This window comes from Mauremys reevesii, linkage group 15, assembly GCF_016161935.1.
Source record: "Mauremys reevesii isolate NIE-2019 linkage group 15, ASM1616193v1, whole genome shotgun sequence".
In the NCBI taxonomy this organism is placed as follows: domain Eukaryota; kingdom Metazoa; phylum Chordata; order Testudines; family Geoemydidae; genus Mauremys; species Mauremys reevesii.
This window is the reverse complement of record NC_052637.1, coordinates 42,127,348-42,187,214: the sequence shown is the minus strand read 5'-3', so window position 1 is coordinate 42,187,214 and position 59,867 is coordinate 42,127,348. Positions and strand designations below refer to the sequence as shown.

The 59,867-nt window shown below is 60.3% G+C and overlaps 3 protein-coding genes across 7 annotated transcripts; 1 reads left to right on the top strand and 2 right to left on the bottom strand.

The window, feature by feature from the left end:
• Window positions 1–13,095: 13,095 nt before the first annotated feature.
• Window positions 13,096–16,531, bottom strand: ACTG1 (actin gamma 1). Of its 2 annotated transcripts, none has more exons than XM_039500877.1 (6): window positions 16,399–16,531; window positions 15,608–15,741; window positions 15,255–15,494; window positions 14,528–14,966; window positions 14,159–14,340; window positions 13,096–14,058 (listed from the first exon to the last, which is right to left on the bottom strand). In XM_039500877.1, the coding sequence occupies exons 2-6, from the start codon at window positions 15,728–15,730 to the stop codon at window positions 13,915–13,917; spliced, it is 1,128 nt and encodes a 375-aa protein (XP_039356811.1). In that variant the 5' UTR covers window positions 15,731–15,741; window positions 16,399–16,531; the 3' UTR covers window positions 13,096–13,914. The 2 variants fall into 2 exon arrangements, with proteins under 2 accessions (XP_039356811.1, XP_039356810.1); XM_039500876.1 differs by having other exon boundaries at window positions 15,608–15,738.
• A 13,465-nt stretch (window positions 16,532–29,996) lies between these two features.
• On the top strand, window positions 29,997–36,614 carry FSCN2 (fascin actin-bundling protein 2, retinal). The gene is made up of 5 exons (XM_039500480.1): window positions 29,997–31,079; window positions 34,942–35,098; window positions 35,477–35,598; window positions 35,907–36,074; window positions 36,155–36,614. Exons 1-5 carry the CDS (start codon window positions 30,257–30,259, stop codon window positions 36,358–36,360), a joined length of 1,476 nt encoding a protein of 491 aa, XP_039356414.1. The 5' UTR covers window positions 29,997–30,256; the 3' UTR covers window positions 36,361–36,614.
• A 4,250-nt stretch (window positions 36,615–40,864) lies between these two features.
• Window positions 40,865–55,953, bottom strand: FAAP100 (FA core complex associated protein 100). 4 transcript variants are annotated; one of them, XM_039501979.1, is made up of 10 exons: window positions 55,884–55,953; window positions 55,226–55,420; window positions 53,183–53,301; window positions 50,966–51,930; window positions 49,244–49,397; window positions 47,515–48,308; window positions 45,638–45,774; window positions 43,669–43,785; window positions 42,162–42,251; window positions 40,865–41,700 (listed from the first exon to the last, which is right to left on the bottom strand). In XM_039501979.1, the coding sequence occupies exons 2-10, from the start codon at window positions 55,388–55,390 to the stop codon at window positions 41,575–41,577; spliced, it is 2,667 nt and encodes an 888-aa protein (XP_039357913.1). In that variant the 5' UTR covers window positions 55,391–55,420; window positions 55,884–55,953; the 3' UTR covers window positions 40,865–41,574. The 4 variants fall into 4 exon arrangements, 3 of the variants coding, with proteins under 3 accessions (XP_039357913.1, XP_039357914.1, XP_039357915.1); XM_039501980.1 differs by having other exon boundaries at window positions 42,162–42,248; XR_005588519.1 differs by lacking the exon at window positions 40,865–41,700 and having other exon boundaries at window positions 42,232–42,248; window positions 45,627–45,774.
• Window positions 55,954–59,867: the final 3,914 nt, after the last annotated feature.

Sequence of the window (59,867 nt, the reverse complement as noted above, 5' to 3'; positions counted from 1 at the left end):
AAGCCCTTCCCGTTGTCCTCATTCACAGCGGGCAGGCCTGGCTCTCAGGCAGAATCCCTGCTCTGGGTGCACACAGACAGGGGCCACGGGAGGCTGGTGACCAGCCCCCAGGCCAGGGGAATTAAACCCCCTGCTAGAGCAGAGCCTGCTCCTCTACACTCAGGACAGCACCGCACACTGGGGCAGGTGAGCCCAACATTCCTTAGGCCCCGCTGGGACGCTGGCAGGATGTCACTGGGGCTCTCCCCGCTGCCCCGACAGCAGAGCTCTGGCTGCCCCACGTAGCAGCGCCATCTGCCTGGCTCTGTGCCGGCCAGGGAAGCGAGGCAGGATGGTGAGGGGGATGGATCTGGGCATTGGCACAGCCGGCAGCTTCATCTTTGGGGGCTACCAGGCGCTGCACTGGGCATGCATGGGGCCACTTGGTTTCTGCGCAGGAAGCCTGAGCCTAGATGGCACCTGCCCAGCATCATAGGTGCACAACCCCAGTCCATAAGTCTGCGAGGCTGCACAGGAAGCCCCTCGTCCACCCGCCAGGGCCTCTCTCCTGAACCCCCAGGCTGAGCCACATGAGTCTATCCCATGTTCTGCCACTAGGTGGCACCCCAGCAGGCCATCGCCAAGGGCAGCTGGGTGTGGGGTGGCTGAGACAGAGTCCTGGAGCCCACAGGGACGGGCAGGCTGTGCCGTGCCAGAGCAGGGCAGGCCGGCTGGGCCCAGGCAAAGGGCTGGGTGCACGTGCCCCACAGCACATTACATCTCGGGGGGAAGGAATAAGAACCCCCCCACACACACACACACACAGCAGCCGCTCCTTGGGCTGGGAAGCGATGCTCCGTCCCCAAGGCAGGGAGCAGCCGGGCCCTGAGCACTGCATTTGCTGCAGCCCCAGCCCCTGGGTTTGGCTGCAGGCCACCGAAGGGTTAAGCCTGCCACCCATCACTCAGCAGCCGCGGGGACCCCCGCCCCCGCATGGCACAGGGAGGCAGGCCGGGAATTCCTTCCAACACCACGGTATAAAAAGTCTCCGACTAAGCAAGTTAACAAGTGAACAATCAACCGCAGCCAAGTTGGCTACGGCAAAGCCGTGACGAATGCCAATTGAGAGAGAAGCAGAGGCTGCGGCGGATTGCTACTGCCCCGCCAGCCGGGCGCGAGGCACAGCGTGCAGAGTGGGCCAGAGCAGGAACGGAGGCCTTGACAGACCCGGCAGCCGCCATCCCTCCCCAGCTTCCCCCCCTCCCCCACCCCAACGCGTACCTCTTGTACTGCGCCAGGGCCACCCTTTTCTGCGTGGCCCTTCCGGATGGGCTGCATGGCACAGCGCCCCAGCCGGAAAGGCCATTACCGCGTGCGCCATGACACGATAAACGCCCCCTGCCAGCAGCCCAGCTCTCAGACAGGGGGTGCAGCCAGCAGGGGGCATCACAGAAAAGGACACTGTCCCTCCCTCCAGGGACCACCACATCCTCAGCCCTGTTCCCCGATCAGATGCACCTCCTTGGAGCTGGTGATGGTCCCGGGTCCCTGATCCTCTCCATCCAGCCAGGCTCCCTACAGAGTGCATGGACACACCTGTTAGGAGCCAGATACCAGGTTCCAGACACCAAGCCCCCACCCTGAAATTAGCCCCTTACCTGCCCTGGGATCAACACAGCTGCTCCCTACCCCAGGAGCTAAAGGACTGGTATAGCTCCACCTTCCCCCTGCTCCTTATATAGGGAGTGGTGTTGCGGGGAAAGCTGTCCCTGTGGATCACCCGGTCCCACTCAGCTAGTTCCATGCACCCTGCTGACCCACCCGCCTCACGCCCGAGGTAGCTACAAATGCCACCATCTGCCAAGAGCAAGAGAGAATCTCGAAGAACTGGGGGGGCACCACCTAGTCTGGTTCTCAATGCCACACAGCCACAACCCCTCTCCTGAGACTGCCCCCGCTGGATCTAGGGGGCTCTCCCAGCCTGTCCTGCTCCTCGGAGCTTGTCTCCCCGCAGCCTGTCTCTCTCAGGGTGCAAGGGAGAGCCCCAGTTATAGGTGGGGTGGGGGCAAGCCGTCGCCACGGTGACAGAGTAGCAGGCGCCCCACTCCCCTCGTGGAGACTGCCATTGGCATGCACTGTCCCCTGCTCTCCGTGCAGCAGGCCTGAGGGGCACGAGCCAGGGGTCTCTCCCTGAGCCAGTGTCAGGCCCAGGGCCTGAGCCCTGCAGGCCAGGCTGCCCCGGGGAGCTGGAGGGGGCCCAGAGTGCAGGCAAAGAGCAGCTGCTGCTCACCCCCTCACCAAGCCCTGAGCTTGGCATCTACCCTGCAGGAGTGGAGGCATCCCTTGTGCCCTGGCCTGCGTGGAGGGCACCCCGCCCTCATGGTGCCAGCAATGGTAGTGATTGCTGCAGAACCACCAGGGCCCGGAGCCGACACCTCTTGGACTCTGCCTGGATCACAGCTTCTGTGGTTTGTCCTGGGCTCCTCAAGCGGCTCCCGAGGAGCAAAAGGAGAGGTGGCAGATGGGCAGGTGGCTGCCCTGTGCCCACTCGCGCCGGGGGAGTGCTGGGCCTTGGCACTCAGATCCTTGCAGGCGGCCTCGAGAGACTGACCCCTGCTCAGCAGCAGTCAGCGAGAAAGCAGGTCCCCTCAGATCTGGGCAAACATCCCTCCATGGCCAGCCCGTGACCAGCCCCCAGCCTCCCTGAGTCTGTGGACCCTGATGGGGAGCACGGAGCCCCATGAGCAGGGCTATCACCCCCAGACACACCAGCATCAGCATCTCCCCGTAACTGACGCAGGATGGTGGCAGCGCGGAGAAACGCCGGCTCTGAAACGGGGGGGAGGACAGGATGATCCCCACCACAGCGCCAGCTGGGATGAGCTGGGGGGGGCTCCATTCCCCCCTTCACAGCTGGCAGCCCCTTGGGCAGTTTGCTGAGCTCACCATAACTTCTGCTGATTCCAGTGCCATGAATAAATGGTGCAAAACTTGCACAGAGGCTTCCTGCATTGAAATGTCTGTCTCTCCAGCCAGCCGTCCTGTGCCCATCACCGAGGTCTCTGGCCCCTTCTGCGGCAGTAAGGTTTGGTGGGGCCTCTCTGCCACAGACTCACATTTACACGCATGCCCAACAGGGGGAAATCAGAGCCTTGCTGTGCACTGGAGTAAGCGCTGATCCAAGTGGGGCGCATGGGGCGCCAATGTGAGGCCCTCTCCCTCTGGTTTGAAACCTGTTTGAGATGAGCACGAGGCAGGAGCAATTTGGACACAAACGCAGTGCAGCCAGCACTTGTAGTTTGATGATGGTCTTCATAAAGCCCCAGCTCCTGGAGTCCCGTGAGTCACGGAGAGCCTTGGCTTTCATTGAAAAAAATCGAAAAGTTTCTAGCCCTTGTGACTGGAGAAAAACCTGAAATCGTGATTTGGGTGCGACCAACAGGCTCCAGAAGCAGAAGGAAACAAACCAGGACCCAAACTTAATTCCAAAAATAAATAAAATGCTTTTCAAGCCAGTCATGGGCGGCTGTTTTTTTACCATGTAGAGTTGTTGTTCATAATGCAAATGCATTTTGCTGCTTCTTTCATGGGAGAACAGGCTGGGTGGCGGGGGTGAGCTCAACCGGACTGGGGCGCTGTATTGTTGACACGGGTGATTTCTTTGGCAAATGAAATTTGCTCCTGGACATTGGCTATTTCCTTGTGAGTGTCTGTGCCAGTGCTTGGCTTGCCTGCCTAGCTGCAGTAGCCTGGCCTGCCTGCGGGATAGCGAGTGCCCAGCCCATTATCAACAACGCTCGTGCTGCGGTATCAGACAACGGGCAATATTAATAATGCAAACCACATTGGGGTTGGTGCAGCTCAGGCCTTTGCCAAGAAGCAGCTATAAATTCTACCTGGCTAGCGCTGTACAAAGTGAAACAGGCCCGAGGCCCCGGGGCCAGGCTGCAGCTTCCATGAAAAGGCAGGTGAGTGCACAGATGCAGCTAGTCACCCGCTAGGGCCGAGGCAGCTGGGGCTGAGCCTGGCCACCGGGCAGCGTGTGAAGGGAGCCGGGGCTGGTGCTGGCGCTGGCGCTGGCGGGACGGAAGGGCTGCGGAGTGCTGGGGAGCTGGCACTCACTGGGCAGAGCCATTCTCAGAGCTCGGAGGTGTGGGGCCTCCAGCGCCCCTCGTAGGCCTAAGGCAGCAAAGGCTCTCTAGGCCAACGGCCCATGGCAAAGCTGGTGCTGGCCTGACGCCACGCCGAGCGCTGCCTCTGGAGCTGAGAACCCGAGGGAGAGGGGTCTCTGGGGGGACCGGGAGGAAGCAGGACGTGACGGCGTCTATCCTAGGAACAGCGAGGGTCTGGCCGACTCCCCCACTTCCCTGAAGCTCCTTGCAGGGCCGCCCAGAGGACTCAGGGAGCCTGGGCAAAGCGGGGGAGCTGCGGCACTTGTACTCACCCGGCGGCGGTCTGGGGCTTCGGCGGCATTTCAGCAGCGGGGGGCCGTTCAGTCGCTCCACGTCTTCGACAGCACTGAAGGGCCCCCCGCCGCCGAAATGCTGCTGAAGCCCCGGACTGCCGCCGGGCCAGGGCTTGCGGGGCCCCTGCGGGGCCTGGGGCAAATTGCCCCACTTGCCGCCCCCCCGGGCAGCCCTGCCTCCTTGCTGGGATCCCCACGCCCCGACGGGCTGAGAGTCCAAACCCTGCATGGATGGTGATGCAGCTGGGCTCACGGCCAAGGGGGATTGCAGGAGGTGGGGGAGAGGTCATCTCTGCACCCCACTCCCTGCCCTTACCCACGTAACTCCCCCCCCCGTGTCACAGCAATGGGCAGAGAGCGCTGCTGTGCCCTGTGCCTGCTGCAATTGCCAGGACGCGGTGCCCCAGTGGAGCCCTGGGACAGCCCTGAGCACACGCTGTGCCACCCCAGGCACCCACTCTGCAGGGGGGCAGGGAGTTCTGGTCACCGGCTGAGTCCCGCTGGGGGCTCAGGGGACACCCCATGGAGACACATCTGAGCTACAGATTTTTCCTTCTTCCATGAAAAGGCTCCAAGCAATGTCCTAGCATCCCAACGAGTCCCCATAACTGTGACTGGAGTGCGGGGCTGATTACTGAGGGAGGCGGGTGGTATTCAGTGCTCTTTGGCAGCAGGTGGGGGCTCAGCACCCCCCTGAAAACCAGCCCACAGCCTGGGCACCCAAACTCACTGGCCATGTGGGCCTAGATTGCAGTGTGACTCAGTTTCCCCCAAGGAGACTGATCTAAAACACAGAGGGCTGTGGCGCCCAATGGGTTAATGCTGGCCCAGCGCTAGGAGCCGGAGATGCTGGCTGACTGTCCCTGCTCAGTTATGTTCAAGGCCTCCTGCCCCCAACCCCCACGCCAGCCTGCCCTGGAGGGACCAGCCCTCGGGCGGAGAGGGGATTTTCACCCCCCCGCTGAGGCTGCCAGACAATGTCAATCAGGGCCAGGAGAGAAGGGGCCGTTTCTGCCATGCTGGCAGAGCAGAGACCCTGGCTTGGGCCAGCGACTGCCGGGCACCAGGCTCCGCATGGCTCAGCAGGGAGGCAGCCACCGTCTTTGCCAAGTGCATGAGCGCAGCAGCTGGCAGCAAGCGCTTCCAGCCAGGGCCCATCTCCCACTCTGGGCAGCACCCGGCCTGCTGGGGCCCGCAGGCGCTACCGTAACAATAACGACCGGCCCGGCGAGGCCTTGCCAGCTGGGAGACGTTGAAACCCTAGCACATGCCTGTGCACCCCCCACCCCCATCGCTCCACTGGCTAAAGTCCGAGCAGAACCAGAGCTCCATCTCCCGCCTGGCCCCCCCAAACGCCTGGCCAGCTGGAGCAGTGCCGCACTGCCCTCTTGTGCGCACCCTGGGGATGACAGAGTGGATGTGGAGCGGAAACTCCTCAGCGTTGGGTTCAAATTGCTAGTGGCATGGGAAGGGGATGGGAATGAAAACACTCCCGGGCCCTCTCTGGCAGGAAACGCTGCCTCGCCGCCACCTGCCTCCGGCCCATGTCCTACACTTGGCTGCAAACAGCGCAGGGAGCCAACCACGCAAACCCGCCAAGCTGTTTGCAGGCCTGGTGGAGCTGTGTTGGCCCCAGGATATTAGCGAGGTGTGTGTGTGTGTGTGTGTGTGTGTGTGTGTGTGTGCGTGAGAGGTAATAGCTTTTATTGGCCCAGCCTCCGAGGATATGGACAGGAGCACACCCAGCCACTACGGTTACACCCGCCTGGGGAAAACTGGCCCACCCAGCTGTAGAAGTGAGGCTAGACACATCAGCCAGGGACAGAGCCTGCTTCTGTCTCAGCAGCCGCCACAGACAGGCGGGCAGATGGGTATGGGATGGGGCGGACAGCTGGATAGAGCAGGGACATTTGGGGAGAAATCTAACAGCTCCTTTACTCCCATTGCAATACACGTGACTGGAGATGCTCTGGGGCAAGAGGGCAGGAAAGCTCCCCATAGTTTGTTAAAAAACACTAGGGGCTTCCTCACTAGGGCTGTGTTCTGCTCCGAGTTACTTCAACAAAACAGGGAGCTATTTTTCTCTAGTGTTAGACCCCAATTTCGAATTGATTGTACTAGAAGTGGGGCTTAAAATAAACAACCCCTCCCCCCAGCCAGAATGGAAACGGTTTCATGGATGATTTTGTTAATTTCCGTTTAAACCAATTAAAAAAAAAAAAGTTTATACTTTCTCCCAAAAGGCTGGGGGGCTGTGGGTCGGGATTGAGGGGCAGCGGCCAAGTGGGGTGAGCCCCGGCTGGGATCTAGGGGGACTATGGGTCGGGATTGAGGGGCAGCAGCTGAGTGGGGTGAGCCCTGGCTGGGATCTAGAGGGGCTGCGGATCAGGATTGCAGGTTCTAAGTTACCCCTTCAAAATCTTTGAAAAGAGGAAAAAAAACAAACAGACTAAAACTGCTCCCTGGAGCCATGTGTGGGTGCATCCCCCAAAAGCCGCAGCGACTCTCCCCGGTGGACACACTGGGATCCCTACAGACAGAGGCCAAGGCCGGCCCATTCGCCAGGCTGCCGAGCTGCAAACCCGCACAGCAGCCCCAGCCCCCTGGCCGTGGGAACGGCGCACAGGACGGGGGCGGGAAGCTGCAGGCGATTGGCCTTTGGTCCGCAGGGCTCTGTGCCTCTTACCCGGCGCAGGGCAGGGCAGGGCCTGGGAAGGGTAGGAGGCCAGGCTGTGGCAGGAGAATCGCTCCCAAGGGCAGTGGAGGAAGCAGGTGGCAGCGGAGCTGATTCTTATACACGGGGGGGGGCACCGCACACCTCTCCTGGCACATCTGAGCTGTCCCTGTGACCGGAGCCAGCGTCCTGGCTGGAGCCCACCACATGCCCGGCTGGTGCAATGAGACGCCACCTGGCTCCCATGGACCAGCTCCCTTTACCAAGGCTGCAAATTCTGAGCACGTTAACTAGACATTGGCCCCTAATGTCCATCCGTGGCCAACCGGCCTCTTGGCGCAGCACCCCCCTCCCCCACCCACAAGGACCTGGCACCGCAGGCATTTGCTGGGCTGAAGCAGCCTCATTAGCAGAAGAGAATCGATATTTCCCTATAAAAGGGGAGAGCAGAATTTATTAGACAGACCCCCTCTGGGGCTCCACATGGGACAGCTGGCTGCTGAATTCTCCGAAAGGACGGGCCCTTTATCCCGAGACAAAAGAGAGGCCAGGCAGGGAATGGCGGCACCGTGGGGACCCTGGCAGGCCCGGAGAGTTGGGAACAGAAGAGCCCGGAATGGTCCACAATGTCGGGGTCTCTGCAGCCGCTCTAATCGGCTTATCGCACACGGCTCAGCCAGGCAGCCGTCGCCCAGACCCTGCTCGCCCGCCCGCTCGCACTCGCGCCCCGGCTCGGCCAGCGCACGCTGCTGCCAGGCCGCGGTGAGGAGAACTTTCATGAAGCCAACTCTGCTCCGGGGATTCGCTACCAGAATGAGCCCAGCTCTGAGCCGAGCCCCATCTGGTGAAATGACAGCGCAGGCTCTCAACGCCCCACGGAGAAAGCCATGGGGACTCTTCGGCAGAGGGGGGTTATTGATTTTTTTCCTTCCTTTTCTTTACATCTTCCTGTCAGGCAAATGGTTACTATTAAGCGAGGAGGAGGAGGAGAATTCCACAGCTCTGCAGTGTCACCGCTGGCACCTGAACGTCCCCTGGCACCGGGGCTCGGAGGGAGACGGAGAACAGCCATGGCACAGCCAGTGTCCACTGCCGTGACAAGGGCACCGCTTGGCCCAAAGCCCCTGGGACCCCCGCAGGAGGGAGAGCCCTGCAGTACAGGGGCAGCAGCATCAAGGACTTAGGAGGATCAGATCCAAGGTGCTGATGCAATTTTGGCCCAGTCTTTGCTCAAGCAGAACTCCCAGCGACTCTGGGGAGGGAGGGGCTGAGCAGCCGAGTGCTTATGGCCTGTGCTGCGTCTCAGGAGAGCCAAGCTCAACCCCCAGCTTCGCCACAGACTCACTTGGTGACCCCAGCCAAGTCACTTTGCCCAGATGGCTGGCACCTTGCGACCCCCTGATGGGTCCTGAACTAGGGCACAGTGCCTGGGCCTGGCCCTTAGACAGGGGAAAGCCACCTAATGCAGAGAGAAGCAAACAGCCCAACACCCCTTTAGCTGCAGGAGCCAGAGGGTGGTCACACACTTGCATTAATTCAGGATTGGGGTCACTAAGAAATCCCAGCGTAGGGCCAGATCCTCAGCTGGCGTAAATCGGTGCAGCTCTATGAAGCCATGTGTCAGCCGATGGAGCAGCTGTCCCACAGGAGCTGAGAATCTGCAACCCCCGTCGTCGTTCCAAGGGCTGGCTCAGTGTATCCCGCCCCCTTGCCACGCAAACACAAGGTGCCTTGGGAGGCCCCGAGTGCCTCACCCCTGTGCCATTGCCATATATGTCCAGCCAGAGACCGACGTGAGAAAGCCGCCCTTGGCCGGAACGCCTGCAGCTATAATTCGAAGGTGCAGGATGAGCTCACAGCTCACTGCTCTGGGATGCAGAGTACCGGCTGCTCTGACTAAGCAGCCACATCCTTCCGCTCCCACTGCAGATTCCCCTGCAGACTTTCTTTCGTTGGTTTTTTTCCTGGAGTGATTAATGTGCAAACATTCTACCTAGGAGGTTAAGATCACTACATCATATCCTGTAATATGCGAACACTTGAAAGGGGATTTAGAGCTAAGGCCTTTGTGAATACATAGAAGCAAGCGGCTGCCAACTAAAATTTCTCCAACAGACAGATTCCACTTATTTAGCTTGACATCTGTTAGGCATCCCGAACGGCATCTCTGAAGCCTGAATTGTTTTTCCACAGCAGAGGAAATCTTCCTGCCCTGCAGAATCCAGACCCAGCCTTCCACTCTGGGTGAGCCTTAACCATCCCTCTTGTTCATTTTTAAGGATGAACAAAACACCTTGACTCTTCCCCTGCCCCCATCTCCCTGGCAAATCACACAGCAAAAAGCCAACGTGAGACAGGTTATGACTCTATTATGGCACCGCACAGCTTGGCAAAAATTGCCACCTGGTGTTTTTCAAATCCATCCCCACAGTGAAAATCTAGTCTGCTGTGCCGGTGTAAATGCCTAATGCACCAGACAAGGCACTTGCCCCAACCCTCCAGTGGGACTCAGCATATAGCACAGTGCATGTTGGAAAACACCTTCTTAGTTACTTTTACCCACCAGAAACAACTGGTTTCTCTTAACATATATGCAAGATCTCACTGCCACAAGTTAGAACAGTGACCAGGTGTGTAAAGTGCAGGACTGCTTCTGTATAGACACTCCCTTCGTCAACAGGAGGGGTTCTCCCATGGGCATAGGTACTCCACCTCCCCGAGAGGCAGTAGCTAGGCTGACAGAATTCTTCGGTGGACCTAGCATGGTCTGCACTGGGGATTAATCAGCTTAACTACATCCCACAGGGGTGTGGATTTTTCACACCCGAGTGACACAACTTTTTAGTGTAGACCCGGCCGAAGAGCTCTGGCAGGTATGTAAACCCTCATTCTCCAGGGCCCAGCTGAGCTCTAGCTAGTGGGAGTCAGGAAGAAATGTTCCCTGGGGGCAGGTTGCCTCATGCAGGATTTCTTCCCCTGAAGCATCTGGTGCCAGCCACTGTCAGAGACAAAACACTGGGCTAGAGGGACCCCAAGTCTGAGCCCATCTGGCCATTTCTAAAATAGCGATTGATGAAGACCTGCTTGTTTAAGGTAGGATTTTGCATGGAAATACTTTCCCTTGCAAAGAAGCTGCCCCTCCCGTAGCGTTTTGTTCAGCTCAGAGATCTGAAAGCTTGGTCGGGTGGAAGCTCTCAGCCCCCTCCCCTCCCCCTTCAGGGAGATGGGCCTGGAAGTGAAGTTTTTAATTAACATTGGTATTTGTACCCAGCTGCCATCAGGAGTCAAGACCAACAGACTCAGGCGGGGTCCTCAGCCCCAAGACTGAGCCCGTTGCCTCGTGGAAGCGCTGAACTCCGGGGCACGTCATTACAGCTGGGGCTTCACAAAGCATGAACCCCTCTCACTGTTGCTAAGGGCACATAAGAATCTCTGTAATGGTGGGAAAGGCAAATGCAGAAACGACCTAGGCAGGAGGCCTTGGCAATGGAGAATAAAAAAGGCAAGGAAAGTAAGGGCCCCTGGAGAATCTCCTAAAGAACGCCCAGGTTCTGGCTAGCAGAGAGGGACAAGGGCCCAGGTGACCAATGGAAAGAAGGAGCCTAAATACCTCTGTGGATCTGGACCAAGCAACCTTGTTTAGTTCTGCTTTTCAAATCATGTGATTTTGCTTTTCTCCTTAGCCTAGGACTCCAAAAACGCCTGTAAGGTAATAGGCCAGTCCTGTACCCCTGCAACCTCCCCAATATCCTGCGCTTATTGCCCTCCCTCCCTGCCCCAACCCCACCATACTCGTTACCCCACATCATACATGCCCCAGGAGTGGCCGGTTACCACCTTATTTCTATTTGCAAAGAGACTAAGTGGCTGAGAAGGAGTCAGTTCATCCGAGCGCTATTGTACAAAACCCAACTGCAACGCGGATTTGCCACAGCAGCTTGTGTGTGAGGAGGGAAATGATGTTCGACTGTAAGCCCAGTTGCCATGGTGCTTTAACACAGCAGCACCACTGTTTAACATTTAACCGCAAGGTTTTGAACAGTGGTACAGCAGTAATTAGAGAAGCAAATGCAAGAACCTAATTGCAGCTCTGCCACTGACTCACTGCATGACCTTCAGTATTTCAATTAATTAGCATCTCGTCTTCTCCCCCGTTGAAGAGGAGAACAATACTTACCATGCAGGGATTTTGTATGAGTTAGTTTGTGCAGCACATTGAAATTTACAGCCCTCTGTTGAATGCTCCATGTTATGGAAACCATCCAGTTTTCCACATGGCGCCTCTGCATATGGCTGAAAACTCATCTCTGCCTGCCATCAGGAAACTCACTAACGCTAAGCCCTAAAAGTGAGCTGAATATTTCAAACCCTATAGGGTTCCAGCCCTTGGCACTTTCATCCTTATTTATGCTGGGCAAAACTAGGCACAAACTCTCTGAATTCATCAACTTCCAATGACCCTGCCAAAGAGCAATTGAAGTTTGAGCTACATACAAACTGAAATGGGTTGTTTGCAGGATCCCACCTGAACACAGGCCAGAAGCATTACTAGGGTCAAGACCTGTGCATGGGGCATCAAGGCCCCTAACTCTTGCAACCATTACACATGCAGTAAAAGGAAGGTTCAGGAAAGGAAAAGGAAATTGCAGGTAGCGAAGCACATTAACATGCTTATACTACTTAATCAGACACCAAACTGCACATTTAAGACAAAGTGAAAGCTGAGGGATGCTCCCCAAGACCAGCAGCTGATGAGTTTCTGATGGGGGAAGGGGAATAATCAGGCATCTACTTATTGCTCTGGGCACCAATATGGCAGCAGCTTGAGCAATTAAAAGGGAAGAGTTGAGTCAGCACTGCTAGGGAGGTGGATTAGCCCTCCAGCCAAGCTCCAAGGACTGTGGGTCTGTTATGGTGCCTTTCACAGCAGGAGCCCCATGAATAATGGTGTGAACTCATTAGCAGGGAGGAAGAGCTGTTTCTTGCCCCTCCATTAGCTTGGGGGGTGGAAAGGTGAACTCCAGCAGGCTTGCTAGCCCTAGCAAGTCCACTCCTACCTTCAAGAGCCACCAACTGATGTTAGTTACACAGCTGAAGGTCTTGTGTATCCTAGAGGCCTATTCACCCTGCTTTGCTCTTTATACAAAATTCTAGATGGCTTAACAAGTCAGAAACCATAATGGACCTTCAGTATCCCTTTCCCCCCTGCATAAACCAGTAGGGCCTGATCAGTGTTGCCTAATGACACCAACAGCATAACTGATCAACATAAGCTAAGGGATGTTTCTCCTACCTGCACTAGGGAAAAGTGAGAGACTAACTTGAAATTATTCTGATGCCTGTCCATCTAGACCTGTGGTCCCCAAACTTTTCCAGGTGGTGGGTGCTGGATTATGAGCCACTGAGGACTGTGGCAAGCAGACAAGCATCTGCTGGAATGCCACAGAGAAGCGGCAACATCAAGAGGCGTTGCTGCCAAAAATCAGTGGCAACACATCTGTGACGCTGCTTTTCAGCAGCATTTTTGCAGTGAGGCTGCTTGCTGACACAGCGTTTTGGCAGATGCTTGTCTGCTGGCCAGTAGGTGGCTGCACATGATGCCCTGGTGCCTGTAGGCACCATGTTGGGGACCCTGATCTAGACCAAGGCAGGCTGGAGACATTATCTAATTAGCTTTTTCTTGGAAAGGAAATTCTACTGTTAGACCTCTAGTAGGCTTCTGCAAGCAAGATTCGAGAGGATCGAGTCATTGTCGGCACAAAAGCTAGCAACTAAGGTAGGAAAGGAGGTTTAGCTTTAGAGCCAGTGTAGGCCAAGGAAGCCTGTTTTAGCTTGACAAATTGAGCATTCAGGCAAGACTGTACAAGAAGCCTGAGAATGTCACTGCATGTTTAACAAACCTTGCACACTATTTAAATCAAACCCAGTACTTGGACTCCAAGATCCTTCCCCCCTTCTGAAGAGAGACACCCATGGAGTAGTTTACTGCAGCGCTTTTATTTTTCCTTACACAATGATGTGTTGGGCATTACAATTTCTCAACTTCAGGATGACTTACAAATTTTGGTTTTCTACTGTCATGTGAGAACATTAAGGCAACATACAAAAATCTTACATAAATTAAACTTGGTGTAAAATTTACAGGTGTAAATGCAAAGTTTCAGCAACTCAAGTTGAGTAACTTTAGCCCCAAGGATGTTCTGCTGGAATACAGGAGGGGAAGAAAATGAAAACTGGTTCATAAGGCTTGAATGCAATGTTTCCAGCCTTGCTAGAACGGCAGCAACAGAAGTAAGTTCTCTGATGAACTCCTACCAGCCTCTATACCAAAATCTGGAATACTCAGCGCTTTGTGTAGTGGAAGTCTGACCTCTGATACCCTGTACAAATCAGTCTCAAGCCCTGCAGAGTTTAAACAAGGTGTCACTAGTCAATACTAGCCAGCTACCAGAACTACAGTGTCACAGGCCATTCTCTTCCACAAAGACAAGTTAACCTAGCATTTAGGTCACAAGAGCTATGGCACCTGTACCAAGGTTTAGGTCAGATATGTACAGGGTATATGCTAAAATGTACACCAAGGGAACAGTTAACTTGAATACAGGGTCAAATCAGTGACAGCTCAATCCACCACTGATCTTTGTCTCAGATCAAGACTTTCCAAGGGCAAGTTTCTTTTGAAAGAAGGCTTAATTCCAGTTTTATGAGGCTAGCATGAAGTGTATAGATTTGCCCAGGCAAATGTATACTATTGAAAATTCATGCAGCAAATGCTGTGCATCTGCTAGCAGTCCATTTAGAAGCATTTACGGTGGACAATGGATGGGCCAGACTCATCATATTCCTGCTTGCTGATCCACATCTGCTGGAAGGTAGAGAGAGAAGCCAAGATGGAGCCACCAATCCAAACCGAGTATTTACGTTCCGGTGGAGCAATAATCTAAAAGTAAACAAGGAGGAGAAGTTAGTCAGTCATCAACACTGCCTGTCTAGATAGAGCCAATGAGTTCTGGATGGTGGCTATTCTTTCAGTTGTTTACCTTAATTTTCATTGTACTGGGTGCCAGAGCAGTGATTTCCTTTTGCATTCTGTCAGCAATTCCAGGGTACATTGTGGTACCCCCAGACAATACTGTGTTGGCATACAGGTCCTTTCGAATATCTACATCACACTTCATGATAGAGTTGAAAGTGGTCTCATGAATGCCACAGGATTCCATACCTAGAGACAGGATGGTCAGACTTAGTACACAGGTAGTTACTACACTACAAGAGCACCATCCCAACCCCAGCTTTAGGTTGCAACCACAGGCTCACTGGAAAGCCAACACTTGCAGTTCAGTGATTCTCATAATCAGTGGTCCAGACAAGGTAGGATTGGTCCTCAATATGGTTTAGCAGATACTTACCAAGGAAGGATGGCTGGAAGAGGGCCTCTGGACACCTAAACCTCTCATTGCCAATGGTGATCACCTGACCATCAGGAAGTTCATAGCTTTTCTCCAGGGAGGAAGATGAAGCAGCAGTAGCCATCTCCTGTTCGAAATCCAGTGCAACGTAGCACAGCTTTTCCTTTATGTCACGGACAATTTCCCTTTCAGCTGTTGTGGTGAAGCTGTAGCCTCTTTCTGTCAGAATCTTCATGAGGTAGTCTGTCAGGTCTCGGCCGGCTAAGTCCAGACGCAGGATGGCGTGGGGCAGAGCGTAACCTTCATAGATGGGCACAGTATGGGTAACACCGTCACCAGAGTCCATAACAATACCAGTGGTACGACCAGAGGCGTACAGGGACAACACTGCCTGGATAGCAACATACATGGCTGGTGTGTTGAAGGTCTCGAACATGATCTAGAAAGAGAAAAGTTCTATTTCACTACAAGAAATGAAAATCCCTCAAACCAATGTTAGAAAACATGCTGGCATGCAAAAATTGATGTGTTGAGAAAGGAAAAGCAAAGAATGCAGGCAGAAATAGACAAATAAAAGAAACCTGGGAGTTCAGGAAGGAAATGCCAGGAGGAGTACAGAACCCTGAAAATATTGAAAGAACACTGTGTTTTTAAAAGATGTCAACTCAAGAGATGGTTTGTGAAACACAGATGAAGGCAGATCACTGTTGTACTGCAGCAAGTGTACCTGTGTCATCTTCTCTCTGTTGGCCTTGGGATTCAGGGGAGCTTCGGTCAGCAGAACAGGGTGTTCCTCAGGTGCCACACGGAGCTCGTTGTAGAAAGTGTGATGCCAGATTTTCTCCATGTCATCCCAGTTGGTGACAATGCCGTGTTCAATGGGGTACTTCAGAGTCAGGATACCTCTCTTGCTCTGGGCCTCATCACCTACGTAGCTGTCCTTCTGCCCCATGCCAACCATGACCCCCTTTAACACACAACAAGACCAGCTGTAAGTTCCAGAGACCCATCTCTGCAATACCAGGCAGCATACTGGAGGGCTCTCATTGAGCCAGAGCAGGCCCCTGCTTGGCTACTCACCTGGTGTCTGGGGCGTCCGACAATGGAGGGGAACACAGCCCGAGGCGCGTCGTCGCCCGCGAAGCCGGCTTTGCACATACCAGAGCCATTGTCGATGACAAGCGCTGCAATTTCCTCTTCCATCGTGGAGTCTGCTGGGAGAGGAGAGCAGAGCCTTGGCGCCAGGGCTCTTCCAGGCCCCCTGGCCAGCAGGGCTGGGCTGCCCTGGAGTGACACTCCCCAGCCAGGCCGCCCACCCGGCCCCGCGAGGCTGCGCTGCACGCAGGGCTCCACCCAGCCCACGTGGGAGCTCGAGCAGCAGGGGCTACCCGGGAGCCGCCCCCTCCCCCGCACCGCGCCCCGCCCACAGCCCCGGGGGCCTGTTGCCAGAGCAACGAGGAGGCTGCAGGCGGCAGAGCCCAGCTGCCGCTGCGCCCCCTCCCCCACCCGCCAGCCCCGCCCCGGCGCTTTCCCCGGCGGCCGCAGCCCCCCATTCAAATCTCCCGCTCCGTTGCGTCACCACCCTCAGGACCAATCACAGGCCCTGCCAGGCCAGGGCCCGCCCACGGACTCGCGCCATTCAAACGGCTGGCCAGGCGATACCACCGCGAACCGGACCGGGGGGGGGGTAGTAGAAGCGCAAGCGCTGCCCACGGGCCCGCCGGGAGAGGAGCCCGGGCCCGCCCCCTCCGGCGAGGCGGCCGCAATGGGCGGCTCCGGGGCTCCGGCCGGACGGGGTCTGGCGGCAGAGGCCGGGCGCCCCGCGGACGGGCCGGCCCAAGGCCCAAGGGGCCCAGGGGAGCGGGCCCTACCTGTGCGGCGGAGGCTCCTCTCGGGGCTGGGAGACACGAGGCTGCTAAGTCCGCTGCCGCTGGCTGAGTGAGACCGTGCAGCGCTCAGCCCCGCCCTTTTATACCCGGGGGCGCCGGCCCCGCCTCGCCGGCCGAGAACATAGCCATATATGGAGATCTTTCAGAAACACGCGCTCCCATTGGCTGGCGCGGCCCAGGCCACGTGGGGTGGCTGGCAGGCCTGGCCCCGCCTCCCTTGCTCAGCCTGCCCTGGAACCTGCATCGAAAAGGAGCCGGGGGAGGGGAGGGGAGGGGAGGGGGGCGCGGGGGTGCAGCGGGGCCCGGGGGTCCCGTTCCCCCGGCAGCCGCGGCGGGGTGCGCCCTGCCCAGCCCCAGCGCAGCCCAGCCACAGCCGGAGCCAGGCGTCTCAGTCACAGCTCAGCCCGCTGCCAGCACCCCGGGCCCTGCACCGTGCGCCCCAATGGCACCCCCAGACCGTGCGCCGTGCGCCCCTATAGCACCCCCAGATCCTGCACGGTGCGCCCCAATGGCACCCCCAGGCTGTGTGCCCCAATGGCACCCCCAGACCATGCGCCCCAATAGCACCCCGAGACCCAGCGCTGTGCGCCCCTATAGCACCCCCAGATCCTGCATGATGCGCCCCAATGGCACCCCCAGGCTGTGTGCCCCAATGGCACCCCCCAGACCATGTGCCCCAATAGCACCCCGAGACCCAGTGCCGTGTGCCCCATAGCACCCCCAGATCCTGCATGATGCGCCCCAATGGCACCCCCAGACTGTGTGCCCCAATGGCACCCCCAGACCCAGCACCGTGCGCCCCTATAGCACCCCCAGGCTGTGTGCCCCAATGGCACCCCCAGACCATGCTCCCCAATAGCACCCTGAGACCCAGCGCCGTGCGCCCCTATAGCACCCCCAGATCCTGCATGATGCGCCCCAATGGCACCCCCAGACCCTGCACCGTGTGCCCCAATGGCACCCCAAGATCCTGCACTGTGTGCCCCTATACCACCCCAGATCCTGCACGATGCGCCCCAATGGCACCGCCAGACTGTGTTCCCCAATGGCACCCCCAGACCCAGCACTGTGCACCCCAGTAGCACCCCCAGACCCTGCACTGTGTGCCCCAATAGCACCCCCAGACCGTGCACCCCAATGGCACCCCCAGACCAAGCATCATGTGCCCCAATAGCACCCCTGGTCCGTGTGCCCCAATGGCACCCCAAGATCCTGCACTGTGCACCCCAATAGCACCCCCAGAGCCATGTGCCCCAATAGCACCCCCAGATCCTGCACCGTGTACCCTGATGGCACCCCCAGACCGTACACCGTGTGCCCCAGTGACACCCCTGGGCCTTGTACCGTGCACCCCAATGTCATCCCCAGACCCTGCATTGTGCGCCCCATGGCACCCCGGCCTTGCGCCCCAATGGCAGCCCCAGACCCCACATTGTGTGCCCGAATGACACCCCCAGGCCCTGTGCCACGTGCCCCATTGGGACCCCCAGACCCTGCACCTTGCGCCCGAATGACACCCCAGGCCTGCAAAGTGTGCTGCAATGACACCACCACCCATAGCAGGCACTGGGTGCCCAAAGGTATCACTGCCCCATGCCAGGCACTGGGTGCCCTGGTGGTGACACTGTCCCAATGGCACTGCCAGCACATCCTAGTGACACACCCACCCCTTTCCAGCCCTGGCATGTCCCACCCACAACACATTGCAGTCCTGCCAATCGCAGTACGACCCCACCACACATCTTCATCCTAATGGTGCTGCCCTCATGTCCCAGCAATGACGCCATCCTCTAATCCCCCAGACCCTCATCTCACTCTGACAGTGCCCCTGCCCCTGTGCCCAGAGCCACCCCGGCACTGCCACTTCAGCTGTGCTGCCGCTTGGGAGCGGCATGGCTGCATTCTCACCACACCCCTGCAATCAGGCCCTGCAACTCCATGGCTTAATTCAGGGCAATTAGAGTCCTGTAGTGCCTTTCCTTCTGATGGATTCCAAAGCACTTTACAGTAGGGACTGGTGTCTCTAGATGGGGGTAGCGCTTGGTTAATATGGATTGCCATCTTCAAAGGGATTTACAAACATTAACTAATTCATGTTTGTATGTGGTTGTTTTCATGGGCTCTTTGAGTGCCTCAGGGAGACATTGCCGGGACGAAATACCATGCAGTCGGCTCCTCTTGTGCATCACAGTTGCAAGATAAAGCAAATACCAAGTTACTCAGGTTTATTCAGGCTTCAGTGCCCAGCCCTACTTTCGAGTGCAGCAGGCCCTCAGCTAGGGGATTAAGGGAACACCGAATAAATATGGATAATGGAGGACATGGTCAATGTAATTAAAAACCAGGGGAGGTGGAACAGGGAGTTTTGCGTAAATGTGATTTGATAAGCAAGGTTGAATTGAATATGCAAAAAGCAGCAGTGAAATGCAGCCATCTCTGGAGTGAAGGGTGACACAGCAGGCCCAAGAAAGAGCATCGTTGTGCCCAAGCACATCAGGGTACAAAGTGTCTCGGATGTGTCCGTGCAGCCGGAGCTCAGTTTCTGACGCCTCTTCCCAGAGTAAGCCGCGGTACTCAGCATATCTACCCGGATGGGAAGAGTTTAGCCTGACCTGCTAGGATCTGCTTCTTTGGTTCCGAGGAATCTAGGTCAGTCAGGCTGGGGAGATGATTACTAATTGTCGATTGAAATCTCTCCATAGGATACGTGCATACAGGGGCTGGAGATGGAATGAAACGTGGGATGTGACTCTTTGCAGGGCTGTTCTGCCTGTTAGCCTATTGGCTGGGTGAGTCGGTATCATTATCCCCACTTTACGGTGGGGTAAATGGAGGCTGAGAAAGGTGAAGCGTTTTGTCCAAGGTCAAAGGTCAGCAGCAGAGCTGGAGCCCTGATGGCTAGTTACTGCTGTCACCGCTCTGCCTTAAGGGATGTTGAATGAAAACGCTGAATTGATTCCGGGCATGGCAGTGTGCGGCCTGCAACCCTGGTTACCGGGGCTCCTCCGGTCAGAGTGACTGAAACGGCTGCTCTGGAGGGTCAGTCCCCTGCATTTGTAATATCACCTTTATTAGTGCAGAGACTCAACCCCCGTGTGGAGAAAGGACCATGTCTCCTTGTCTCCAGAGCCCTGAGCACAACAGGTTGGTGCTACATCAACAAATACCTGTCATTAGCTTTAAGCAGGAAATGTAAGATTCATTATGGCAAGCCAGCGTGTACAAATGAAATAATACACAGCTGGATTAGGTGGAGTAAAGACCGACACAGGAGCCGACACAGTATCATCGCAGAGGAGGAGGAGCTCGGAGAAGTTCCTGGCATGAGGTATGTAGGGATCTGGGGTGGGGCTGGAAGTTACTATTTGGATGAGATCTTTGAAATGGGGAGGGGGTTCTTTAATATTCGATATTGGGTGATGAATAACCAGCTCGTGTTTGGCTGGCTGGCCTGTTGGGTTCCCTCTAACAATAGAAGAGGCTGTTTTCCTTTCCTGTTACAGCCCAGGACACCTCCAGTGCATCTAGGAAAAACACATAATCTTCCATCACTCAGACCCCTGGGCCTTGGGGGGGAAATGGGTTAATCACCTAGTTAGAGGAAACAGCCATTATTCATCGCCACAGCACTAACAGGCTTTTACAGCCATACTCCAGAGGTGCTGATGGAAACCAGCTATGCCTGTTGGGATAGAGCAAGGGAGAGGGGCAGCTGCTGCTGTTAATTGTTCTCCTGTCCTGGCTGAATGGCCTGCAAAACCCTGTTTGCAGACAAGGGCCTGGATAGCCTGTTGCGCACAAGCAACACTAGCACCAGCCAGGTAAACTGCTGGGCCCTTCCCATCCCCTTTCTCCACACGCAGCCAGCCAACCAGCCCTGTGCAGGTTCCCGTGACTCGTCCCCTCCCACGGACAAGTAACCTGTTTCTCTTCCTCTTGCCCAAACTAGAACGCAGACTGCCAGCCCCGCCAATCCCCACGGAGTCAGTGTTAGTGCGTCTGAGTAACTCCAGATCAGATCCTGGGCGGGGCAGGACTAGCCCCCAGGTGAGCAGAATGACCCGCTGCTGGGCAGAAAACGAATCTGCCTCTTTTAGACATACAGAGAAATGCTCAGATAACCAGTCTGACCTGCTGCCCCTTTACCCAGATCAACTTGGATACCTCCTTCCCATCCTAAATCCAGTCCTCCTCGGGTATGGCTGCCTTCCTCTCTTCCCACCCTCCCCACTTCGGCGGGCTGTGGTACCCATCCTTCCGCTGGAGCAGTCAGGGGCAAATGGGCATCAGAGCTGGCACAGGGGTATCACAACAGCCCGCTGTCTGGCTCAAGGCTGTGTGTGCTGGGCGTCAAACCCAGCGATCCCAAGCTGTGTTAAAAGGACCTTGTTAAGGTTTCTCCTACTGCACTGTTGTTTTCTCCCTTCAGGGACTGATCCTTTCCCTCCCATAGTTATTTAAAAAAGAAACAAGTGGCCAGGAATTTAGCAACAATACACACAAAATGTGTGACTTCATCTAGGTGGCCCCAACCCCCCAGTGTAAGGTATGAGGGGCAGGGCCTGACTCCCACCCCTGTGTGGGGTATGAGGGGCAGGGCCTGACTCCCCCGCTCCCCCCTGTGTGGGGTATGAGGGGCAGGGCCTGACTCCCCCGCTCCCCCCTGTGTGGGGCATGAGGGGCAGGGCCTGACTCCCCCGCTCCCCCCTGTATGGGGTATGAGGGGCAGGGCCTGACTCCCCCTCTCCCCCCTGTATGGGGTATGAGGGGCAGGGCCTGACTCTCCCGCTCCCCCCTGTGTGGGGTATGAGGGGCAGCTCCCCCCACTGTGGGGTATGAGGGGCAGGGCCTGACTCTCCCGCTCCCCCCTGTGTGGGGTATGAGGGGCAGCCCCCTCCCCCGCTGTGGGGTATGAGGGGCAGGCCTCCCCGGTGCAGGGTATGGGAACAGCCCCGCCGGTAAAAGGGAACTGCACTGTTTCGCTCTGCCCTGCCGTGCCCAGCTGGTGAGGTCCCCGCCCCAGCCAGGCTCTCCCCAGAATGTGTCACTCGCCGGCAGCGTGACGTGCAGAGGGAGCCGCCTGCATCGAAACCTGGTGGGTGTGGGTAGCTGGTGGAGCTTGCCCAGGTGGCACCAGGAGGCAGGACAGAGCCTGTGGCATGTCTATATTTGGTGATTTCAAGCTGCTGGCTGGGAGCCAGGCCTGTGTGAGCTGGGAACCACCCACACCTTGCAAACACACCCGGCTGGCTCCGGGGCTGGACTTCGGCTCCCTGCCTGGTGATGGGGAGAGATCGGGGGCAGATAGGTGCATTCTTAAAGCAGGCGTCATTCCAGCAGTGCCATAGGGAACAGCCCCGGTGCCGACTCCCCAGGGACAGCAATAGGGCACCCAGCTGCCCCCAACATCTCTGCCCTCCACAGCCACAGGGGCCCCGTGGGTCACCATGACACACTCACCGGCCATGTCCTCTGCCCTACCAGGAGCTGGGGGAGACGGGGGGTGGGGGGATTGGCAGGAGTCAGGGGAAATCTAGGGGTGAAGGAGATGTGGGGAGTGAGAGGGAGGCAGGACAGGGCCGGGGTGATTTGGTAGGTGGCAAGGTTTGAGGGTGCGGGGGGAGATCTGAGGGTGAAGGTAGTCAGAGATTTGGGATGTGGGGAAGGGGGAGTGTCTTCCATTTGGTCCTTTCCTGGTTTCCCCCAGACCATGCTGCACCATGACCTTTCCTGGGGCGCAGCCTGTGGGCAGGCGGTCCTTGTCCGTGAGCGCCAGTTTCTGTAGCGCTGGGAGGGGCCGGGGGGGTGTCCCTCAGTGGCTGTGCAGAGCAGGGAGCAGAGCCCTGAGCAGATGCCTGGCCCCCCGGGGACAGATCAGCTGGCACTTTGGAGGAAGGGGGCATCTCTTCTTCCTCACAAGACACCCCCCTCCCCGGACAGGTGCCAGCCCCAGGCAGTTTGGGGGACTCTCTTTGCTGGAAGTGGCCATGTGATGGGAGCATCGGAGCCAAGCAGCCCCTGGTGTCTGTGTCACCAAGTCACCTGATCCCGCCCAGCCAGTGCCACCTGGCGCGCTTCCTGCCCAGCGCCCACCCTGCGCACAGGCACCGTCTGCTCTCCCAGGCTTGCCTGCTTCCGGCTCTGCCGCCCAGCTCTGGGGGAGGGGAGTGCTGACCCCTGCTCTCACCCAGGACACATGGAACCCGAGCTGGGTTGCTCTTCCCTAGGGCCCTGGCTGCAGCCCTGTGGTTGCTCATCCCGTCCCAGACCTGGGCTTGCTGGGAGTGAGCCCCATGCTGCCCGTGTGCTGGGCTGGGCTGCCTTGGTGCTGATCTCCAGTCCCTCCCCAGGGGCGCAGCTGGAGGGTTTGCTGCCCAGCCCATGGCTCTGACAGGCAGAGTTCAGCCTGGTTACATAACTGCTCCTCTGCAGGGAACACAGAGCCACCCTGCCAGTGCAGCCAAGGTGTCTGCCCGCCCGCTGCCTCCACAGGGCCACGGCTCTGACGGGCAGGCTCCCGGCGGGCACTGCATAACCCTTGTGATGCGCAAAGTGGAGTCTAGCATGCCAGCTCCCTCAGGAGCTCCCCTCTGCAGAGGATCACGTCCCCCAACTCCGAGCAGGGATATCTCGCTGCGGACGAGGGGCCAGGCTGCCTGGAGAGAAGGAACCTTAAAGACACATGCTGAGCAAATAGCATTTCAGCGTTGAGTCATCTGCAGCTTCAGGGCCTATAGCTGGGGTCAAGAGGAAACTCCCCGACCCCACATCCATGGCTACACCACCACAGGCACAAACCCCCCGTGTGTCACCTAAGCAAGGGGGCCTTACGTGGCATCCCATTAGGCCATGGCAAAATGTTCAGCCCAGCTGCATGATGGGGTTTTTCCACCTCCCTCTGCAGCAGCCAGTGGCAGGACTCTGGGCAAGAGGGACCGTTCTGCCCCACTGGATTCCCCACTCACTCGGCTGAACAATTTGCTGTGTGCTGAGCCTCAACTCAGCGGGGCCCTGCTCTCCCCTGCGCTGCAGCTGAGCAGGGTGTCTGGCGGGGGGGAGGGGGGCGGTCTGGCCCTGTCTCCAGCAGCATCGTACATCGAATTGTCACGAGCCTGCACCCGTCGACCGCCACAGCGATGCTGCCCGGGGGCAAGGCCGGCCCGATGCTGGGCGGCACATTGGAAAGGAAGGCTGGAGCGGATCGGGGTGGGGGATCCCCAGTGCCCCAGGCAGGTGCTGGGAGCTGTTTTGCCCCCGTCAAACAGCATATTTCAGTTCTGCAAATGCAGAACAGCAGCAAGTCACTTCCCTCTGAAAGGTCCGACCCAGGCAGGGAAAAGTCCTGCCAGTAAAGGAAGAGCTGAGGACAGCCCCACAGCCAAGCTCCCTGCCCCCCTTTGGCGGTTTCACTGGCAGTTCTCCTCAGTGAGTCTTCCTGGGCCCTGGCTCCGCTGGGCAGAGCAGCCAGCTATTTAAAGACCATGCTCCAGTCTACTACCATGCTATGAACAGGGGCTTTGTGTCTCCATGTTTCCCAGGCGAGGCGGGGCGGGGCGGGGCGGGGCGGGGCGAGCCACTCCTCTCTTGCTCCCTCCCCTGCTCCGACCCCAGGAGCCAGGGAGAGACATGGGCAGGGGGTGGACAGGAACGCAGGGCACGGTGGGGCACAGCCTGCACTCTCCAAAGGCCCAGGGATGCCCCCTGGAACGAGCCACGGCTGGTCCCCGCCCTCAGGAGGGAAGTTTTTCTCAGGTGAGAGCGAGAAGAGTCGTCTGCCGAGAGAGCCGATGGACGGCCTTGAGTTTTCCCAGGAATATGAGTGTTTACAAAGTGCCATCCAAGTGATTTCCCTGTGTCCCAGCCAGGCCAGGCCAGGCCAGGCCGCCGCTCTCCCTGGCTCCTGTCCTGGGACAACTTGGGTGTCACTAACGAAGAGTGGAAATAGCCTGCGAGATAATCGCTTTGGGTGTAAATTCTGTTGGGTCAAGACGGAGTTAAGTCCTTGGGATGGAAGAACTGACCTGAACCTTCCCCTGGCCTAGAGCAAACTCAGACATTGCCAGCCCAGAGCCAGGACCCCGAGCTCAGGTGCCAGCTGTCAACGGTGTTTGGAAAGAACCCCCTGCCCCCAGTTTTGGCAAGACGAAAGCCCAGTACCCACCCGCATGGCGTCTCTGCCAGTCTCCGCATCCCAGCCTGGGAGGTGTTGGGCGCTCACAAGAAAGCCAGACGGATGCACTAAAGTGGCTGGAAGGAGCAGCTGAACTGACCCTTGCAGCCCATGTCCTGGGTTCAGCAAGGCCTGGTCTGCAGTGGCTGGGCCTGGAGCCTCTGTACCCCGTACGTGGGCCTGGCACCTGGCCTTATCCTCCACCCTGCGGGCAGCGGGTGGCTGCAATGTCCGGAGTGGGTGTTCATGACCAGGTGAGGTTGCCTGGCTCATTTCACCTGGGACAGGACCCACGTCAGCTTTGCATACTGGGCTGTGGGGGGCTCAAGGCTGCCACATTAAAATCTCCACCCTCTCGTCTCTAGGGCAGTGCCCAGATGTGCTCTCAGCCGTGGGGCTAGAGGGAAGGAGGGAGGGATCGGGGTGTAGAATGGCGGGAAACGCACTGATTTCCTGTCTGGGCCGCTTGAGTATCAGCCTTCTGCCTTCAGCTTTCTGGCGTCTTCCTGGCAGAAGCATCAGACTGTAAGAGCAGGCTTGGTCCTCCGAGGTCTGCTGTGCAGCCGGGAATCTTACTTCCAGGAACACCTCCGATGACGCAGCCTCTTCCAAATGCCTTATTCATCGTGATGCAGCTACCGGCACCGCAACCCCCTTGACCTCGGTCTTGTGCCAATAGATCGATAGCCCTGGCTAGAGCCCCAGTGCAGGGGGGTGCAGCTCTGCTGTTGGCCCCCGCCCAGCTCCGTCCCGGCCCAGCTGTGCCGATGGCCTGGGGTGGCTCCTTAGCTCTAGGACAGAGCTGGCAGACACCGATCACTGAGCCAGCCTGCGGCCCTCGCTAAGGCCAGCGCTGAGGGACAGCGGAGTCACCCCTGGCCCCAGTACAGGGTCAGCTCCCTGGCTGGGTTTGCCTGAGGAAAGCACAGCCAGAAATGACGTCGGAACCGCCCCAGAGCCTAGCCCAGCCGCTCCGGTGAGCGTTAGCCGCCCACTTCCCAGGGGACGGAGAGCAGAGGGCCGGGGGGGGGCTGGGGCCCTGGCCTAGGCAGGCTTAATATGTTGCTTCTGAAGCCCCTCTGGGGTTGATGTTCATTTGGGATCCGGAAGCCAAACAGCCGATAAGGAGAGAAGCTCCAGGCCTCACCCTGCGAGGGGGCCAAGCTCCCACAGAGCTGCAGGTGCTCAGCGCCCCCAGGACCAAGCCACGTCCCCAGCTAAGAACACTCCCACCCCACCCCTGTTTGCAGAGACCCTCTGGCAGCCCAGGCACTCCAAGGGCTGCTGGCCATCAATCGCAGGCCCCAGGGGCTGGTAATTTTCGGGACCCACCCACCCCGGTTAACACAGAAAACCACACACCAGTAAGGGCCCACCCAGCCCGTCGTGCATTACGTCATTTCTGGCCAGCTCACCCACCCCCAGCCCATCCCCATTGGCCCAGCCAGCACAGGGTCTGCCAGGAGGATTTCCCCAGAGCCTGGGGGAGCTCTCGCTAGCCAAGCGCAGCTGGGCCTGCTCCGTGCACGGATGGGAGCCCCCACGCCTCCGTGCCTTGTTTGCACAAAGCGAAGGGAAGATTCTGGGTTGGTTTCACGCTGCCTTTGCACGGGTACAGATGGCTCCCTAAGGCTGGGGGTCGACAGGACTAGAGGTGCTCTCACCGCTCCCCAGACAGCGCCCCCATCTGCACCCCGCTCACCTCCCCTCTCTCCGGGAGAGCTCTGCTCGCACAGAGCCCGGGGCCGGGGCACTGTAGTTCCATGTGGAAGCCACCAGGTGGGTCCCTGGTGCCCGACAGCCGCTGTCCTGGCAGCCTCACCCCCGCTGCAGCGTGTGCACATAAGGCCAGCGCCGGGGACCTCGTGCTGAGGACAGCCGCGGGGGTTTGCAACTCTTGCTACATCGCTGCAGCCTGAGCTCCAGTGCCCTGCGCCCAGCTCGGCGGTGGGCACCAGGCCAGGGCAAAGGGGAACTCAGCAGGATTACGGGGAAGAGCAGTGCGCCGGGAACAACCCTAGCTCCAAACCAGGGACATGGGATGAGTTGCTCAGTTCTCAGCTTGTTGCTTCTGGAGTTGGGCTGAGGGGTGTGGTTTGCTCAGGCTCTCTGGCCTGGGAGGTTTCAGCATATGCAGGAGACTCTAAGTGCTTTATAGACGGTTAGCTCAGGAATCGCTTCACCTGCCACAGGAATGCAGCCACTTCTGGGGTAGAACCCAGCAATGATTTAACAGCCACACAACACAACTGTTTTGGACAAGAAGTGAACCCTGGATCAGACACTGCAGGGGCAGTCTGGATCCCTCCACTGTAGGCTGGCTATAAATGGGATCAACTAAAAGGTGGAAGAGGGATTTTTTAAACTGATCCCGCTCCTATTCCTGTCCAGACGGGGGCTCAGAAATGTGCCTTTTGCCATCCTTCCAGGGGCAGGTGGCAGAGACATCTCCACCCACTAACAATCCTTGAGGGGTACCCAGTGGGTGGGGGAAAGGAGCAGGCAGCTGTGGCTAGACATGGTGAAGTGCCCGCCCAGGCGTGTGTGCTCACACCCACCCCGCAATCCCAGCTACAAGGGATGGCACTAGCTTGGTTTCTTCTGCAGCTCTGATTACCTACGGTTGGATTCTGCCCTCCGCTCCAGCCCAGCAACCCCACTGGCTCCAGGCGCTGAATTTGACCCATAATCTTTTAGCCTCTCCGAGCCCAACAGAAACCCAGGTCCCTGCTCATTCCCCCCCTTCCCGTAAGCCGCCGGGGGGGCGTGCTGGGGTGGATGGCGGGTGTGTCCGAGGAGCAGGCCTGGAGGGCAGCAGTGGGCCCTGTGAAATACTGGCGCGGCTGAGTTCCAAACATGCCAGCAATCCAGCGCTGGCCAGCCCCCAGCCCAGCCCGGAAACACAACCTGCCTGCCGCGGATCCATTACAGCGCTGCCTCCCTTCCAGCGGGCGTGACAAGCGGCGGTTACACTAACCCTTGGCCGTGCGGCTCAGGTAACGTGCACCTGGCTTCAGGCAGGCGAGGAGCTGGCCACGGGCGGCTGTAAGCGGAACCGCCAAAGAAAGCGAGAACTCAAGCATGAAAAAATTATTAGGCAACCAATCCCCTGGACCTATTTTCAGGAACAATGGCTGCCTCTTGGGCCCGCTGCAACCCGAGTCGCCCGTCAGCCAGCGGCTGCCCGAGCAATCAGAGCCTGGGCCTGTGGGAGCGAAACCATTTACCCAGACCAAGGGAGCTGCTCACCGGGCCCCGGCCCAAGGAATCGGCCCCTCCAGCCTGCCATTGCTGATCCCCAGCGACCCAGCAGAGCGCGGCTGAGTCCCTCGGCTTCCCTGCTGCCTGCAGCGGTTGCTAGGGCAGCTTAACCCCTCTCCAAGTGTGGCGCAGCTTCCCTCTTCCCCTTCAGCACCTGCAGCTTGGTGCCCAGCACTACACCAAGCACTGGAGGCCCCGGCCAGGATCAGGGCCCGTTGTGCTCGGAGCTGCACAAACTCACAGTAATGGAAAGACCCTGCCCCAAAGAGTTAAAATCACAACAGAGATGGGTGGGAGGGGAAACTGAGGCACGGAGCAGTGCAGCGACTTGCCCAAGGTCACCCAGAAGCTTGGTGGCAGAGCCGGCAATAGAACCAGGTTTTCTGAGTCCCACCCCAGCGCCCCGTCTGCCCATGGCCACTCACGCTGCCCAGTCTGGTTCCTTGGCTGGGAGATCCAGTGCATCTGAGCCCTTGCGCGAAACCCAGCCCCAAACTCTTTGTGGGCTGGCAAGTGGAGGTGTGGCCTCGTGGGAGTGATGCTGGGAGCAGCCGAGCATCTCACACTCTGTGCCAGGAGGTGCTGAGCGCTGCGGGGTCCAGCCAGGAGGGAAGCAGGGAAGCATCGAAGGAGCACATCCTGTTATGCACACCCACTTGGACACTTGAGGTGGTTTCTTATCACCCCTGCCGAGACGCCCTGGCCCTGCCTCTGGGGTCAGCGCTTACCCCGCGCAGGGGGCCGAGCAGCCCCAGCCCATCCAAACCCCACTGCGCGCGCCAGCCGGGACTCGCACCCACAGAGCCCGGGGGAGCGACACCACAGGGCTGGGGACGGCCAGGCCAGGCCGCAGCGCAGGCCCCCTGGCTTGGCTTCATCCCATGCTCCCATGGGCCACCCTCCTCCCCACTCAGACCCTGCCGCCTGCCACCCCATCCACCCCCCTGCTCTTTCCTCATTGCCGGCCGAGGCCCCGTTAGCTGCTCTTCTCCACCCCACCCCCCGCCCGAGCCGTAACAAGGAATTTTTGCGCCTGAGGCAAGGGCCGGCTCCAGGCTCTTCGGCAGCGGGTCCCTGAGTCCCTCTCGGAGAAAAGGACCCGCTGCTGAATTGCCGCCAAAGAATGAATGAAGCAGCAGCAGCAATTCGACGGCAGGTCCTTCCCTCCGAGCGGGACTCAGAGACTCGCCGCCGAAGAAGCGGTGGTGGCAGAGCTGCCACCGAAGCGCCGCCGATCGCGGTAGAGCTGCGCCCCTCTGCTTTGCCTGGCCCTTGCTACGGCTCTGCCCCTCGCCCTCTCCCGGCTGTCAGGCTCCGCCTGGCTGGGCAATGGCCCAGCTGGGCTCACAGCCTAGGGCCACAGAGATGGGCCCTCCCCCTGCCCCAGGATGGCAGCCATGCTGGCCCTGGCCGTTTGCACCCCTGCTATGTCCCCTTGCAAACTCCCATGGCCCCCGGGCTGGGGCGACTGCCCCCCGGGGTACTAGCTGCCCCATGCCAGGTGGAGCTATTTGTGGGGCTGTTCGGCCACGGGGCATCCTGGGGGCCGCCTGGGCTGGGGGAGGATTTGGAGCAGCAGGGGGTGCAGGACAGATGGAGGCCAGAGGCCCAAAGGGGGATAAACGGTTTAAACTAATCAAAGGGCCGGGCTAATTGCTAAGGAGCTTAGCGGCTGGGCCAGCCTGCGGCTGGAGGTGACCTCCTGCCGAATCAGAGACGCCCGTAACCCTAGCCGGGTGCCCACGGGAAGGCAGCGCGGCCCCGGCAGGGGCGGATCGGGTTGCGGCCCAAGTTTTCCACCTGAGGCTCGGCGGCTCAGAGGAAGGAGGCAGAACCTGCCGCCGCGGGAAGAGCTCGCCGGCCGCGGAGCGGTCAGGGACGCAGACACCAGCCGCGGCCCCAGCCCCAGTGGGACAGCCTGCGAGGCCGGCCCAGCAGAGCCGAACACCGGAGCAGAGGCTCCATCAAAGGCCCATTGTCTCCCGCATCAACCCCCTCGCTTGTGTCCGCACAAACCCTGCAATTGAGCCCACTGAAATCCAGGCGAGCTCTGTAATCTTAGCTGGGCCTCACTAACGCCGGCATTTCTGCACCTGGTCACCCAGCAGGAGAGACGCCGGAGGGAGCAGGAGGTGCGGTGCTGCTGGCTGTGGGGCCAGACGCCCAGACGAGGTTGGCATTCCGGGCTGCAGGTTAGATGAAGGCAAGCGAGGCTGCACCTGGCGGAGAGGGACCAGGAACTGGGGCAGCGGCAGGTCAGTGTGGCTTGGACTGAGGCACTTTGCTCTAATCCAGGTCTGCCTGGGGCCGGCTGCGCGTGGGAGTGAGTGAGTGAGCACGCACCCACCAGTCCTCAGCAGGGCTGGGAGAACCTCGGCTCGCGCCCCACTCCCCGGGAACCGACAGAAGATGCCAACCAACGGTATCCACCAGGTCCTGAAGATCCAATTTGGCTTGATCAACTGCCAGAACCGCTACCTGACGGCCGAGAGCTTTGGCTACAAGGTCAACGCCTCGGCGCCCAGCCTGAAGAGGAAGCAGATATGGACCCTGGAGCAGGACGAGGCCGACAGCTCCGTGGTCTTCCTGAGGAGCCACCTGGGCAGGTACCTGGCCGCTGACAAGGACGGGAAGGTGTCGTGTGAAGCCGAGAAGCCGGGCAGAGACGGGCGCTTTGCTATTGTCACCCAGTCGGACGGGCGCTGGGCACTGCAGTCTCAGCCCTACAAGCGCTTCTTTGGGGGCTCGGAAGACAGGCTGTCCTGCTTCGCCCAGGCCGTCACCGAGGCCGAGCTGTGGACCGTCCACCTGGCCATCCACCCGCAGGCCAACCTGCTGAGCATCAGCCGGAGGCGGTACGCGCACCTGAGCGCCCTGGAGGACGAGATCTCCACCGACAGCAACATCCCCTGGGGTGTGGACGCGCTCATCACCCTCACCTTCCAGAACCAGCGGTACTGCCTGCGGGCCTGCGACAACCGCTACCTGCAGAACGACGGCGCCCTGGTGCCGGAGCCCGGCCCGCGCACCGGCTACATCCTGGAGTTCAGGGCGGGGAAGCTGGCTTTCAAGGACTGCAACGGGAAGTACCTGGCGCCCATGGGACCCACGGGCACCCTGAGGGCCGGGAGGAGCTCCAAGCCGGGCAAGGACGAACTCTTTGATCTGGAGGAGAGCCACCCGCAAGTGGTTTTCCTGGCGTCCAATGGCCGATACGTCTCCATCCGGCAAGGTAAGTGCCCCCCCTTGCCCCCTTCCCTCCCCATGGGCAGCTCCCCTCTAGAGATGCCAACGGAGTCTGTGTCTATGATCTATGGGGCGGGAGGGTGCCCTGCCCCCATACACCTCAGCACCTAGAACCGGTGCTTCCTGGGTGCCACCCTGCCTGTTGCAATGGCTCATCAGCCAGGCCAGCTTGGAGGGACCTGCCGGGGGCTCCGGGCCCTCTGGGCTCGTGCGGGTCCGGGGCTGCCTGGTCAAGGCTCTCCTGGCTCCTCCCCCCCCTTTCGCTGTGGCATTTCAAGTGCACTCCCCACCCCTTCCCGGGCTCCCTCTCTGTCTGGGGTGGGGGCACGCCCCACTCACACTGCCAGCCCACGCTCGGGTCAGATTCCCAGGTGGCCCTGCAGTGGGCCTGGCTGGCGGGGGGGCTGACACTCACCCTTTCTCCAGCTGCGCTCCTTCGTGGCATTGGCACCCGAGCCGTCTTTGCTGAGAGGGGCTCTCCTGCCGTCTCCCTAGTCACGAGCTGCCCCTCTGGCTGGCACCCACGCCGCACGGTGGTTCTTCAATAAACCACATCCCTGGGCCACCAGGTAGTGACCAGCCAGCTCCCTGCTGCACCTGGAGCCCATCAGCCCCGGGGAAGCTGGTGTTCTCTCCTCCCACGCAGCAACAGCCCTGCGGATCCTTTTGCCTGGTATCCTGGTAGCTAATAATCCCCCCGTCCGTGGCACGGCCCGCGGAGCGGCCCCAGGGGCAGTGACCCGTCTTACTCAGCAGCCTGCTGTCCCGGAGCCCACAACAGCTCATAATCCTTCTCCAGCCCTGTTTGCAATCAGGCGCTAGAGCCAGGCCCAATGCACCTGGCCAGGTGCAGACTGTGGTTTCCAGGGGAACAGACGAGGGTCCTGCTGACAATCACTTTCCATGCACCGCAGCCCCATGCCTGCAATCCTCACTGCTGCAGCTGCTGTTGTTACTCCAGGGCCTGGGACCAGCGACAGGCATTTCGGGGGCAGCGTCTTTGGCACAGCGGGAGACTTTTCTCTCTGCACAGCAGCTCCCTGCATGCTGAGCCCCGGCAGGCCTTCCCAGAGCCTAGCCCTGGCAAGCCGAAAGGCTATCAAAGGCGGCCCCCAAGCCGGTCCCTTCCCCTCCAGGAGCTGCCCTGGAGCTGCAGCAAGCAGTGCCCGCTGCCCAGCCCTGGGTTGCCGGCTGCCCCGTGTCAACGTGGGTTGCGCTCACCCAAGTTAGTGCCGGCTGGAGGCCACTGCAGGCCTTTTGCCTCTGTCCTGCCAGGCTAGCGTGCAACCCCACACTAACAAATGGGAGTGCACAGGCCCCAGGCTAGTGTGCAACCCCACACTAACAAACGGGAGTGCACAGGCCCCAGGCTAGCGTGCAACCCCACACTAACAAATGGGAGTGCACAGCCCAGTGCTAGTGTGCAACCCTACACTAACAAATGGGAGTGCACAGGCCCCAGGCTAGTGTGCAACCCTACATTAACAAATGGGAGTGCACAGGCCCCAGGCTAGTGTGCAACCCCACACTAACAAACGGGGGTGCACAGGCCCCAGGCTAGCGTGCAACCCCACACTAACAAATGGGAGTGCACAGGCCCCAGGCTAGTGTGCAACCCCACACTAACAAACGGGAGTGCACAGGCCCCAGGCTAGTGTGCAACCCCACACTAACAAATGGGGGTGCACAGGCCCCAGGCTAGCGTGCAACCCCACACTAACAAACGGGGGTGCACAGGCCCCAGGCTAGCGTGCAACCCCACACTAACAAACGGGAGTGCACAGGCCCCAGGCTAGCGTGCAACCCTACACTAACAAACGGGGGTGCACAGCCCAGTGCTAGTGTGCAACCCCACACTAACAAACGGGGGTGCACAGGCCCCAGGCTAGTGTGCAACCCCACACTAACAAAGCAGGCTCTGCGTGCGAGTGAGAAAAGCCCGCCAGGGAGCAGATTTCCACATACACTTGGACCAGTGGCGACGGCCGACAGTGGCCATCCCAGGAGGGGCCGGTGTCTCCCGGGCCCAGCTGCGTGTTGGGGTGAAGCTCCCGTGTTGTGGAGCTGGAGAACGTGCACCAGGGTGCCATGGAGCTGGGGGGGGGAGCAGGGACCTCCCTTGGGGCAGCGTGGCCATGGAGGTGAAGGATGGTGCGGAGGTTCCCGCTGTTTAGCGGCTGTGGGGGGTCAGAGCAGAGGACATGGGCTGGCTCCCCCGTAGCAGTCATGGCTCAGGTCCAGCCCTGGCGGATTTCAAGGGAGCTTGGGGGGGGGGGGGACATGGGACAGGCCCCGGTCTCCGAACCAAGGCCTGATCCCCCCACAGCGGCCCTGGGGGCCATGGGAGGCCATGCCCAATTGGGGGGCTGCCCCTCCTGCCCCATCCTCCCTGCCAGCAAAGGAGACCCAGAGGGGCAGGGGCTGCCCAGCGCCTGCCTCCCTTTGCACCGAGCCACCTCCTCTCCCTGCCCGGTGAGTCAGCCTGGGCCATATGGGCCCGACGGGGAACAGGTGGCAGCGGGCGACGCTCCCTCCGCCAAGGGGCGCGTGCAGGCGGCGCTTTGCTCGCTGCTCCATTGCCATGGTAACCTGGCCCCGCAACCCGGCCTGCGCACCACGGGGGGGGGGCGGGGGGAGAGTGCTGCAAGGGGGTGTGTGAGAGCAGGCGTCTGGGTGTGTGCGCATAGGTTGTGTGGGTGTGTGTACACGTGTGTGTGAGAGTCTGTGTGTGGATCTGGGGGGGTGTCAGGGTCTGCGTGTGTGTGCACATGGGGGTGTGTGCACCTGGGGCATCTGTGTGCATGTGTCTGGGTGTGTGTGTGTAGGGGGTCTGTGTGCATGTGTATGTGTGTGTGTGTGTGAGAGCCTGGGTGTGTGTGTGTGCATGTGTAGGGGGTCTGTGTGCATGTGTACACATAGGGGGGATGAGAGACCATGGGTCTCCCCGAGCCCCTCCTGCCAGCCATGCTGCATGGCCTGGCGGTGACGTTGTGCGTGGGGCGAAAAGCTGGTGCTGGAGGGAGACCCACCAAATTCAGGACACTGGTGAGGGGAGACACACACAGGAATCTCCCGGGGCGCAGCAGCCAGCCATTGCCAGCACGCCCTGTGCCCCCTACAAACTGCAAACACCTCCTGGGGGCAGGGCCCACAACCCCCTGGCTGCAGGCTGAGTGGTGGCTCTCTCGGGCACAGGCAGTGGGGCTGATGGGCACCCCGTGGAGCGCCCGGGTTTGGGGCAGTGAGGGGCGGTGGGGCTGCCCCATGCAGCCAGCGAGCTAACAGCGCTGCTGTGCACGGCCCAAGCAGCTTATGTGCGGGTGACGCTGAGGGCTGAGTTATAAATAGGGGGGTTGTGGTTCTGAATTGCTAAGCAGATGGAAACAACAGCAATCAGGTTAACGAGCCCAATTAGTGCCGATTGTTTGGGAGGATTTGCTGGGCGGGGGGGCGCCCGCAGCTCAGCTGCTCGCCCAGTGGAAAGGGGGGTGAGCGGGGCGTGGCCAGGGCTGTGACACAGAGAATTAGGGCTCCCTCCGTGACCCAAGCGGTCAGCCATGCTCTGCTCGCCCGGGTGCATGCCCTGACAGCAGGGGCTGGCAACGCTGGCTCCTGGCAGGTGCCATGCAGGGATGCTCCCCAGTGCCCCTCCAGCCTGAGCAGCTACACAACACCAGTGAGACCCGGGGGAGACGGGGCCGTGCATCCACATCCTTGTTCTCTATTAATCCTAACCGCAGCCCCTGCTAGCCCAGCCCTGGGCTCTGCCTCCCCCCAGCTCTGCCAGTGCCCCTCAGTCCTGACCCCCAGCCTTGCCCCATGCCCTGCGGCCTCCTCGTTCCCTGCAGGTGTCAACGTCTCAGCCAACCAGGACGAGGAGATGACCCATGAGACTTTCCAGATGCAAATTGACAGAGAGACCAAGAAGTGCGTCTTCCATTCCAACGCGGGCAGCTCCTGGACCCTGGTGTCCCACGGGGGCATCCAGGTCACTGCCACCAGCGTGTGAGTATGTGCGCCGTCCCGCTCGCCCGCCGGCAGCGCCCAGCTGGCCAGCCCTGGAGCCACAGCAAGGCTCCTGTGCCAGGAGCGAGGGCACCAGGGCAGGGGCACCAGCAGGACAAAGGGCCAGTCAGGTCTGGGGCCAGCCCTAGGGGCTGAGCAGGCATCACGGGAGCTGTGCCCAGGCTGTAAAACTCACTGGGGTCGCTGGCTGCTGGAGCGCTGTGCTGGGGGCAGGCACCTCCTGGCCTGGGCCAGTCTGCTGGGCTTGCCAGGCACTGAGCACCAAGGAGATCAGCCGCTGCAGGTGCCCCCTGCCCCGCCCAAGCTGCCCCTTCCAGAGCCCGTCTCTGACTCGGGCTGTCTCGCTCGCCCCCCCAGTGCCGCCAACAGCATGTTCGACATCGAGTGGCGTGGCCGGCGGGTGGCCCTCAAGGCCAGCAACGGCAAGTACATCTGCGCCAAGAAGAACGGGCAGCTGGCCGCGGTTAGCGACGCCGTTGGTAAGTCCTGCTGCAGCCAGGGGATGCAGGAGCCCGGGGCTCAGCGCCTACCGGGCCAGGCCGAGGGCAGCGTTGCTGGGGGGCGGTGGGTGAGAGGGGTTTGCAGCTGCGACGCCCACCCAGTGCCAGCGAGCTCCAGCTGCTGCACCCCCCACGGAGGGTGACGTCCCCCTGGCTGTCCAGGGGCAGGGCTACTGGGGAGAGCAGGGGGTGCCTGGTGCCCAGGCCCTGGCAGAAGGGGTGGCTGTGGCCCCACTGGGCAGGGCTGCCCCACGACCCGCTGCCCACAGCCCTGCCGCGCTCCCCAGGGGAAGACGAGGAGTTCGTCCTCAAGCTGATTAACCGGCCCATCCTGGTGCTGCGGGGCGACCACGGCTTCGTCTGCTGCCACCGTGGCTCCAACCTGCTGGATGCCAACCGGGCCACCTACGACGTCTTCCAGCTGCTCTTCAGCGACGGGGCCTACCACATCCGGGGTGAGTGCCGGGCCGGGCGGGGGGGCGGGCGCGGCCTGGCAGGGCCCTGCCCTCACCCGCCCCCTCCGCTCTCTCCCCAGGCCTCGGCAGCAAGTTCTGGTACGTCGCCAGCAGCGGTGCCATCTGCAGCGACGGGGAGATGGCCGAGGATTTCTTCTTCGAGTTCCGGGAGCGCGGGCGCGTGGCCATCCGGGGGAAGAACGGGAAATACCTGCGTGGGGACCCGGCCGGCACCCTGCGCGCCGACGCCGACTCCCTGCCCCGTGCCACGCTCTGGGAGTACTGAGCCCGCCCCCCACCCCTAGTGCATAGACCCCTAGGGCCCGTGCCAGCTGCCTGGCACACGCCCAGCGACCCCTGCTGCGCGGCAGGGACGGGCACAAGGGGGCATTCCCCCCACCCCCGCTGGGCAGCCGTGAGGGGGTGGGCTGGCTGGGAGGGGCTTGTGGGCTTGCAAGAGATTGACATGGTAGATGCCCGGTGTTAGTGCCGTCCTTGACCCCCCCATGGCTGTGCCCTGTCCCCTCGGCCCCCCCTCGCTGAGCTCATTAAAATCCAGTTGAGTTGCACCTCGGGAGGGGCGCTTGTCTTCCTTCACCAGCAGCGCCCCGCAGCGCCCCTGGCACCGGGCTGGCAGACACCATCCTGGGACAAGGGGCCCCGCCCGTGCCAGGGCTGTGAGCCACAGCAGCACCGCTGGGCAGGCTGGCACCAGGCCCCCCAAGGTATCACCCTGCCTTGGGGGCAGGCAATGGAGCTGCCTGCCACTCGCTCAGCCCCTCCCTGCTCCCCCAGCCCTGAGCAGCAGATTCGGCTTCCCTAGAGCACATTTACCAGCCAAGCCTGGAGAGCAGGGGAGGGGGAGGGGGGCTGCAGAGGGAAGGGAGCTGGAGCGGGTGGGGGAAGGGCTGCAGGGAGGAATGAGGGCCGTGGGGGCTGGGGGGTGGGAGTGGAGCCCAGGGATGGAGCGGGCCCAGTCCCAGCCCCTGGGCGCAGGCAGCTGGCGTCTCCCTGGGCATGTGGGCAGAGTTAACCCTGCCCGAGGAATCCCAGCTATGCAGCTGCTGGGAGCTGCCATACCAGGCGCGTCCTGCCCACCCCACCCGCTGCCAGGGCTGCGCACTCTCGGCCCAGGGGCCAGGAACTGTCACGGTCGCTCCAGCCCAGAGGTGGCTGCACCCTGCTGGCTTAGCAGGCTCCGGCCAGGGTGGCACTGGGAGGCCCCTGGCAGCGTGCGGCCCAGGCGCTGGGCTATGGTGCCCCACGCGGGGCCGGGGCCACGCTGGGGAAGCCGACGGGCTGCAGGCTTCCTGCAGGATCAGGCAGGAGGGATCCTGCCCTGGGCCCCACTCGGAGCCGCGGTTGCTGTGAGCCAAAGCTTGGGGCTGGCGCCGGGGGGCTGGAAATGCAGGGGCCTCAGTGCCCAGCCGGGGCCCCGGGTTCGGAGGGCAGCGCGGGCTCGGCCAGGTGCCACCGGCGCTGTTCCCCAGTCCACCCCCTCGCTCAGCTGGCCCCAAGGAATGGGGTCCGGTCAGAGCAGGGCTCTTGGAGTCCCTGGGTGGGGCAAGCCCAGGTGGGGGGGCACTGCCGCTCCTGGGTGCGGGGGTGGGGGTGGGGGCTCAGCATTTCACCTGCTAAGCAAAGAGCAGGGGAGCGGCTGCAGCCCTAGGGGGATGTGTCAACTGGAGCAGCTCCCCCAGCAGGTTGAGCTAGTGCCCCCTGCTCGCCCCCCCAGCTCTGCCAGGGCCCCCTGCTAAGCCAGTCCTGGGCTCCCCCCCACCACCCTGCACCCCTGGCTGCTCCCAACCCTGCGTCAGGGGCTGGGGGCCCGGAGCTGGCCCCAGGGCAGAGGTTATGGGGGAAGATGGGGAGCAGCAGGCCCAGTGCACTGGAGGCCCAGCTGGTGCCACCCCCCTTTCCTGGCAGCCGGCTGGGATAAGGGACGGGTGGAAACAGCAGGCGGAAGCGAGGGGGTCAGAGGGAAATGGCAGGAAGAGCAGCTGGGGGGGGGGGGAACCTTCCACAAACAAAGGCCCCCCCCCTTCCCCTGGGGTGGCCAAAGCCAGCGTCACCCTCTGAGCCAGGAGGGGGGTGGGGGAGGGAGGGGATGCGTGGGGAGCGCAGGAGGGGGGTGAGGGAGGGAGGGAGGGGATGCGTGGGGAGAGCAGGAGGGGGGTGGGGGAGGGAGGGGATGCGTGGGGAATTTGGGGGGGGGAATACAGGGCAAGGCCCATAGTGCCCCAGGGTTAGTGGATTCGCCTACCCAGCCAGGTCCCAAAGGTCCCAAGTGAAGTGAGTGGGGTGGGGCCTGGCCAGGGCTGCGGGTCGGGACTGAGGGGCACTGGCAGAGCTGGGGGTGGGGGAGGCTGGCTCAGGTCAGAACAGACCCAGGAGTCCTGACCTCCAGCCCCTCCCACCCCTAGCCCTGGCTTCCTGCCCCCAGCCTGCAGCGGGAGGATCCCCATCTCGGAGCGCTCTGCCCCCTGCTGGGGGTATTGGAGACCGCAGCAGCTGGGCTGTGGCTCCCTCCTGTGTGGGGCGAGGGCAGCCCAGGGGGGCAGGGCTCAGGCAGTCCTCAAGGAATCTCCCCTAGTGCCCCTGGGCCAGAGGTTTGGGGCCTCCCTCTGGCGGGGGATGGGAACTGCTCAGCTCTGTGTCATAGCCCCTGCACGGAAGCCAGCTGAGGGAGATTCTCCAGTAGCCCCCTGGGGGGCAGGGGCCGTGCCTGGGGAGGAGTCTGGGTCTGCCCCCGACCGTGCCAAGATGCTCAGAGCACCCTGCTGGGTTCGCTGCAGCAGCCGCCTCAGCTCCAGCCGGGGCCCTGCGGCATTGCAGGGGTTAACGCTCCTGCACGGGGGCGGGGCTGGGTGCCGGTGAGCGTAGCTCTGCCGCCCTCTAGTGGGGGTCGAGCGCACTGCAGCTGCTGGGCCCGCCCCATTAACCCCGCAGCGCCCGAGGCCAGCGGGGGGAGAGCAGCTGGGCAGCCCCCGCCCCCCACGCTGCAGGAGCTGGTCCTGCCTCAGCCCAGCGCTGGGGGGCCCCTCACCCCCAGGGACGCTGTTTGCTCAAGGGCTCCTGGCTGGCAGGGGTTTGCACCCAGCCAACATCTGTATGCAGAAAAATCCCCTGGCAGGGCAGAGCCCAGCCTGGAAGGCTGGTGCCCAGGGCAGGTGGGCATGGCTGTGGCCAAGGAACACGCATTAAGCTCTTCCTTTGGGAGTGGTAATTGAGCAGGTGGAGACAAGCAGTTAGTGCCCAGGGCCAGGCGGCCGGACACCTGGGTTCTATTCCTAGCTCTGCTACTGGTGAGGGTGTGTGAACAAGAACGAAGCCAGCTTGACTCTCAGCTCCCAGGCTTGCGACCAGCCCATGAACGGCGCTGGCAGGGCAGCCCCACGCCGGAACCCGGGAGTACCTGGCTGCTGAATCCTCCCGCTGCAGGGCAGCAGGGCACGGGAACTGTCTGAGCAAGCAGCTTCTCCCTGGCAGGGGCCAGCGGGGAGGAGCAGCTGGGCTCTGGCCCGGCCCCTCTAAGCACACGGCCGCCCTGAATACACAGGCACCGGCAGCTCAGCAGAACTCGCTCGGCTCTGCCTGGCAGCTGGCCGAGATCCAATTAGGTTAGTCCTGCAGGGGACTGAAAGGACCCAGAGACCCAGATCTGTCAGCTCTGACTCCGTCCCCTGCGCAGCGGAGGAGTGAAGGCAGCGGGGTGGATAATTACATCGGACAGCACCCAGCGCAGCCTGCCACCATTAACCTTTCCAAACCCCGGCCTGCTGCCCCCTGCCAGGGCGTGGTGCCCACAGCAGCCAGCATGGCCAGGGGCTGTTGCCTCTTGCCACTGGCTCTCCTCTGCCCAGGGCCAGCCCTCCCGGCCCTGCCTGGCACTGTGCCGAGGCTGCCCATGGAGGCAAGGTCACTGCAGAACAAAGCTCCCACGCTACCAACAGAAAGGGGCAGCCGGGGCTCGGCTCGGGGGCTGTGTTCGAGGTGAGGCGCAGGAGGAAAGCGCATGTGCGCACGTGGGGGGGTGTGTGTGCTAGTTTGAGGCCACTGGGACTCCGGTGCCAGGGCAGCAGGCTCCAGTACCGCTTTTCTTAGCCAAGGGAGGAGGTTCCCACAGACCAGTTGTGCGAGCCAGGCACCAGCCAGCGCTCGGCAGGGACAGACCCTCCGCAGCTCCCACCCCCTCGAACCAGGAACGTCCTGGTCTGTTAGCCCTTTGCTCGGCGCCTCACACCAACGCCGCAGGGCCGGGAAGCCACGGGACGCTGGGTCAGACAGTACCAGCCAGGGACAGTGAAACGGGTAACGCCTCACCCCAGCCAGGCTTGCTTTGTTCTCCGAGTGGATCTGGTGCTCCGGGGAGGAAGCCAAGCCCTGGAAGGGCCAGGCTTCGTCTGGCAGGTGCTGAGCAATCATTCCAGTCAAGTGTCCCTGCCCTGCCAGCACAGGCCCTCAGCACCCCTGCCCCGGGTACCTTGCTGCATGGCAGGCTGGGGAATGGTGTGAGCTGGCCAAGGATTCGAACCCAGGTCTGCAGAGGGCAAAGGCCGCCATCCCACCCCTTTAGAGCCATAGCTTTCCCCCCTCCGCCAGCTCGCCTCGGGAGGGGCAGCGGTACCATGCTGGAGTGTGCTGCAGGGTGCCGGGGCCGGCGCAAAGGCTGCTCATGGGCAGCAGAGGGCACTACGCTGCCCGCACAGCGCGGGGCAAGGTGCTTTTCCCCAGGGAGCCGAGGGGGACGGAGGCGGCTGCGATGGAAAGGAAAGGAGACGGGCACACGCTGAGCGGCAAAGGGTGGTTTTCAATGGCACACGACAGATTCACAAACACTGGGACGTGCTGGCTTGCCACAGCACGGCGAGCAGGAGGAACTCGCCCCACGGAGACACGGGCAGATCCTTCTTAGAAACGACAGCTACCCAACCCCCTGGTAGAAAAAGGGGCCCCGCGGGTTGGGGGTGGGCACCCCGAAAGCGAGACGCTGTAGGGAGGCATAGCCCTTTCTGGAGGGAGGGGAACCAGCCGGAAAGCACATTCCCTGCGAAGATCCGGTGCCCGGCCAGGGAGCCGACTCCCGCCGCTGCGCACAGCAAAGTCACGGCCATTGGAACGAGAGAGAAGCTAAACGAGCACAACCCCAAACACGCCACCTACGCTGGCTGCCGCGCCACACACAACAGCTGAGCGAGCTCAGCCCTGCCGCCACTCCCACCTCGGCCAGCTACTGTGAGGGGTGGGCAGGCGTCTGGAGCCCTGGGAACTCCCCCCCGCTGCTTAAACACGTCCACAAAACACACACACAACCCGAGCTCAGCCTCAGGCTCCCCACTCAGGGTGGGGACTTGCACTGCCAGCACCCTCCCCCCTCCCCAAATCCTCTCCCCAGTCCTGGCTGGGTTAGCGAGCAGGCCTGGCTCTGCCCGCTGCTCTGAACCCAAACGAGCACTGCCTGGAGCCCAGCTGGCCCCAGCGTCTCAGGCCAGCCCCGTGCTCACAGAAGGATGAGGCTGGGATTGCGCAGCTGCCGGTAGACGTGCAGGAGCTTTTCCGCCGTGGCACTGGCGTCGTCCCCGAGGCACAGACGGTCCCGCAGGGACTGCACGTCCTTTAGCAGCATCTGCCAGGCAGAGAGGAGAGGGGTTAGGAAGCTGGATCAGCCAGCTGGATCTGCTGCTGCCTGCCAGGCCCTGGCCCCTCCGCACAGGCGTCCTGCAGCCACACCAGGGCCCAGCTGTAAATGTCAGGGGCAAGTTACAGATCTCCTGGCACGACCTGAAGAGAGCCCCCCGGCCTCCCAGCTAACACCCCCCAGCCCTGCTGCCTCGTGGCTGCCAGGAGCTAAGCGCTCAGCGGGACCACGCCGCTCTGGGCCTGGAAGCCTGTGCCAGCCTAGTGTGTCAGCCTCTGCAGGGTCTGGAGCAAGGAGCCCCGCCTGCGCTCGGTGCCTGGCTCGGAGTTTCATGCCCTGCAGTTCGGGAGAGGGACGTTCTGCCCCCCTCCGCGGTTACACAGACGCACTCGCCCAATGCACAGATTGCCCCCCGCCCACGCCACGTACCACCCGGGAACGCTACCTACCTCGTGATTGGCTTGGATCTGGCACAGATACTGCATGCGGAGGTCAGGGGGACTGGAGCCCTGAGCCGCCTGCTCCAGCACCAGAGTCTGCTTCAGAACAGAGAACGTGGCGTTAGAGGGAGCTGCTTTTACGGTGCCCTCTGGGTTTCCCCTAGCCAACGCTTGCCAAGGGAGGGAGCCTTGCCAGGCCATACACCTCGGGCACGGCTACAGCACTGAGCCACCTAACCAAGGCTCCCTTCCTCCAGCTGGCCCCAGATCCTGCTCCTGCGCCGGCACCTGTCTTGTTGGGACTCTGCCTGCTCTTCCTAGCAGCCGTTCCCAGCCTCTCGGTGCAGCCGCATCTGAAACACTCCCCCGCCCACCCAGCCTAGGTTTGAACGCACTGCAGCACTGACTGCCACTCCCGTTTCTGCTCCAGCCTCCGGGCTTTCCAGGCCTCAGCACTCCCCACTGACTGACCCCTCTGGCACCCTTCGCTGCTGCTCCACCCACAGGGGCTGGGTATTCCTCGCTGCCTAGATTGGCAGGCAGGCCCCTCGGGCACAGGACAGACCTTGGTGCACACTGCAGGTGCCCTGCTCTGCTCCAGCCACGGTCCCCTTTAGCCGGGGCTGCAGTGCTCTGCACCACGCTAGGAACTGACTTGTGCATCTTGTGCAAGGAAGCTGGCTCCCCGGGTGGCTACAGGTGCCCTGCTGCCCTTAGCACGGCCCACTCTTGGTTCAGGCTGCTACAGGCTCCAATGGCTTCTAGCCTGGCCCCTGGCGATGGGGAGTGTGTTAGCCAGGGCCAGTCCAATCGCGCATTCCCCGGTTAGCGCCCCGCTGATTTCAAGCTGCACTGTACAGTTCTGCCACAGGGTGGTGCCAAGGAGACCCCCTGTAAAGCAACTGCTCCAACCCAAACTGCCCTGGGGGGCCCCTCTGAGCCCAGGCTAAGGTAGCTCTGCCTTTGCCCAGGCTCGGCCCCTACACAGCTGGTCACAGCCTGCAGGCAGCGCAGTTCCTTGGCTCTAACGCCCTGGCAGGAGGAGCAGCTGCTGCACTGCGGGCAAGGAGCGGCCACGCACAGCAGCGTATGGAGCAATGCTGGCGGCAAGCAGCAGGCTGGAGTCCTGGGATTCCCATGGACTAGCCGTGCAGCCATGGGAAGGGCTGCCGGCTGGTCAGCGCCGCGCCATTCACACTGCCCATGGGAGCAGCTGGAGGAAGCATGTCCTGGGTGCAACCAGCACAGGCAGGAAGGGTAGCGAGCCCAGGTGATGAGGGTCAGAAGCAGCAGCTCCAGAGAGCCGAAGGGCTGGGAGACACCAAACCCCTCTGACTGGTACGACCCAGGGACCCCAGCTTAGCTCAGAACCAGGCCAATAGAGTGACGGAGGCAAAGCTCACTCCCAGCTAAACAACCCCCAGTGCAGGCTGCAATAGGGGCAGCTCCTAGCAGCGTTCCCAGGCCGCTGCTGCAAGTATAAGCCCCCTCTCTGTCTGGGGGGTGGGATTTGCACCTGGATGCGCCGGATCACGGCTTGATGCACTCTGCACATATCTGCCAGAGAAGGGCTCTGGATCAGGATCTCCACGGCCTGGATCGGGCCTGCTGGGCAGAGATCGTTCACGGCCACCTGCAAGAGAGAGGAGATCCTTACTGCAAACATTGCCAAGCCACAGGGGTTGTCTGTGCAGAGGGCAGGGCAGACCCCTGGGGTGCCCCCTCGGCCATACAGCATAGCTGTGGATGGAGGAGGGTTAGATGTGGATCCCAACAGCCAGAGATACCTGTGCTCTAGAGGCAGCAGCATGGGGCAGCAGCATTCCTTGCCCCTCCCCGTCCATCGCTCATCTGTACTAGGAACACCTCCAGGCTCGTGACAGTAAAGGGAACGGCGGCAGAAGAGGGGGACGATTCCCCCAGCCAGGCTGCCCTGGCCCAACCAACAACCTTAGAAGTAAAAGGTCATTTGGTCTCCTGAACTGAGACTACACGGGGCCCTAGATAAGTGCAGAGACCCATCAAACTCATGGCATTTGGACTGGAACCCAGAAGCGGCAGTACTGCAGGAGGACAGCAGGCTCCAGCCTTGTCCGGCAGCGTACGGGGATGATTCGATGGCCATTCCCCAAAGGATTTAATCCGGGAGGCTTAGCCTGAGCAGAATTAATGCTGGCACTAATCACATTGGCAATATTAACGCTCTCGTGCATGAAGCAACCTGAACCAGGTCATTGCCAGCACACGGCCAGCTGGGGCTCTCTCGCCAGAGGGTTAACCGGCCGTGGCAGGAGAGCCGCTTTGCAATTAGTCTTTTTCTTTTGCACTTAGAGAGGGATTTTCGCATTAAAGGAAAAGCCGAAGCAGATCAGACTTAAACCAGCATCCAGGCACGTTTCCCCTCACTTCGCAGAAGTAGCAAATCACAGCGAGCCAGATGAGCAAAGAGACAAGCAGTTAAAAGCAAAGCTTTGCTGCTTCCCAGCCCCATGGATCCGGCAGCCGAATCAGGGCCATCACTGCCAAGTTATGGCAACTCAGTAGGGCCGGGAAGGAGCAGCTGGGCGGAGCCGGAGAGAAGTCCTTATTCACACTAGCCTTGGCAACAGCAGCCAGCCTGGGGAGGGAAGTGCCGGGGGAAGGCAGCCCTCCCAGAGCCGCTGGCTCCGTTCACGTTCATGCTCGGTGCCTGGTGTCTGCACTCCTCAGGCACGGAGGGACGTAGCCTCGGACTATCGTCAGCCCCACAGGCAGAAAGGAGGTCGTGGATTTTAAGGCATCACACTGGGACCTGAACAGTGCCTTGCTCTGCCATGCACCTGCATAAGCTTGGCCAAGGTGCCCACCTGCCTGGCAGGGCCGGGCAGCGCAAGCACCACAGGGACGAGGGCCAGATAAGGCCATTGGCAGACCTGACGCATGGCTGAACAGACGCAGAGAGGGCAGGGCCGGGAACTGGCTCCTCATCTCATTCCTTACCCACAAGACAATCCCATGGACAAGGGGCCGTGTCCCCTTCGGCTCTGAGAAGTGAGGAACTCAGCTGACCCCTGGCCACCCCCAGTCCCACAGACAGCAGGGGGCAGCACAAGCCTTTGAAGAACCCGGGGGGCAAAGGCAGGGGAAGCAGCCAGATCTCCAAACCCGGCAATGCAGCCAGGGCCATGCGGCTTTTCACTGACCCCCCGGGGGGAGCCCCTTGATGCCCAGGGGCTTGGGCACCCGGCCCCAGGGGACGTTCCCAACGGGGGTAGCATGGGGTTTGTGAGGGGGAGGAGCTGATCCTGGGCTTTGTCAAGCCCTGAGAGATGACGGGACCTAGACCCTTCCTTCCCTCCCCACCGCAGTGGTTCCCTGCAGGTCTCCACAGGCAGAGCCAGGCCCCCAGCTTGCCACTGGCTGGTCCCAGGACCCTGGGGCAGAAGCCAGCTCTTGGTGGGGATGGGACGGGGGCTGATGCCCTGCAGAGCTAACCCATTCCTTGCCTCTCGGACGAGCAGCTGCACCTCGCCTCCACTTGGGGCCAGGCCCCGCACTGCCGACACATCCTGGCTCCTGAGTGCCGCAGCCGCAGCATTCTCCGCCAGCAGCCACTGCAGAGCAGCGCAGCAGAGCGGGGCTCCTGGGGGAAAAGGAGAGAAAGCAGAACTGGTCAGGTGGCTGCACACGCTCCCCTCCGCAGCGGCAGCCGGGGTCTCTCCAAGCACGAGCCCGGCGCCTCCCCCGCACCGCTGTCACGTTAGTCACGCTAAGTGAGCCCACTCAGAGAGGAACGCTGCCTCAGAGCGGGACTCCCCCGGGCACCCTGCCACACTCCTGTGGCACGAGGGAGGGCGGCCACACGCCACACAACGGGAGGGGGTCAGGGCCTCCAAGAAACAGCCCCCAACCAGTGCCACAGGACGCCCCTAGGAGCAAAGGAGACAGCAGGTCTGGGCCCTTCTTTCTGTCAGAGGCAGAGCCTTCCCATCCGTTCCCCGAGGGGAAGGGGATCCACGGACACAAAGGAGCACCGGGAGGGCTGGTTCTGTGTGGCCCCAGGATGCTCGCTCTGTTAGACACTTCCCCTCCCGCAGGAGCCGAGTGCTGCCCTGCGGCTATGGGTTCCCACCACCTCGTGGGAGACCCCAAAGTCTGATTTCTCACCCTGGTCTCTTGCACAGCACAGGGAGGGTTTGCTACAGAGGCAGCGCCTCCTGGGGACAGGAGAAGAGGGGGGCGACCGTGGTGCCAGCCACAGGAGTATGGTGGGGTTGATTTTCATTTCTCTGAGATCAGTGTTCAGCTCTGGCTAACAGCGCCACCGGCGCGAATGCTCCACGAACTGGCACGACTGACGGAGCCTGCTCAGGAAGCCAGAGGGAGAGGCGCATTGGCAGAGCTGCGTAGGCGAGGTCTGCATCACACCTGGACACACACTGTGCAGTTCCTTCACCCTCAGCCACGTTGAAACCCACTCCGTTCGGACACAGCTCTAGCTTTCTCCAACTGTGCCTTCACCCCACCTCGCACAGCCACTTCGAGAGACTAATCCAAAGGAGAGGGTGAGTTTGGCACAGCCAGCAGGAGACAGACTGCCTGCTCTTCCCCATGCAGACGGGTGGCGACCCCACGTCCTGGCCAAGGAGAGACGCCACCCCACTGCAGTAGGCCTGGATGGGCTCCAGTGGGGGGTTTCCGGGCTGGTCCCTGTCCAGGGGTGTCTGTCGGGACTGACCATGTTCCTGGCCCTAGCCTCACAGCTCGGCGCGGCAACCACACACAACCCCTCCTTGGCCCAGTGTGTGGCTGTGGCTCCTTCTGCCCAGAGAGGCCAGTCTCCACACGAAGGGTCGACCCCTAGGGAACAGCTCTCCTGCCAGATCGTGCAGCGGTGGCAGTGCTGCACAAGTCCAGTGCAAGGGAATGCTATGTCACAAGCTCACGAGCCAGGGGGTCATGCCCGGGCAGGGGAGCGGGCACAAAATCCTGGTTTATGATAGTCAAGAACTAGCACAAACATCAGCAGCGCCAGGCAGCCGGCCTGGGTCTGGGCTTCTCGCTGCAGACACAGCTGGGGCAGAGACCGACTCAGGCAACCCTCATTTGATCACTTCAGACGGCGTCTGAATATCTGAACCCCCAGGGAGGCCAGCCACGTAGCTCCCACAAGCCTCAACGTCTGTTATCCGTGGCCAAGCACCTCCCCAAGGAGCCCTGGGCACAAGAGTGTCTGAGCGTCCGAAGGGAACGACTTCTGGAAAGCGATCACAGAGCCCAGCCCTGCACAGGGGGAGCCACCGCAGCAAATCCACCCCAGGACAACGCTGCCTGGACAGGAACACGCCCTGCGACTAGACACCCGCCCAGGAGAATTACCAACCTGCACAGAAGCTCTTCAATGCATTTTTCAGCAGCTCCGATGACACCTTGATAGAAGCCACTGATGGGGGTAGATACTCATCTCCTAGGGTGTCCGGTGCCTTGGGAAGCAGCTGGTCACTGACTTCCACGCTGCTGGGGTCAGACTGCACCCTGGATACTTTCAGGAAGGTCTCCACCGGGTCTGACAGGGTGGCTATGGAAGGAGGTGCTCCAGGCACTGTGCTGTCATCCAGACGAAGGCACTGCAAGATGTCGATGGTGCATTTGCTCAGGGGCAGGCAGATCCCTTCTTTGTCTGGGGAGAGGCCAGGAGAGTCATCAGGAAGCAGGTCGTCCAGTGACTCATAGGAGTCCGACGCACTGTCCAGAATCTCTCGCAGGCTGTAGAAGAGAGCACAGGAGACGGTCAGAGGTAGCTCCAACTTGGTGCCTTCGGCTGTGCCAAGCGGCAGCGTCACCTCCCTCTTGCTCCCAGGCAGGAGCTGGTCGATTGGAAAGGTGAACGTGGTGGCCGAATCAGCAGAGTCTTCGTCGAAGGCACAGGAGCTCGTGAACAGCTGAACGCAGAGGGTCCAGCCTTGCTCCAGGCTGCATTCGCTCAAGTTCTCCAACACGCAGGAGATGGTCCAGGTATCTCGAAGCAGCAGGCGGCTCCAGCTGGCGGTAACAGTGCAAGTGACGGGCTTCCGGCCATCGTGGTTGGACAGTAAGGCAGCACTCACATTCATCACCTGGTTCAGGCTCGTCAGCGCTCGGTTCTTCTGGTCCACCGCCTTTTTCAGGAAAGAAACTCTGTGGGGAGCAGGGGGAGAAGACAGCTCAGAGGGACACACGGAGCTAACGAATCGGAAACGCAGCCAGGCGAGGTGGCCAAAGGCTAGCACACAAGGCTACACACCCAGGGAAAGTGGCACTCTCACTAAGGTGGAGAAGCCAAACTTCCACAGATCATTTCATGAGTCCTTCTAAACTCCCCCGGACACCACTGCTCTGGAACTTCAACAGCTGAGAGTGCTGGCCAGGCTGAGTGCCCCGTCATCCCTAGAACCCTCCTGGGACCTGGCCAGCCACAGCACTGCTGCTCACAAGGATTTGGTGCCCCAAATGCCCCCTTCCAGATCAGCCTGGGCCCGTTCACTTCACGCAATGCCAGCCAATCGGGGAGGCTGTACGAGCCCACTCCCAGCTGCTTCCCCAGCCGTGGCTACAAGAGACAGCCGTACAAAACGCGGCGGCGGCTACAAAAGCAGGTACCTGGCGCCCTGGGAAACGCACACACAAACCCCAAGGAAATACGGCAGAGATGAGCGTCCAGGCCTCAGGCACACATCTGCCCTGCACAGGATCCCCAAATGGGCATCCGCTTTGGGATGCTTGGGAGTCACTGCCATCTTGGCCTCCCACCGTCTGCTGCAGAGGCTGTAAACACCAGGCCATTCCCAGCATACAAGAGCTCTCTGGCTTGAAGGGAAAAGGGCAGCGGGCAGCACTGGCTGCAAACAAGGTTTTTATTATCCCATGGGGCTGGGGGCTTCTTCCCGGGCTGTCTCGACTCCGGATCACTCAGGAAAGGCAAATGTTTGAGCACAGCAGCCAACTAATAAAAGCACTGTACTGCTAACCTCGGAGCCGGGAGCTGATGCAGGAGAATCGAGTTCACTTCCAATAAAACCAAGGAGTTCACACGCTAACAGCCCTCTCACCCCCATTAGCACGCTGCCCTTTACCTCTCCGAGACATTGCCTATCCCCGACAGCAGTTCCTTTATCCTTTGGCCAGCTTTTTCTGGGGTCAGCCTGACGGGATGAGCGTCATCAGGACTGCACAAGTCACAGCTCATCAGTCGGCCTTTAGCAGACAGAGCCAACAGCTCCGAGTCACCTGGAGTGGGGGACACGCAGAGAGAACCAGGTTAGCCGGCAGCAAACAGACTAGGATCTCACACACAGCCCCCGATGCAACTAGGGAGCAGCGGCGTACGTCCCTCATTCTGGCTGAGCCCTGCACCCAGCCCTGAGAGAGGAGCCATTCCCCCTGAAGATTGCAGGGACGACGGTATAGCCCTGCCTGGGGCCCGCAGACTGTACCCTCCTCAGCAAGCCGGCTCGGAGGGGAAGCTGTGGTGTGAGGAGGCAAACGCCTTTTGCATCCAGGGCTGCGGGTGTAACTCTGCCGAGGAATGTCTGATTAGTCTCGACATAATGAGACATTCCTTTCCAGGAGCAGTTTGGGGACTGGGGAGTTACTTCTCCCCACCCCCACCCAGGGCCCCCCAAAATACCAGGTGTCCTACAACAGGAATTTGGAGAGAGCTGCAGAGACACAGACTGCGAATGACTGTCAACAGGCTACAACGGGAAACCAAATACACAGAACGTTACACGGCACGCCCACCCTGAGCCACCCGCCCCTGCAGGCGGGATGCACTCACTCGCTCTGTTACCAGGGACACATGCATGGGAAGTGGCTCCATGCTGCCCACTGCTCCTTGTGACTTCAAGAGCTGGGCGGCGCCTCAGGATGACGACAGATGCAGCATAAGCAAAGAGTGTTTCCATGCAGGTGCCCTCTGATCAGGAGACACGCTCCGGCTCTGTGGACAACCAACTGCTGCTGGTGCAGGCTGCTCCCCGAGTTCTGCAGAGGTGCCAGCAGCACCCTGCCTCGCCCCACTTGTTCATGCTTTGCCAAATGTCACCTTACTCTCTTGCCGATTCTTTAGTGCCCACATGGTCACAAAGCCACCAGCTTATGGGGCTCAGGTAAGAGTTAACAGGGCTCCCTAGCTCCTTCTCTGCCCCCATCTCTATGCATGGCAGAGAGCACTTTGGACTGTCCCCAGAATGCTACAGCAGCACCCCACTCTGAGAAGGCAACACACCTGCTCCCCCAGCCCTCACTGGGGAGCAATGCGCGGACACAGAGCTGTCAGGCAGAAGAAGGAAAGGAGCTTACGGACTCGGAACGGCTGTGTCTGGAGCTCTTCCCTGTGGAGCCCTTTGTCCAGCCAGCCGCGGTGTTTGGAAATTGCCTTTTGGGAAGCTTTTCGCTTAGGTCGATTTGGACTTGCCCCCAGCGCCACTCCACGCAGGATCCTACCTCTGACACAGACACAGCAGCCCCAGGTCCTCTTTATAGAGAGCACAACCCCTCCGACCGTGACCACACCACCTACTGCTCCAAGGTGGGAGAGACACCCACACAAGGGACACCACAAAGACAGCCACATGGGGAGTTGATCTCTGAACACACATGACATTTCCTCTCCCATCCAATTCCTGGCTCGGCATGCTTGATGTAAACAACTTACAATAACGAGGGTGAGCCAATGGAAGCTGGACCTTTAACGAGGAATGGTGGAGAGGTAGAAACGGGAATACGCAGTTAGGACAAAGCTATTCCTGCCCATTTCAGCCCCAAGAATGACAATTTTTTACTGCTGGCAGTACCTTCTGAGGCCCGAGAAGACAAGGAAAGCGCCACAACGCTACAGATACTTAAACTGGCTGGAGACAGAACGGGAGGCAGGACATATGCAGTGTTATCTATGCTCTCGGGGTCGGAAGCGTTGCTGACCCAATCCAGGTCGACTGCGGAGATGTCCGAATGCGTGCTGTAATACATCCGGCTGCCGCCACCACAGGCGGCGCACAGGATGGGCCCTTGCAGGTAGTACTCCCTGACCTCTGGGACCTTGGCCTCTTCTCCCCGCTCTGCCTTCATGGCCACCATCTTGCCGTAGTGCCCGACCACCACCACACAGTCGCAGCCTGAGTCTCCAAACAGCTGCTCGTCACCGGGATCCTCAGGGGCTTTGTGTTCTGTTCTCAAGGCTCCAATGAAGACAACAGGTTCTTCCAAATGGTGAAGGATCTTCACAGGCGGAGCCTGGCCTGCAACCTCACTGCAGGCATCTACAGCTCCAGAAGGACTGAGGGCCTTCAGCGGCACACAGCACAGCTGCCCGTCCGGGAAGCCACAGAGAATCATGGGAGAGTCGAGCATGGCAGCGTCTATGCCAAAGAGCAGGCTGAAGAGGGGCTCCTCCAGCGTGAACCCCCCTGAGCACCACAGACCCTCCCCGGGCCCAGCTGTCCCTGGTGCGGACGCACAGCACAAGACAGGAAGGAAGTGCGAGGACAGAGCGTCCCCGTCGTCTCCGGTTTGGTCGTAGGTGGAGAATCCCACTTGGCTGATTTGCCGACATGGCTGGCTCTCCTGGTCAGGGTCCAGGAGCACGTGGAGTTTCATCCACCACTGGCCCTGAGCCTGGGACAGGGTGACGAGAACGTCGTTCAGCAGCGTGAAGGTGCACAGCGTGACGTCTGGGACGATGCAGGCATCGGAGTCTACGGGGAAGACGCTGGAAGGGCAAGCGTCCTCTTTGCCATCGCCATCAGTCTGCTTCATTAACCTTCAAGCAAACAAGGAAAAGCTTTCAGTCAAGCCAGAGGGCAAAGCCAGCGCTTCCTTAGCTCGCCTCACCCCCGCGCTTACAGACAAGCTTACAAAAGGAGCATCCGCTTCAAGGAACCGCACTGGGTGCAGTGATCTGGAGAGGGCAGGACGAGCCAGTGCTCCAGAGGGGTGAGTGGTTTGAAACACCTTAACCCTTTCAGTAACTTATGGGTGCATGAGGCCGGGTGGAGAGCACCTGACCCTGCCATCCCACTCCTCTGCTATCCCCCAACACCAGTGGCTGTTGGATGTGTGCATGCTGAAAGGATGAAGCACAAGTGCCAGACACAGGGCTGTCTGCATGGGTGGTACCGGTCTAGTCACGCAGCCTCAGGACTTTAACGTCTAATCAATCACACAAACTGCAAACCGGCTAACCTAAGGGGAACCATGATTTTGTGCTTCGAGTTGACCCCTGGTGGAGTCAGATAGATTTTCTCCTTCTCCCAACATGTAGCACTGCACAGGGGGCTAGGAGCACGGCTGGGCTGCCTCTGAAGCACCAGGAATCTGTCAATGCAAGTCACCACTCTCAATGGACCGGCAGTCTGACCTGTGGATGAGATTTACTGCCGGGACAGTGCACAACCAGCCTGGGAGCCGAGCCTTTTAATGGATTTTAACAAACATGCCTTGAAGCAAGCGGACACCCACACACCAGGAAGACAGCCCCATTGGGAGGGCCAAAACACTGCCCCATCAGCTCCCCTAGGATCATGGGGAGGTGGGGCACCCCCACCACTTATCATGAGTAAATAAGGCATTGACAGTGACTAGACATCTCCCAGTGCCGCCACCCTGCCCTCTGGAGGACTTCTCCAACAGACAGCATAGCATGGTGGAGAGCACACTGCATGGGCGGGGTGTCGGGAGACACTCTGCTGCCAGGGGGTTGGTTTTTTAGGGTGACTCAGAAGAGCAGGTGTTTCCCCTCTGAAATGTAAACCCCACTGCAGTTCCTTCAGGGCCTGGGGTAACCACATAACAGTTGGAGGCAAACAGGAGGAATGTGTAGATGGTCATATGGAAATCTAGGGGTCAGGAATGCTTGGAGACCACCATCCTTCAGGGTAACCCCTAGACTCCAGCCAGGTCTCGCTGCAGAGGGCTGGAAGCATGTGCCATTAAACCACCTGCTACTCTCGTTCGGACTTTAATGAGCAGAGACAAACTTCACTGTCCCTGCCAGGCTGCATCCCAAGTCTCACCTGCTCTGCTGGTCCAGGGATACACAGTAAATGCCGGTTCCGGCACACAGGATGTAGAGCTTCCTATGAAGGGGGAGGAGTTCCACGTGCCAAACTTGATCAGGAAACCTATAGATGGCCTAGATATCAAAAAGGGAAAGAGAATGTCAGTTTCATGCTGCAAGGATGGAGGCTGGAGGAAAGGTTGCTCCTGGTTTTTAAGCAGGCTCCCAGCTGCCCCTGCAAGAGCTCACCACAGGGACACAACTTATCAGAGCAGCACCAAACAGAACCAAAAGGCACTGGGCCCTCCTAGCCAATGCCAGCTATCACCATCCTGCCTCCCTTTAAGCAGCCACAAGTCCAGCACCACCACTGCAGTGTGTGAAGACAAGACCCGCGAAACATCAACAGAACTATGCCACTGACACGGATGGAGGATCTGGCCTCTCGAGTCTCCCAGTGCTTACTCGTGAACTCTATGTACAAGTACGGATGGGTGATAACCAGCCAGCGCTGCATGAGGTACTGACTTACGCTCAGCATTCTGTACATACACTTGGACAAGTGATGCTATGTGAGAATATGCACGTGTGATTGCACGTATGTCGAAATTAGCCATTCAACCTTCCTAGGAGCAAACTTCCTAGGAGCAAACTTCTCTCAGATGAATAAAGGAAACATTAGCTGGATCATATTTTCCCCTGGTCATTAGCTGAGGATGCACATATAGAACAACTGCAAGTTAAAACAGCCATTTTCTGAATATACTAATTGCCAGGAGTAAAACCATTAATGGGCAATATTGCATGTGTATTTCCAAGTTCAAAACAATCATTTTAAGACATGGTAGGGCATTCTGCACTTCCAGTCTAAACAGTTGTGTAGTTGCTGCTGTGTGCTGTAAGCAGGTGACATTTCACCCCAGAGGTGGCTGCATTGCTCTGGTGATGGAAGCAGTTGTAGCTTGTACAGTGTTTTTGGACAAGCGGTGCTATAGAAATGGAAGTTCATTATCGTAGGATTGAAAGAGTGGTGTGCGTGCATACACACAATTTCAAAGCAAACATTCAGTGTTTTATGCTAGCTGAGGATAAAAAAAAGAAAAATTCAAAACCCAGAGATGACCTACTTCCTTGAGAAAGAGAAAACCATGCAGGAGGCTAATCCTGGTATCTCACTGATGGCTTCCTTAGAAATGATAAAAAGAATAAATTAAAAAAGATGACATGTCTAACTCGGTGCTAAGGCTGCTGCTTATCATGGCAAAGAAAAGGGAAAAATCCATGGTGCACAAAACTCAAAAATCATCATCTTGTTGAAAAAAGGAAAAAAATCTTTCAATAATTGAATTAAATGGTTTGTCCCAGGAAATGAGGGCAGGTCAAAGAGCACTCTTCATTCGCCAATGAAAAGGTTATTTGAAGCCATACTAATATTTCACTGAGAGTTTGAAACCCAAACTCTGCTAAACTGGACATACATGGAGCTAGACTCGTGAAAACTGATGGAGGAAGCCAGCTGGCTAGTCATTGGCGGCAGGAACTAAGCCCAAGATTTTCAAACCTGCTCTGAAGCAAGTGGCCTAATGTCACAAGTGCTGAGAACCCAGAAGTGCGCAACGACTCTGACAGGCACGCTGTCGTTCTGAAAAATCAGCCCACTAAGGACTTCGGTGCCAAGCTTTAGGCAACCGCAAGGGCAAACCTTGATAAGGAAAAGATTCTAGAAGCTAGAGAAAGCCACTGCCGCTTTAGCCATGCCCCTAGGAAGGGCGGACACGTCTACATGAGCACTCTGTGTGTGGCAAATGGGGCGCAAGTCAGCAGTGCCCCAGCCTGCCCACACCGTTCAGCTCCCACACACTAAAAGTTCCTCTGTGGTCTTCCCTTCTCTCAATGTGAGCCCGTCAAGTCTAACCTCAGGCTTTACCCCCCCTCCAGGGGCCTGTTTTGGCTGCAGAGTTACCCCGGGCGTGGGCACCTGGGCTACCCAGCCTGGGGGCGAGTGGCTACCTCACGCCACGGCCCAGCACTGCAGTCCCGGCGCAGGCTGGGCGCTCACCTGCAGCACCTTCCCTTCCTGGTCATACACATAGACGAACTCGCTGCCGTTGGAGAGGTAGATCTCGTTCTCGTGGCACAGCACTCGGGGCTTGCCCGCAGCCAGCCCCCCGACCGGGCAGCAGAACCCAGCCAGGTAATCGACCTTGTGGCCCACGTGCGCCATCCTCCTGCCGGATGGGCACCCGGTGCCAACCTGGGGGGAGGGAACGGAGACAGTTAGTGGAAGGGGGGAGCCTGACAGAGCCCCATGGGGGGGACACAGAACTGTTCCAAGGGGCGCTGGGTTCCTGCCGGGGGGAGGGGGCAATGCCCACCCCCCCACACTGCGGGGGGCACCCCAAGGCAACCCCCCAGCAGCCCCAGCCGCCAACGAGCAAAAACCCCATAAGGGAGACGCCGCCCCGGGAACTGTCCCAGCTGCGGGGGGGGAGAACTATGGGCCCGTGGCCCCCATCTCCTTCCCCGGGGGCCCTGCGCCAGGCCCCCATCTCCTTCCCAGGGCCTGCGCCAGGCCCCCATCTCCTTCCCAGGGGCCCTGCGCCCAGGCCCCCATCTCCTTCCCAGGCCCTGCGCCAGGCCCCCCACCCGCTCCCGGGGTCCTCCCAGCCCGACCCGCGCCCCCCTCAGGCCGCCCAGGGGCTTCGGGCCGCAGGTACCGGGGCGGGGGCGTCTCCGCCTTACGGCTCCCTCCGCGGCCGCCGCAATGGGGTGGGGGGTGTTTACGACAGGCCGTAAAGCGAGAATGGCTGCAGGGGGAGGGGCTCGCTGTGACACCCCCCGGGGCGGGGCCGCCAGGAGCGGCCCCTTGTCCTGCAAGCAATGCCCCCCCCCGGCGAGAACCCAGGAGTCCGGGCTCCCAGACCCCCACGCACCCACACACACACTGTAAACACTGGCCCCCACTCCCCTCCCAGAGCCAGGGAGAGAACCCAGGAGTCCGGGCCCCCCCTCCCCTCCCAGAGCCAGGGAAAGAACCCAGGAGTCCAGGCTCCCAACCCCCACTGTAACCACTGGCCCCCACTCCCCTCCCAGAGTCAAGGAGAGAACCCAGGAGTCCGGGCTCCCAACCCCCACCCCCCACTGTAACCACAGGCCCCCACTCCCCTCCCAGAGCCAGGGAGAGAACCCAGGAGTCCAGGCTCCCAACCCCCACTGTAACCACTGGCCCCCACTCCCCTCCCAGAGCCAAGGAGACAACCCAGGAGTCTGGGCTCCCAGACACTCCCCCAACTCACCAGCACCCACCCTCCTCTGAGAGCTGGGAATGGAACCCAGGAGTCCTGGCTCCCAGCCTCCCCCTGCAGGGGAAGGGGAGGTTGAGGGCTGGCCTGACGGGGGCCACTGGTTGCCCTGAAAGCAGGGAAGCCGTGCTGTGAGCACAGGGCTAGCTCCAGCAGGATCAGGGCTGGGGGCTGGGCCAGGCTGGATGTTTCCAACAGGCTCTGGCTGGCTGGAGTTCCCCTGGAGAGCGAGGGCAGCGCAGAGCCCTGGGGAGGGCATAGGGCTAGGAGTGGGGAATCCAGGATCCACTTCTCAGCTCTAGCAGACTTGCTGTACAGCTTTAGGGAAAGGCCCTTCCCTGCCTCAGTTTCCCCAGCAGTGGGAGGAATGACACCACTGCCCTTTTGTGAAGCATTTGGGATCCACAGATGGCAGAGTGCCAAGCGGCAGCCCTCCGTTCACCCCAGCACAGTGGGGAGGCAGCGATGGTCTCCTATACTTCCCCCACCCTGACTAAGAAGGGACTTGAGTGGCTGGCCAGATCAGCCCCGGGCCGGCCTCACTGCTGAGACGGGGGCCAGTTAGCACTGCTTGTGGCGGGGATCGAACGAGGGGGACAATGACCTGGAGACGCCTGCCCTTGGCTGGATTTAAACCAGCAACCTAGAACTAAGAGGCCGGACAGCCCTTCCGCCGTCAGAACTCGGCTCTGGAAAGGGCTGGAAGTCACCGAAGGTTTCTTGCGAGAGCTCAGGCTTTCGCCTGGCTGAAACTGACTCAACAGCCTGGCACTCGCGCCTGGCCGGTGTTCCCGTGCGTACGCAGTGCAATGCTAGTGGTAACTAGCAGGGCGGGGACAGCTGTCTCCCCTCCAGGATCCCAGCCGTGCTGGCCTCTGGCCGGCCGGGGGCGTTTGCTGACGTTTCTGTTAAGATTCCAGCCGGAGAAAGCGGTGACGGTAACAGAAAGATCTTTATTTGAGGACGGGACACAAACTCCACCCTGCTGCGCCCTGGCCCCAAGCATGCAGGGACCTGGGCAGCGCAGCGGGAGGGAACGCCACATATACTTGTGAAAGCGAGAGAGCAAGAGCTTGTGATTACAGCCAGGCAAAGCGATGGGCGAGCTGGCACTGGCACGGCCCTGGCCCGCAGCGCCCCAGGCCTCTCCAGTTGCACTAGGGGCTGGAGCGGGGCCCAGACACTGTTATTTCCTCTGGGGTCCCAAGCCAGATTTGCTCTCGCGGCTCCAAAATGCTGATGCTTTGAGCCTCCTGCACCTCACCGAGTTGAATGTGAAACGCAGGCCGTGGGGCTTGTCAGCCCCAAGGGCTGGGGGGGGCCAGCGCCTGCAGCTCTCACCCCAGAGGGAACAGGCCGGGCGGCTGCATCGCTCGCTAGCCAGCTGCGGCGTATCAGGGCGAGTTGGCTACGTGGCAGCTTGGCGTTCCGCTGGCCCTGCGGTCCCCCCGTCTTCCCGCTCATGGGTTCTGGCTCCCGCGGACGGGCGGGGATGAAGCAAGCGGAACAGGCATTTCCAAGATTTCTGTTTGTTTGTTTTGCCTCAAAACTTGAACGTTCCAGAAACTAGGGCGTCTCACCAGCGAGTGGCTGGAGGGGCAGCCAGCCATGTGGTGCGAGGGGCGGGTTCTCCCTCCCTCCCATTGAGGGCAAAAATCAAGGATCGACTCATTTCCCCTAGAGCCCAGCAGGCTGAGCCAAGCCCCCCTCCTGCCCAAACACACCGTGGCCCGGGCTTTCAGAACTGCCCTGGCACAGATCGCTTGCATCTGCAGCCCCTGCCCTCGCTAAGTGTGCCCACTGCTGCCCAGTCCCGCTCCCTGCTGAGGGGTTTCCTAGGGCTGCCTGTATAGAAGGCCCTTCCCCGCACGCACCTGTGGCTCGGCCTGGCTGATTTCAGATTGGCTCCCCCGTGTTGGGGTCTCAGGCCCAGGGGAATGCAGCTGTGGGACATGGAGATCCAGGTCCGGCTAGTAAAGAATTCACCTGCTTGTGCAAGCGAAGGGCGAGCTAGGCTGGCCTGGGCTTTGCAGGTGCCCACCAGCCTCCCCCCCTCTCAGCCCCTGGCTCTGGTCCCACAGCAGTCTGGGCCACACAGGCCTCACAGTTTATCTTGTGCAGTGAGCAAATTAGGGGAGGGGAATGAGCCCCAAACCTCCTAAATTCACTCCCATGCGAGAGGCAAGTGCCTGATCTGCTGTGCCGTCCAGAGCCAATGGGCACCTTTCTCCTGCCGCAAGGTGGCACCCCAGCATCCCCCGTCCCTCCGGCTCCCCTCCCACAAGCCCCAGCGTGTGCTTCAGTATAGCCAGCGGTGGATTAAGACCAGCTAGAGGCTGGATTCAAAGAAACCCACGCTCCCTGCAGCTCATGGCACTGCTGCCTGGTCCTGCTCGTGGGCACAACACCCGGTCGTGGGGTCCCTCTGCAGAGCCAAGCTCTGGGGCCAGGAGCAACCCCCAGCACATGATCCAGTGGATCCTGCCTGAGTCCACCCTGCTGGCAGCACTGCAGCTGCGGGGCGGTGAGTGGGAAGTGCCACATGGTGCCCCACCTAGGAGCCAGTGCTGATCCAGAGGGCAGGGGAATGCCCAGGTGCCCGGCTCCCAACTGCAGCCACCTGCGGGGAAACGTCTCTTTAGGGAAGAAAGAAAGACACATGCAGCTTCTAAACGCATGGGAAAGTCTGCGGCATTTCTGGCCCCCGGGGAGTGCGGTTGGGGCTGTCCCTACTGAGACCCGTCCCCTGGCTGCTCCACGGGCTTCCGGTTGTTCCTGACCAGGACCCGGCGGCGCTTGGCTGGGGCCACCGGTTTGTCAGCCTCCGGCTGGGCGGCCCTGATGGGAGGCTTGGCCGGAGTCTGGCCTCGGCTCGTGTTCATCTCATCCACAAAGGCCTCCACCCCCTCGAAGCGGGTGGTCAGCTCCCCCAGCCGGCCCTTCAGCGCGTTGAATTCTTTGTACAGGTCATCGAGGGCTTCGGAAAGGGATTTGATCCTATGGCGGGACAGTGAGGGAAGGGGTGAGCTTCCCCCAGGCTGCACAGAGATGTACAGACCCCCGCCCCCCTGCAACCATGGGGGGGCCCTTGCTGTCATCCCCACCCCCCCAGCACTGGCTGGTCAGGCATACCCAGGGCAGACATCGTGTGAGCATCCCACCCCACCGCCTGGGCCAGGGCCAGGGCCAGACCAGCGTCTCCCCAGCAGTGCCCTGTGGAGCCTGGACACGCGTCCATTAGCAACCAGACACCACAACCGCCTCTCACTTGGGCCCACGTCTAGAGTGAGCCCCAAGCCCCTGGCGGCTCTGGTCAGCATGCGGCCGGCACTGGCACAGGCTGGCTCCCGCGGCTGAGCTGCCCGTTGGAGTTTCCCGGCGCCCCGGCTCACCTGCCAT

Excerpts from the sequence above, each read along its gene's own strand:
- ACTG1 (XM_039500877.1), bottom strand. The coding sequence starts at position 15,730 with ATGGAAGAGGAAATTGCAGCGCTTGTCATCGACAATGGCTCTGGTATG. Across the intron at positions 14,967-15,254 it reads ACAGAGAGAAGATGACACAG|ATCATGTTCGAGACCTTCAA; the intron begins GTACACTTGCTG and ends TTCTCTTTCTAG. Across the intron at positions 14,059-14,158 it reads CCAGTACAATGAAAATTAAG|ATTATTGCTCCACCGGAACG; the intron begins GTAAACAACTGA and ends GTTTACTTTTAG.
- FSCN2 (XM_039500480.1), top strand. The coding sequence starts at position 30,257 with ATGCCAACCAACGGTATCCACCAGGTCCTGAAGATCCAATTTGGCTTG. Across the intron at positions 35,099-35,476 it reads CAGGTCACTGCCACCAGCGT|TGCCGCCAACAGCATGTTCG; the intron begins GTGAGTATGTGC and ends TCGCCCCCCCAG. Across the intron at positions 35,599-35,906 it reads CGCGGTTAGCGACGCCGTTG|GGGAAGACGAGGAGTTCGTC; the intron begins GTAAGTCCTGCT and ends CGCGCTCCCCAG.
- FAAP100 (XM_039501979.1), bottom strand. The coding sequence starts at position 55,390 with ATGGCGCACGTGGGCCACAAGGTCGATTACCTGGCTGGGTTCTGCTGC. Across the intron at positions 43,786-45,637 it reads TGCAGCTGCTCGTCCGAGAG|GTGGCCGTGAACGATCTCTG; the intron begins GCAAGGAATGGG and ends TCTCTCTTGCAG. Across the intron at positions 41,701-42,161 it reads AGATCCAAGCCAATCACGAG|ATGCTGCTAAAGGACGTGCA; the intron begins GTAGGTAGCGTT and ends TCTGCCTGGCAG.